Source organism: Pan paniscus, chromosome 11 (assembly GCF_029289425.2).
Source record: "Pan paniscus chromosome 11, NHGRI_mPanPan1-v2.0_pri, whole genome shotgun sequence".
NCBI classification, from domain to species: Eukaryota; Metazoa; Chordata; class Mammalia; order Primates; family Hominidae; genus Pan; species Pan paniscus.
Window position 1 is genome coordinate 4,843,728 of NC_073260.2, and position 71,449 is coordinate 4,915,176.

Sequence of the window (71,449 nt, forward strand, 5' to 3'; positions counted from 1 at the left end):
TGACCTCTATGACCAACACAGTGTGGTAGGAGTGACAGTGTGTGATATCCAAGACTGGATCTGAAAAACCCTTGCAGCTTCCCCCCCACACAAACACACCCACTTGAATCTCTCACTTTAAGGAAGCTGGGCACCATGCCTCCCTGCCACTCTGAGGACACCCAAGCAGCCCATGGAAAGGCCCAGGTGGAAAGGAATTAACAGCCCTGGCAAGCAACCTACACCAATTTTCCTGCCATGTGAGTGGATCCTTAGCACCAGTTGAGCTTTCGGATAATGGCAGCCCCAGCCATCAACTACCGTCGACCTTATGAGACCCCAAGCACAGCCCAACCGAGATTCTCAGTTCCTTATGCACAGAAACAGTGAGAAATGAGAAGTGATTGCTGTTGTTTTGAACCTTAATTTCGGAGGTAATTTGTTATGCAGCAATAAATAACTAAGACATCTTCTGAAATGTCTCTCAATCCCTCTTCTATACTTTCTGTGCTGTCTCTCTCCACTATTTTCTGAATAATTTTTGGCTATATCTTCTAGTTCACTAATTCCCCCTCAGTGGTATCTAATCTTCTTTTAAGCCCATCCAATAAGTTTTCAATTGAATGCTTCTATTTTCTATTTCTAAAGGCCTATTTGGATTATTTTTGAAAAAATTACTCATGACTGTTGATATTTTCTCATGTTTGATTTAATTCTTTATTTCTTTAAACACACTTATCAGTGTGTTTTATATCTGATACTATCAATATCTGAAATCCATAAGGCTTGAGCACTGCTGTTGTTTTCTCTGCTGACTTGTGCCTGAGCTGGTTTGCCTCCATCCATGGTCTCTAATTTTGGATTGTGAGTTAATTTTTGGCTGGTATTAATCTTGGGGAAAACAGAGGGAACTGTATAGCGTGCACCTGCACTTGTATGCATCTGCAATCATCTTAAACATTTTTAACTTCATCCCCAAGTTAAGAGTTTCATAAACTATATAGTTGGTACAAATTTGAACACTGAATTCATATGAGAGAAGATGTATGGTTATGAATTCTCAGAGACAGAGCAAAAAGGTTAAAAAAAATAACAAAAGGAGGTCACAGCCAGGTTCTGCAGCCCATTCCTGTAATCCTAGCTTATTGGGTGGCTAAGGTGGGAAGGTCACTTGAGCCCAGGAATTTCAGACCAGCCTGGGCAATACAATAAGACCCTGTCCCAAAAATAAAGTAGATCAGCACGATGACAAAAACTATAGAGACATAAACTGGACCACATCAAAATTTAAAACTCCATGCTGTAAATAATGATGTCACAAAAATGAAAAGATAACCCACAAAATAGGAGAAAATCATTGCAAATGACATTCCTGATTAGGGACTTGTATATTCAAAATATAGAAAGAACTCTTCAACCACAATAATAAAAAGACAAATAATGCAATTTTTAAAAGGGAAAAGGATCTGAATGTCTATTCAGGAGATTTGCAAATGGCCAGCAAGCACATGAAGAGATGCTCAACGTCATTCACTGTCAGGGAAATGCAAATCAAAACAACAATGAGATACCTCTTCACACCCACTGGGATGGCTGTTACAGAAAAGACAGATGATAACCAGTGTTGGTGAGCGGGTAAAGGAATCAGAACTTGTATAGACTGCTGGAGGGAATGTAAAATAACGCAGCCACTGTGAGAGAACAGTCTGGCAGTTCCTCACAGAATTAAACATAGAGTTAACACATAATCAAGAAATTCAACTTCTGAAATGAAAACGTCCATTCACACAAAAATTTGCACATGGGTGTTCATGGAAGCATTATTTGTAGCTGCCAAAAAGTGAAAATAACCCCCATGTTCACCAATTGATGAATGGATAAATAAAATGTATTACACCCATACAATGGAGTATTAGCCATCAAAAGGCCCAGAGTATTGATTCATGCTACAGCAAGAATGAACCTTGAGAGCATGACACTGAGTGAAAGCAGATGGACACAAAAGGCCACATACTGCCTGATTCCCATTATATGAAATGCCCAGAATTGGCAAATCCATGGAGACCAAAAGTAGATTCGTGACTGCTGAGGGAAGGAGTCAGGAGAGTGTGAATGGGGTTTGCTTTCGAAGGGATGAAGATGTTCTAAGATTACGTTGAGGTGCTGGTTGCACAGCCTTGTGAAGATGCTAAAAATCACAGACTGGGGACACCTTCAGTGGGTGGGTTGCCTGGGATGTGAATTGTATCTCAACAAAACTGTCCCAGAAAACAGACCACTCTTTCCGCAGGGGTGTCACCCTTCCAGAGATCCAACCTCCTCTTTCATCGGAGACCTGACTCTCCACGCACTACTGGCCCAGGCCTTGCCCCCATCTCTAATTCCAGGAGCTGGTTTCGGCAATGATCCCAAGGAGTCCCAAGGGCTCATGGGTCACGCTCTGCTTGGTTTTCAATGCCTGCTTCCTCACCCTCCCTCTCAGAAAGCTTATTTTATTCTGCAATCATTTATGCCTTTGAGGGGATGTTTGTTGCAATTTGTCCAGATCTTCTAGGTGTTTGGGCGATTTCCACTAGAGCCTCATCACAGGACAAAGGCTTTGACTTGGACAGAGGAGGGCTCAAATCCCAGCTCCACCACGCAGCAGTGTGAAGCCATCAGTGAGTTATTCAATCTCTTCCTTATGCACAGAATGGGGACGCTTCCTCCTAAGATGATTGATGAATGGATAAATAAAATGTATTCCACCCATTTGATGGAGTATTACTCAGCCATGAAGAGGAATGGAGCTCTGATTCATGCTTCAATAAGAATGACATGGAAAACATGATGCCAAGTGAGAAGGCACATGTATCCACGCATCAGTTGCTCCTTCCTCACAAGATAGATGCCTACGTGAAGCCTCCTGCACTTGCTGGTGGTTCCTCCTATCCCCAAGGGAAGTCCCCAAACCCTGCTCCCAACAAGCCTGGGTCTTCTGAGACCTTCTGCAATGCATCTCTGCATGTGGCCCTTTCCCCACGGGGCCTGCCCATGGGAGAGGCTCCGATTCTTTTTTTTTTTTTTTTTTTTTTGAGACGGAGTCTCGCTCTGTCGCCCAGGCTGGAGTGCAGTGGCGCAATCTCAGCTCACTGCAAGCTCCGCCTCCCAGGTTCATGCTATTCTCCTGCCTCAGCCTCCTGAGTAGCTGGGACTACAGGAACCCGCCACCACGCCTGGCTAATTTTTTGTATTTTTAGTAGAGACGGGGTTTCACTGTGTTAGCCAGGATGGTCTCAATCTCCTGACCTCATAATCCACCCGCCTCAGCCTCCCAAAGTGCTGGGATTACAGGCGGCTCCGATTCTCAAGCTGGGCTTCCCGGATGTTCTTCCCCTGAGCAGCTCAGCCCCTCCCTCCCAGAGAGCCCGGCAGCCTCCAGCCCTCATCACCCTTCCTGCACACACAGACCTTCCCTGGCTCCAGAAAGCTTCGGGAACCTCTGCTGCTGCCATCTGATGTCCCCTCTCCATCACCCTGGGCCTTCCACCCTTTCACTCAGTGACTCACCTCCTGGCATGGTTGGACGTTCCACTCCATTGTCCCAGTTCCACCGCCGGACCACCAGATCTCTCTTCTTAGCTTGTTTCTAGGGCCCCATCTGGGCCATGCATGGTCCCACAGCCCCGTTCTCCACGAGGTTGTGTGAAATCTCTTGGAGACTCACTGCCTGAAAACGGACTTCCACCTGTAGGAACTCACATTGCTGTCCCCATGAAGAGGGACAAGTGTACGGGGGCTCCCCACAGCGGGGGCTCCCTGAGGGTGGGACTGTTTTGGTTTCATCATCAGTGTCATGTCTCCAGCACAGGGCCTGGCACGTAGCAGGTCAATTTATCTTTTCAGAATGACGGCAAATGGACAGTTTTCTTTTCCCTTTGGCTGCAGGCAGAAGAGGGGGCCGCGAGCCACAGCTCCACCCCACCAGCTGGGAGGACTTGGGCCCGGCTCTGTCTTCTCCTTCTCCCCGCTTTAGTTGGAATTTTCCCCAGCCCAGAGTTGTTTTCTTGTTTTGTTTTGGTTTTGCTTTTTTTTTTTTTTTTTTAATTGCAGGAGAATACATAAAATGTACCACTTTAACCACTTTGCTCTGTGCAGTTCGGGGGCATTGAGTAGATTCCCAAGGTTGTGTAACCATCTCCATGCTCCAGTTCCCGATCATCTGGCTCAGGGTTTTCCTAGTGTCTTCTCACTTTAATTCTTCACTGTACAGTTTCCCGAGAACCACCTCAAATCCTCATGGAGTGAGACAAGATTTCCACCAATGAATCACTGAGTTTAAAGCATTAAAGTTGGGCTCCTTCAAACCTGTGGCACTCCTGTAAATTCACACTGATACAGGGTGGGTTGAGGGTTCCTGGGGCAGCCTCGACCCCTCGTGCTGTCTTTCTGAATTCTGGCCACCTAGGAACTCCTTCCACAGACACCACCAAACCCTGAAGGCTCCTGTTCTCCGGGGACCCTCCGTGGCGGCAGCATGCCCGAGAGCTGCTTCAGCCTACAGATCCTTGTTTCCTCGGGCAGCACACAACTCTGTCCCCTGGGCTCTGTGCCCTGATTCTGTGGTTACAAACGATGGGTGCTCAGAAGAGCCACTAGGAGCCTGCCTCCCTGGAAAGGTCTCGGGCCAGGGCTGATCCAAAGGAACCCTCGGGGAGCTCCAACGGCAGCTGTCTGAAGGGCAGCAGCTCCCAACTTCCCGCCGCGCTCAGGCAGTCGCCTTTCTCCGCTCTTGTCCTCCTCCTGGCGGTGCCTTTGCCAAACCCTGAGTGGAAACATCTGGGCCACTCCGGCTGGCCCTCAGAGCTGGGATTCGAACACGGTGATTTCATCCTCAGCCGCAGCGCAGGCTGCCGCCGGTCAGCACGCTAGACTTGGGCTGCTGTTCTCTGCACCATCCGGCAGTGCTTGGACTCGTGGTGGCTCCCAGGAACAGGAGGAAGAGGAGGTCAGTGAACGGGTGAAGTCTTGGTGGCAAAGAGGCACTGCACCCTGCCGCCCATTGGTGCTTTCTTTTAACCTGATTGTCAGTGCCCGGGAGGCTGGGCTCCATCAGGCCTGGGGGAGCACACAGCCGAGAGAAAACCCCACCAGACCAGGTCCCCGACCAGGCACAGCGTCTCCAGGCCAGGAAGCCACGTAGGCCAGAAGACCCTGGGCATTGCCTGTCTACTGTCCAGCGAAGAGCCTCCGTCAAGGAAGGGAAAGAGGTCACCGTATGAACCCCCAGCACCGGGCGGGGCCGGGCTGCATGAGGGCGTTGGGCCCCGTTGACCCCGTCGTATCTAGCAGAGCTGCGGCAGACCGGGCAGCTGGGGCTCTGATCTGACGGCAACCTCGGGCTCCTCAGCTGCAAGCTGGGAACACTGGGTCCCCTCTCTCTGGGATCATGTGAGGCGGGAATGTTTGGCATTTTGGGATTTTGCAGGTCCGGCAGCCCAGGGAAGTTTCACCAGGCAAGAGGGTTGTTGGCTGGAAGTGGGTGTGAGCTCACTGTGCACACTTGGGCCTCCTGAGCCGCATTCGTGGCCTCAAGGGGGATTGCTGTGGGCAGGGCTGGGCCCGTGTCACTGGTCCTGAGGCAGCAGGAGCCAGGGTGGGTTTGCTGAAAGAACCCACTGGCCTTAGCAACGCCCCTCGCAGGAGATGACGTGGCCTCAGCAGCAGGACTATGCAGGGAGCGCTCTTCTCTGAAAGGCTGACCGACCCTCAGCCAGCCTTTGGGGGTGCCACACAGGGGAAGAGGGACCCCGCAACAGGACAGGCTATCAGGCATTGGCTCTGGCCTCCAAAAGTCAGCATCATGAGGAAATAGAAGATGGGCATGTCCTGGCATAAAACAGATCCAAGGCTGAACCAGACACACCAGGCACAAGCATGCACTGCCTCAAAAATAAGCATAAGGGGCCGTTTTGAACAATTAGGAAATTCGCATGTGGACCGGATCCCAGGGGATGGGAGGGGATGATCAGATGAAAAATTAGGAAATTCACATGTGGACTGGATCCCAGGGGATGGGAGGGGATGGTCAGGTGAACAATTAGGAAATCTGCATGTGGACTAGATCCCAGGGGATGGGAGGGCATGGCAGGGGATGGTCAGGTGAACAATTAGGAAATTCACATGTGGACCGGATCCCAGGGGATGGGAGGGGATGGTCAGGTGAACAATTAGGAAATCTGCATGTGGACCAGATCCCAGGGGATGGGAGGGGATGATCAGGTGAACAATTAGGAAATTCACATGTGGACCGGATCCCAGGGGATGGGAGGGGATGGTCAGGTGAACAATTAGGAAATTCACATGTGGACCGGATCCCAGGGGATGGGAGGGGATGGTCAGGTGAACAATTAGGAAATTCACATGTGGACCGGATCCCAGGGGATGGGAGGGGATGGTCAGGTGAACAATTAGGAAATCTGCATGTGGACCAGATCCCAGGGGATGGGAGGGGATGATCAGGTGAACAATTAGGAAATTCACATGTGGACCGGATCCCAGGGGATGGGAGGGGATGGTCAGGTGAACAATTAGGAAATTCGCATGTGGACTGGATCCCAGGGGATGGGAGGGGATGGTTAAGTGAACAATTAGGAAATTCGCATGTGGACCGGATCCCAGGGGATGGGAGGGGATGGTCAGGTGAACAATTAGGAAATTCACATGCAGACCAGATCCCAGGTGATGGGAGTGGATGGGAGGGGATGGTCAGGTGAACAATTAGGAAATTTGCATGTGGACTGGATCCCAGGGGATGGGAGGGGATGGGAGGGGATGGTCAGGTGAACAATGAGGAAATTTGCATGTGGACCGGATCCCAGGGGATGGGAGGGGATGGGAGGGGATGGTCAGGTGAACAATTAGGAAATTCGCATGTGGACCGGATCCCAGGGGATGGGAGGGGATGGTCAGGTGAACAATTAGGAAATTCACATGTGGACCGGATCCCAGGGGATGGGAGGGGATGGTCAGGTGAACAATTAGGAAATTCGCATGTGGACTGGATCCCAGGGGATGGGAGGGGATGGTTAAGTGAACAATTAGGAAATTCGCATGTGGACCGGATCCCAGGGGATGGGAGGGGATGGTCAGGTGAACAATTAGGAAATTCGCATGTGGACGGGATCCCAGGTGATGGGAGGGGATGGGAGGGGATGGTCAGGTGAACAATTAGGAAATTCACATGTGGACCGGATCCCAGGGGATGGGAGGGGATGGGAGGGGATGGTCAGGTGAACAATTAGGAAATTCACATGTGGACCGGATCCCAGGGGATGGGAGGGGATGGGAGGGGATGGTCAGGTGAACAATTAGGAAATTCGCATGTGGACTGGATCCCAGGGGATGGGAGGGGATGGTTAAGTGAACAATTAGGAAATTCACATGTGGACCGGATCCCAGGGGATGGGAGGGGATGGTCAGGTGAACAATTAGGAAATTCACATGCAGACCAGATCCCAGGTGATGGGAGTGGATGGGAGGGGATGGTCAGGTGAACAATTAGGAAATTTGCATGTGGACTGGATCCCAGGGGATGGGAGGGGATGGGAGGGGATGGTCAGGTGAACAATGAGGAAATTTGCATGTGGACCGGATCCCAGGGGATGGGAGGGGATGGTCAGGTGAACAATTAGGAAATTCGCATGTGGACGGGATCCCAGGTGATGGGAGGGGATGGGAGGGGATGGTCAGGTGAACAATTAGGAAATTCACATGTGGACCGGATCCCAGGGGATGGGAGGGGATGGGAGGGGATGGTCAGGTGAACAATTAGGAAATTCACATGTGGACCGGATCCCAGGGGATGGGAGGGGATGGGAGGGGATGGTCAGGTGAACATTAGGAAATTTGCATGTGGACCGGATCCCAGGGGATGGGAGGGGATGGTCAAGTGAACAATTAGGAAATTCGCATGTGGACCGGATCCCAGGTGATGGGAGGGGATGGGAGGGGATGGTCAGGTGAACAATTAGGAAATTCACATGTGGACCGGATCCCAGGGGATGGGAGGGGATGGTCAGGTGAACAATTAGGAAATTCACATGTGGACTAGATCCCAGGTGATGGGAGGGGATGGAAGGGGATGGTCAGGTGAACAATTAGGAAATTCGCATGCGGAGTGGATCCCAGGGGATGGGAGGGGATGGGAGGGGATGATCAGGTGTCTCAGGTGCTGATGCTGTGGTTCTGAAGGAAACTGTCCCTATTCTCAGGAGAGGGATATCCGCCTGTTTGGAGGTCAAGTTTCAGGACGCCTGCAGCTTTCTTCCAAGTGGTTATTAGACCAGAAAGGAGGCAGGAGGAGGAGGAAGACACAAAAAGAGGAAAAGAAAGAAGGAGAGAGGAGGAGGGGGGAGGAGGAGGAGACACAGAGACGTCGGTCAGAAGGCCAGTCCGACTGGGTGGCTGGGAACGTGAAGTAGAAGGACAATTTACACACTCTCTGGACGGGGTTAGGGACCCTGAGATGAATGGTATGCCCACAGTGCTAGCGACAGTGGGAGCCATTACTCCCACCCGCTGGTCTGAAGAAGGAACGGGGAAGATTCTGGGCTCTGAGAGGGCAGTTCTAGGCAGAGTCCCTTGACAGGAGCTGCAGCCTCCAGCCGAGGTGCCACATCCCTGGCCACGCTGCAGAGAGGGAGCCGGGAGGAAACATGATGAGTGCATTGTTGAATCCAGGTGGTGGCCGTATGGGTAATCATGTTCTATTATTTCATTCTTTGCTTGAAATGTTGAATGCTTGAAAACTTTCATAATAAAAAAAAAATGGGGCTGGGCATGGTGGCATGCACCTGTAATCCCAGCTGCTCAGGAGGCTGAGAAGGAAGGATCGTTTGACCCCAGGAGATGGAGGTTGGAGTGAGCTGTGACTGCACCACTGCACTCCAGCCTGGATGTCAGGACAAGACCTTTTCTCATTAAAATAAAAAATGAGGAAGGGGTGAGGAAGCAGCCCAGAAAGAAAAGAGGTAAAAACAGACCCCAAAAAGAGCTTCTGGAGCAGCGGCCCCCAGGCAGTGACAGAGACAGCCACTCCCCTAGGAAGGATGGCGCAGGCTTCCAGCTCTGGGAGTGCTGTGTACCCCCACACGGGGCCTCCCAGGAGCCTGGGACCTTTGCAGGCAGGCCAAGGGCTGGCTCTCCCAGGGAGCAGAGCCGGCATGTGTCTGGAGCACCCAAAAATAGGTAAAATATGAATAAAAGGGGCTTCTGGGGAAAAAACGGGGACAAAACCAAGCTGTCTTGGACAAGTTGGAGTGTATTTCACAGTTCAGCACTGTCTCACTGGGATCCCATGGGCGTCAGGGGTGCTCCCTGCTTGGCCTCCTAAGCAGCCTCTGCCAGGCCCAGAGACTCAGCAGACGCTGAGCACAGACCCGCTCAGGCACGGTTCCCAGCAGGTCAGAGGCACCAGCCCTGTGGCCGTCACACAAACACAAGGACAAGAAAACCCAGGGCCCAGACAGAGGTGGAGACCTGGTCACTCTGGTGAGGCCCAGCCACGTCAGCCCCTACAGGAAGCCCTGGGACTCTGGTTCGTGTCTTGGTTGCTCAGCAACCAAGATGTCGTGCCCTCATCGGCACATTGAGGGGACACAGCCCCCGAGCCCGGGGAAGTGGGAGCGGAAAGAGAGAAGGGGCCCAGGGATGAACCAGCGAGAAGCCAGGGCACCCCCACCTGCGGAGAGCCTCCTTTCTAACAGGGACAAATGGCAGCTCTGCCTCGTGTCTCTTGTAGTAAATTCGGGGGGACAAGCGTCCACGCAGAGGCGCTTGGTGAGCCATCCTCAGCGCAGGGAAGCTCCTGCACCTCACGGGCTCTGGTTTCAGGGGCCGGCCCATCCTCCACTCTGATAAAGCAAACCTGGGGGTTGCCGTCTCTGGCCCCACCCCTCCAGCAGAGGCCCCCACTCTGAGCAGTACATTCTTGGAAGTCCTCTGGCCTCTGGGGTTATAGCAGGTGCTGTTTCTGCATTGGCTGGAAAAACCAAATGCTACCATCCCTGGACTCCTGGCACTGCCCCAACTCCCCTGGCCCCCAGAAGCTAAGAGCCCAGCCCTGAGGAACCACTACTAGCCCTTAGAGCTGGAGGTTTCTAGCCAAAAGGAGCAGAGAGCCTGGGCCTGGGACCAGGGGGCTAGGGTCCAGCCCCAGCCTGTCTTACCCGCACTGTGGGACCGGGGCAGGTTAGCTCACCTCTCCAGGCCTGGTTCTCCCATATTTAAAATGGTTTAAAAAAAAAAAAAAAAGGACCTGTCTCCACAGTATAATAATATTATCTATGAGTCCAGACTTTATTTTTTTACACACTGAACCCCCCATCCTCCTTGAGTAGGGTAGAGCAAGGAGACGCAAACAAACCACCAGGTCAGGGCTAGATGGGTGCTGTGTCCATGCGTGGTGGTTGGTGCAGTTTTGCCCGCGTGCCGAGCCATGCTTTGTTGCTGATGACAGTACTCTGAACAGATTGTGACATGACATGAACACGCATGCCCTGCAAAGGAGATGGATGACCATTTGTTATGTCTGCCCTGCCTGTCGAACTCGCCCAGATCTCTCAAGGAGATTTGTGCACCTGTGTGGAGAAAGTTCTTCAAGGATGTTCACCAAAAGGTAGAGAGCTGTTGCCATAGCGTATTTGGATGTGAGAGGATTTTTGTGTTTTTAGCTCTACCTTTCAGTATTATGAGAATTTTTCACAATTAGTGTCAACTTTGGACTTCTCCCCAAATTTTATCTTCATAAATAAAAAAAGTATCTGATGGCACCCAAGCACCTTTCCATCTCCAGGGTCTGTGTCCTGAGAAAGGAGGGTTTCCTATAAATGACAGACAGTGGACGATGTGGTATCCAGCACACAGCTCCTTGCAGGGAAAGGGGCACCATGTGGGTAGCATGGCTTTTTTTAATGACAAATGAGCAAAACTGACCACAGACTGAGACAGACCTCACCTAAATCAAGAAGAAAAGAAACATAAGGGGGACATTTTACTCCTTCTGGAGAAAAGAAGGCATATCTCCTTCTCTATTAATAGTTAAAACGTGAAAAAGACACTTTCAACAAAGCCAGGCCAGTGGGAGGGCAGAGGCGCACTCACCCGGGCTGGTGGCACACAGGGTGACTTGGCCTCTGAGCACATTTGTGAGTCTGTCGAGAGCCAAGCAGATGAATGGAGGGTTATAATGGATCCAATTCAGTGACACCCCTGAGGTCTAGGAAGACACCTTAACAGCCCAATAAAGACTCAACCTATCCTAAGGAAAAAAATAGTAAGTATTTTTAGTGGGTGGGAAAGCTCTATGTACAAAGATGTTATTTGCAGTATTAATTAGGACAGGAAAAAATCAAAATACCTAAATGTTCAGCAGTAGGGAATAATCAGTCTGAAATGTCTGCCCAATGCCATAGCCCACAGATATTTAATATATCATGACAGACTGTGTCTGCTGTCTGTCATGTATAGGAAAATCACCCAACTCCCCAAGGGGCTGGCCAATAAATCATATCAACTAAAGACCAGGATAGCAGACAAATGGTGTGGCCACCATGACCACCACAGTCATGACACCACAGTGTGACACATGCAGGGAAAAACACCTGGAAGGGGGCAGAACAAATGCACATGGCAGTTATTTTAGGGATAAAAATACACATACATAAAAGAGCACACGGAGCAGCCAGGTGGGTGTGGAAGAGTGACAGGGACACAGAGCCTGGCCACGGTGTCGCTTCCAACCTGACAGGTGAGGTGTGAGAGTCAGTCCAAGACACCGGTCCAGGGCCCAGCACCCTGCCAGAGCCGCCGGCCATTCACGGCACGCCTGCATGCAGCCCTCCTCCCAGAAAGCCCTGCAGACATTTTAATGTGGGCACAGGGAGAGGCCACGTGTGTGTTTGTTGCCGACCAGAGAATAGGAATGCAATGCATGGGATGGAGAGGGACGCGTCACTGTCCAGGGAAGGCCCTCAGCCAGCCCACTGGACCCTGCTGCCCAGCTCCATACCCCCAGGCTGGGCCCTGACTGTGGCAGTGCTCCCTAGTCCTGACACTCACTCGGGGACAGTGTGCACCATGCAACCTCAGGCTCCCACCCCGTCCACTCCCAGTTCCTCAAGTGTGGTAGCCCAGGCAGATCTGTCACCTCATCCTCCTGACGTCTCTTTGTAAGGAGAGGACACGGTGGCTCAGGAACCATTTATGCCCAAAGCTACACAGTATGACGGTGCAAGGGCCCAGGACCCCTTGACCAGCCAGGAAGAGCAAGCAGGCAAAGGCCGAGAGCATGGTTTTGGGCCAGCCAGACTTGAGTTCAAGTCTCCCCTCTGTGATGTTTCTGAGTCTCCACATCTTATCTCATAGGGTCACTGGGAGGATTAAATGCACTGATCTGCCTTCGTGGGCTCGCTATGGGATTACTGTGTCAGCTCATAGCCTGACTGTATACACCGGTGCCAGGGCAGCCACAGCCAGAGCCTGGCAATGTCATCCTGCTTGGTACAAATGCTCTCCTTCCCTAGGCCTCAGTTTCCTCACCAAGGGCTGTGACGGTTTGTCCTTTGTGGGTCTCAGGCCTCTGTGGAAGACACAGCCCAACCCCACCTGCAGCCCTTAGCTGTGTAGACACTCAGAGCCAGACAAGACCCTGGTCCTCAGCCTTGTCCACAGCTACAGGTGGGCCGCAGTGTATTAGTCCATTCTCACGCTGCTATAAAGAGCTGCCCAAGACTGGGTAATTTATAAAGAAAAGAGGTTTAACTGACTCACAGTCCTGCATGTCTGGGGAGGCCTCAGGGAACTTACAGTCATGGTAGAAAGGGAAGCAGCCAGTCTTACATGGCGGCAGGAGAGAGAGAAAAACTACCATTAATAAAACCATCAGATCTCGTGAGAATTCATTCACTATCATGAGAACAGCATGGGGGAAGCTGCCCCCAGCATCCAACCACTTCCCTCCCTAGACGTGTGGGGATTACAATTCCAGATGAGATTTGGGTAGGGACACAGAGCCAGCCCATATCAAGCAGGGAAAGCTGAGCCCTGGGAGAGGTGAGCCGCAGTGGCTGGGGAGAAATGGCTTCCCTGTCCAGGCCTGGGGACCTGGCCTCAGCGGACGGTGCCCAGGCCTGCCAATTCCATGGACTCTGCAGTGAGCAACAGCTCAGCAGCACAGCCGCCCGCAGGCCAGGCCCAGAGCTCCTTGGCGAAGCACCCTCCTAGAACAGGAGGGCCACAGCGCGAGGCCCTGGATCCAGCTGCGCCCGCCCCCACCAGGTGCAGTTCCTTAGTGAACCACCTCACCCCACATTCCTGCAGCCTGGCCGCCGCCTACTCTGCCTGTTGGGGTCAGGCCGGGATTCTGCGGATGAGGCCGTGGTTCTGGGATGAGAGGCAGCAGCCCCACCATGGCCGCAGCAGCCACGGCCCCCTTCTCATTAGCTTGGGGCTCCCAGCTGAGCTGTCACTGGTGGCCCGGCGCCAGCGCCCGCCAGGCCGAGCTGCAATGACATCATCTTGGCCTGGGAGGCCACTAAGTGGAAACAGACGGCGGCCTCCTTCCCGGGCCAGGAGCGCCTCGGGAGGCACCCCGTGAGCAGCCCACCACTGGGTGGGCCCAAGGGGACAGAGGTGTCAGGACAGCTGCCCCATCACAGTCCCACCCAACTGAGCCTTAACCGCTGTCTGCTTTGCCTCCCCCACTGGCTCGGCCCCACGAGGGTGGGCACGGTGCCCACCTTGCTCGTGTTGTTTCCAGCCCCCAGCGTGGCGCCTGTACATACTTGGTGCTGGGGAAATACCAAATGAAAGGCCGCCCCACTGTCCCCGAGGACTTGGTGGGACTCTGCACCCCCTCCCCCAGAGCCTTTAGGTGGTGTTTCCTGCCTTTCCAGGCTCTCCGAAGTCCCTACCACCCCCAAACATGAACCACTGCCTCTTGCCTGCTGGATGGGAGGGAGACAAGCCACCAGCAGCTGGTGAGACAAGGGACAAGAAATCTACCCGCATGAGGTCCTGAGGCTCCATCCGCCTCCCTGACCTCCATGATCCCTCTGTTCACGTGGGGAGGGACCTGAGCTGGGTGAAGGCGCGGTAGTACCAGTTGGCTGCGGGAGCAGCTGCCAGGCGGGGGTGTCCTCGGGGCACAGGACACCCCTCAGGGCAGGGTTGGCACCAGCCAATACAGAAAAGCAGAGCCCGAACGGGGCCGCCAGCTTTAGGGGAAGCCAGGCTGGGCTAGGGCCCCAAGGAGTCCCACCTTGCAGAAGGGGCCACCTGTCAGCCAACGGTGAGCTGGCCCCACACGGATGAGCCTCAAACGCATTGTGCTGACTGAAAGCAGCCAGGTGCTGCATGACTCCGCTTATACAAAGCGTCTGGAGTAGGAGAATCCACTGATACAGAAAATAGACTGATGGCTGCTGGGGCCAAGGAGAGGGAGAGGAGGCGGGAGGGGAAGCAGGTGGCTGAGGTGTACAGGGTGCTTCTCAGGTAACAGAAGCATCTGAAATTGATGGTGGAGACAGTTGCCCAGCTATGAATATTCTCAAAGCCACTGAATTGTACACTTTAAATGAGTGAATTGTATAGTGTCAATTACATCTCAATAAAGCTATAAAAAAAAAAAACAGTCACCTCACTGTCGTGTAGAGAAGGCCCAAGGACTGGGGCAGAGATACCCGAGGGGCTCTGCTCCGAGGACCCCCTTATTTGTAAACTGCATTAAGACCGCCTGGTGGGGGCCAAGGGTGTCTGTATGACCCGTCTGCCTTTAAATCGGGCCTTCCCTGCTGCTAGTGGAGATGTACAGAGACCAACAGCTTTGCTATTATCATCATCATTCTTATAGTTACTGTACTTCTTATGCCTAAAGTGGAGGACCAAGCACTTGACTTGGGTCTCATTTACCCCTTTAAGAGCCTTAGACTGATGGTGTAATCGTCTCATTTATAAATGAGGGAACTGGGGCACAGAGGACCTCAGCTAGCGCAGGGGTTAGGCAACCTGTCCAAGGACCCACAGCTGACAGACAGCCACGGGGGCCTGAGGCCTGTCACCAGACAAACCAGGCAAGGACCCGCTGGACAGTAAACAGCCACAGGTTCTGTCACCATTCTTGGAGGCTGTCAGAGTATAATTTTCAGAAAGAGCAGGGATCTTGTACAAATATAAAATAAATACATATCAAAAATTTATTAGCTCATTAACACAGAAACTCGTAAGATGGGAAAGTCCATTCCTGGAGCTGTTAGAGGACTTGGAAGGGCATTCTGCAACGCCTTCACCGAGTCAGAAGTAAAACTGGTTAATGTGCTACAAGGCAATGGCCATAACCCTTTTCTTTTCTACCAAATACAAATCTACCAGTTAATGTAACTTTACAGAGTCTGAATCCTTAATTAATAGGAAACAGCAAAGTCGGACACAGGCACACTACATTTCTCTACATAAGTAAATTCTCCTTGCGAGGGCCTGTCATACAATGCCCCAGGATGACTTGGAAAAGATACTTGAAAAAGGATGATTTTTCTTTTCTTTTTTTTTTTTTTTTTTTTTTTTTTTTGAGATGGAGTCTCACTCTGTTGCCCAGGCTGGACTGCAGTGGCACAATGTCAGCTCGCCACAAACTCTGCCTCCCAGGTGAAAGCAATTCTCCTGCCTCAGCCCCCGAGTGGCTGGGATTATAGGCGCATGCCAAAACACTTGGCTATTTTTTTAATATTTTTGGTAGAGGCGGGGTTTCACCATGTTGGGCAGGCTGGTCTCAAACTCCTGATCTCAAGTGACCCACCCGCCTCAGCCTCCCAAAGTGCTAGGATTACAGGTATAAGCCACTGCGCCAGGCTAGATGATTTTTCTTAACAGGGGAGAGAGTAAACCAAGTCAGATCTGGAAACACATCCCATCTGCTGCCTTCAGCTACCTTCTACCAAAAGTCTGTATGGAAACTGGAGGCCGCTAAGCCCCATCCCTGCCTCCCATGAGCAGCATGCAAAGAGACTTATGCCCTCATTTATCCAGCAAGCACGTCCTGAGCAGCTACTGGGTGCAGGCATGGTGTGGGTGCCAAGATGCCTGTGAGCCTCCACTGTCCAGGAAGCTGGACAAGCAGGTTCATCAGGGAAGAGATGCTAGTTTCCCGTGGTGAGCCACAGCAGTAATGAAAGAAGGAGAACGTGGAGGTCAGAAAGGAGCTGACGGGTAGGGCACGGGAGCTGAGAGGGCTCTGGGAGGGCCTCTCTACAAGACGAGATTGAGAAGGGCCTGAAGGATGAGACAGACCCAGTCTTGCAAAGTGCTGGGGGAAGAACCTTCCAGACTATGGGGAAAGGACGAAGATGGGAAGGAGCTTGGCATGGGTGAGCAATGGCACGAAGGCTAAGGCAGCTGGTGAGTGAGCGGTGGGGAGATGGGGCCGGAGGGCTGGAGAGAGGCCAAATCACATGAGACTCAGCCGTGGCGAGGGAATTCAGTTTCATCCTGACTGTAGTGGAGACACAGGAGGGCTTTCCACAGGAAAGGGAGGGGCTCCGATTTGTGTTTTCAAAGTCTCTGACTGTTGGGGAGCAAGGGTGGCCCCAGAGAGCAATGAGGAGGCTGCTTCTGAGACCAGGGTAGGACGGGGAGTGGCCATGGGGTGGGACAGATAGGGAGGGCAATGGGACAGGGAGGGCCCTTACCCCAGAGCTCGGCTGACTTGCTGATGATGGGGATGTGCAAAGCATGGAGAGAAGGAACCAAGTCCTTCCCTTAACTTACATTTCCGGTAAAGCACCAGGTTAGGTTAATCAGTGCAATCACTCACCGAGGAACAAAACTGCTGAAAACAATATTTTTAAAAGCAAAGAGGTGACCAGATGGTAAGGAATCAGCAGATGCCATCTAAAGGGAGGTGGGGCCACGAAGAGGTGAGCAGGGCCCGGCAACGCCCTTCGTCGTGAGCCTATGGCAGAACCAAATGGGCTCAGAGGCCTTATGCAAGGCACAGAGCCAAGCCCAGGGCCCACTCGAGGAGGCCAGTGGGAGGCCTTGTTCACAGAGCTGGGGCACAAGTTGCACACCCCTCAGATGCAGGTCAGACAGAAACAAACCCACCCATGCCCCACCTCAGGAGACCACCAGAAACACTGCCCTGGTGCTGAGCTCAGGGTGGGGCTGGGGTGGGCACATCGCTGAAAATGGCAACCACAAGCCAGCCTTGCGGCACAAGCCCCCATCTCCCGGCGAATTAAAGATGCTCCATCAATGAGTTTGGAGCAAGGTAACCCTGGATCTGCGGTGGCCCAGAAGAACCAAACGCAAATCCCTTCCAGAAAAATTCACCTTCATCCTAGGCCTCAAAGAACCTCTACATATTACATACTAAAGAACACAGGCAGGTCTCAGTACAAGGACAAAGGGGAACAAAATCCAATGAGTAAGAGACAAGAGAGAAAACAGAGAGCAGAAACAGACACGCAGACTTCAAATACTAAAGAAATCAGGCATGTATCATAAAACAACTATGCTTTTATTGAGCTTAAAGAAAAGCCAGACTGAAAATAGTAAGCAGGAAGCTAGAAACAGGCATTGACTTGGTGAAAAAGGAGTAGAAAGCTAAGGTAAAAATATAATTAAGATTATGGCTTTAATATTTATTCTCATAGTATGTTCACTTCAACTGAAGAAGAACTGATAAACTAAAGATAGGTTAGGGCTGGGTACAGTGGCTCACACCTGTAATCCCAGCACTTTGGGAGGCCAAGGCGGTGGATCATCTGAGGTCAGGAGTTTGAGACCACACTGGCCAACATGATGAAACCCCGTCTCTACTAAAAATACAAAAATTAGCCCAGTATGGTGGCGTGCACCTGTAGTCCCAGCTATTCAGGAGGCTGACACAGGAGAATCGCTTGAACCCAGAGGGCAGAGATTGCAGTGAGCCAAGATCGCACCACTGCACTCCAGCCTGGGCGACAAAAGCGAAGCTCTGTCTCAAAAAAATAAAAATAAAAAATAAATAAAGACAGGTTAGGTTAGAAGAAATTCTAGAGAATGCTGTACAGTGAGGCAAGAGGATGGGGAATCTGAGAAGTATGGAGGCATGAAGAAGAAAGTCAGAAGGTCTCATGTCATCTCACCAGGCTGCAGAAGGTAAGAAACGGCAATGGGAGCAGCATGATATTTTAAGAGATAATGCCTGGGGATTTCACAGAACTGATGGGACACAGCCACAGATGTAAAAAAGCGGCTGAGGCGGGCGGATCACGAGATCAGGAGATCGAGACCATCCTGGCTAACACGGTGAAACCCCGTCTCTATCAAAAATACAAAAAAATTAGCCAGGTGTGGTGGCAGGCGCCTGTAGTCCCAGCTACTTGGGAGGCTGAGGCAGGAGATTGGTGTGAACATGGGAGGCGGAGCTTGCAGTGAGCCAAGATCACGCCACTGCACTCCAGCCTGGGTGACAGAGCAAGACTCCGTCTCAAAAAAAAAAAAAAAAAAAGCCCAGTGGACCCCAGGTGGGATAAATAAAAAGCCATCCACACCTGGACTCATCTTAGTGAAACTGCAGAAACAAAGAGAAACATCTTCAAAGCAGCCAGAGACGGAGACAATTACCTGCCAGACAGGCAGGCTGACATCTGACTTGTCAAACACAGGAATGAAAACCAGAAGCCCATGACATGGCGTCTTCGATGAGCTGAAAGAAAACCCCACTGAAACGCCAAGAAAGAGGGCAGAATAAAGACACTTTCAGAAAACCAAAACCCGAGAGAGTTCAACAACAGAGTGTCTCTACTAAAAGCCTAAAAGGTAAATTCCGGGCCCATGAAACATGATTCTAGGTGGAAGAACTGAGAGGAGGGGGATAAGGTGGGCATGCATCCTGGCAGAAGTGGGTCAGTTGAAAGGAGTTCTGGCTGCAAAAACAAATAAAGCCTGTGGGTTACAACAGGACAAGACAGAACAGAAATACCTAGAAATCAGCGAGGAGTAAATGTGGAGCCTCAGGGTTCCATGTGGGATTCCTGTGCTGTTGGGGTATTGATTAACTCTGCGTCTTGGTAAGTATAATGCAGTGCATAGGGTCCCCCAGAGTTCATGTCCACCCAGAACCTCAGAACAAGACCTAAATTAGAAATTGGGTCTTTGCCGATGCGCATGGTTAAGGATCAAGGTAAGATCATACTGAGTTAGTGTAGGCCCTAAATCCAATGACTTGAGACTTTACAGGAAGAGAAGAGGACACAGAGCGACACAGAGAAGAGGCCACATGAAGACGGAAGCAGAGGTTGGAGTGATGCAACCACAAGCCAGGGAATGCTTGAAGCCACCAGAAGCTGGAGGAGGCTTTCCTAGACCCTCCAGAGGGAGTGCGGCCTTGCTAACACCTTGGTTTTAGAGTTCCGGCCTCCAGAACTGGGACAGAATAAACTTTCTCTATGTTAGGCACCACGGTTAGTTGATTTATTATAGCAGCCCTGGAAAACTCATAGAAGCTAAAGATGTATATTGCAACTACTAGATAAACCACAAAAAGACCAGCAATGGTACAGAACTCCTAAACTAATAGAATAGAAAATAGAAATTAAAAAAAGACTTAAAGCCAAAAGAAGACAATATAGAAGAGAAAAATATGCAACAGCTAAAAATAAAAAAAGTAGTCTATTTGAACCTAAATATAAAGCAATCATATTAAATTTAAATAGACTAAACCCTGCAGTAGAAAGACAAAGGCTGACAGACTATGGGGAGAAATCAAACTTCATGGTGTTTACAGAAAATGCTCAAAACATAAAGATCTGCAGAGGTTGGAAGTAAACAGATAAAGAAGATGCAACAGCAAACCAGAGGAAGCCAGACAGAGTATCTGCAGACAAAATGCATCACTAGGAATTGTTGCCTTGCTACAATGAAGAGTTCAATTCACTGGGAAAAGAAAACAAAACCAGTCTGCATAGACTTAAAACACAGCCTGAAAATTAAAGGTAAAAATCAAAAGCCTCCAAGAAGAAACTGGCAAACCCACAGTCCCAGTGGGAGACTTTGAGAGGAGTTGGATAGGCAGAGAAGAGGTGAGCAAAGCAATTAGCGACTCGGTTCCATTCACATGGAACTGCACTCACAAACCCTTCTGAAGCAGACATTTCCTCACCTGAGGAAACGTGACTATATCTTGAGGCCTACATGGACCTCAAACAACCTCAAAGAATTAAAATAGCCAGCGAATATTTTCTTACCACAGTGCAAGATAATTAGACAATCCTCATATGTTTAAAAACTAATGAACACTTTTTTTTTTTTTTTTTTGAGATGGAGTCTCACTCTGTTGCCCAGGCTGGAGTGCAGTGGTGTGATCTCAGCTCACTGCTAGCTCTGCCTCCCGGGTTCACGTCATTCTCCTGCCTCAGCCTCCCGAGTAGCTGGGACTACAGGCGCCTGCCACCACGCCCAGCTAACTTTTTTTTTGTATTTTTAGTAGAGACGGGGTTTCACCGTGTTAGCCAGGATGGTCTCGATCTCCTGACCTCGTGATCCACCCGCCTCGGCCTCCCAAAGTGCTGGGATTACAGGCATGAGCCACCGCACCCAGCCTGAACACTTCTAAATAACCTATTTTCAAAGCAAAATTTAACAAAAATTAGAAAATGCTTTTATTGAATGCTAAAAATTCATGAATGTTATGAATACAAAATGCCACATGAAGCAATACATTAAAGACGTTTATAGTCGTAAGTGATTAGACTAGAGGAAAAGAAAGGTTGACAATTACTCAGCTAAATCCAGATCTCAAGAAGAAAACACAGCAAAATAATTCCAAGAAAGTAGAAGAAAAAATAAAATAATGAATAAGTAAGTTAATTAAATAAAAAGAACTTAATGAAATAGAAAACTATAAAATAGAATAAAAAATCAGAGTCAGTTTCTTAAAGATAATAAATAATAAAATTTACTAATTTTGGCAAGACTAATCAAAAGAAAAAATTAGAAAAGTTACAAATTACTTACTAATATTGAGAATGAAAAAGAAAATCACTACACATATTATGATATGGCAATATTATAATAAGAGGATATTATGAAACTTTCCTAATAAATATTAGAATTTGACACAACGAACATGTCCCTAGAAAAATATCACAAACTCAAGAATAGAACCCCTACATGGTCCTATCACCACTCAAGAAACTGAATCACTAGTTCAAAATCTTTCCACAAATAAAACCTCAAGCCAAGAAAAATTCATCAGTAAATTCTCATCACTCTGCTGGGCGTGGTGGCTCACGCCTGTAATCCTAGCACTTTGGGAGGCCGAGGCAGGTGAATCACGAGGTCAGGAGTTTGAGATCAGCCTGTCCAACATGGTGAAACCTCGTCTCTACTAAAAATACAAAAAATTAGCCAGACGTGGTGGCGCATGCCTGTAATCCCAGGTACTCAGGAGGCAGAGGCAGGAGAATTGCTTGAACGCGGGAGGAAAAGGTTGCAGTGAGCCGAGACTGCACCACAGCACTCCAGCCTGGGCAACAAAGTGAGACTCTGTTTAAAAAAAACAATTCTCATCACTCACAGATAATAGAAAAGAAGGAATTCTACCCCCAAGCCTGACAAGGACAGCATAGGAAATGACCATCATGGGCCAGCCTCACTCATGAACATAAATGCAAACACAATCTTAGCAAACTAAACCCAACTGCATATGCAGAATCACACACCATGGACAAGTTGAATTTATCTAAGGAATGCAAGGTTAAATGATTGAACATTCAGAAAAATTAATACAACATACTACATTAACAGATTAAAGATTTAAAAGTCATAGGCTCATCTCAGTGAAGACGGAAGAAGATAATTGAATTCAGGATACATTCAGGATTTAAAACTGTTTTTCAGTGAAGGAAATAGACGGAAACTTCTTTAACCTGATAAATAAATAGTATGTACAAAACAGAGAAATAGAAATAAAAGACAACTTCTTTAACCTGACAAAGACTGTGTGCAAAACACCTACTGTAAAATCATATTTAATAGTAAAACTTTAAAGCTATCCTTTGAAACAGGGCATAACACAATATGTCCGGTCTCACCACCTCTATTCCATATTGTACTAGAAGTCCTGGCCAGGACAGGAAGACAAGGGGATAAAAGCTACCAGCATTGAAAAGGAAAAACCAAACAGTTACCATTTGTTGATGATATGATTATGTACATAGAAGAGCCGTATGAATGTGGAGATAAGCCAACAGACAGGAAGTTTGGCAAAGTTGCCAAATACAAAAATTCATGCACAAATTAGAGTTAAATTTCTACATGATAGCAACAAATATTTATAAATGAAGAAAGATACCACTCATAATATAAAAAATATGAAGTTCCTACGAATATATCTACTGAAAGACATTTATGAAGAAAATAATGTATATTTGGAGAATATGATGAGACTTTGAGCCATATTACAGAATATATAAATAAGTGATTTAAGACGTTAATAGATTAGAAGACTCAGTATTGTAAATAAGTCAACTGTCCCCAAAGTGGGCTATAGATTCAAATTCACTGGACTCAGAATCCCAAGAGAATTGTAATCTGTGGAAGTGGCAAAGTGATTTTGAAGTTCATGTTTAATTGCAAAGGGCCAGTTATAGCCAAGACATTCTTGAAGGAAAGCAAGGTAAAAGAACTGTCCCTTCTTATTGTCAGGATTTCTAATCAGGCTGTAATGATCATGACAGTGTGGAATTGGAACAAGAGCAGATAAATCTCCAGGAAAACAAAATCAAAAGCTCAGAAAGACACCCAGACACAGGGACACTTAGATGGATTCACAGCTGTATTCTACCAGAGGTACAAAGAGGAGCTGGTACCATTCCTTCTGAAACTGTTCCAATCAATAGAAACAGAGGGAATCCTCCCTAACTCATTTTATGAGGCCAGCATCATCCTGATACCAAAGCCTGGCAGAGATACAACAAAAAAAGAGAATTTTAGACCAATATCCCTGATGAACATCGATGCAAAAATCCTCAATAAAATACTGGCAAACCAAATCCAGCAGCACATCAAAAAGCTTATCCGCCACGATCAAGTCGGCTTCATCCCTGGGATGCAAGCCTGGTTCAACGTACACAAATCAATAAACATAATCCATCACATAAACAGAACCAAAGACAAAAACCACATGATCTCTGCATCTCAATAGATGCAGAAAAGGCCTTCGACAAAATTCAACAGCCCTTCATGCTAAAAACTGTCAATAAACTAGGTATTGATGGGACATATCTCAAAATAATAAGAGCTATTTGTGACAAACCCACAGCCAATGTCATACTGAATGGGCAAAAACTGGAAGCATTCCCTTTGAAAACTGGCACAAGACAGGGATGCCCTCTCTCACCACTCCTATTCAACAGAGTGTTGGAAGTTCTGGCCAGGGCAATCAGGCAGGAGAAAGAAATAAAGAGTATTCAATTAGGAAAAGAGGAAGTCAAATTGTCCCTGTTTGCAGATGACATGATTGTATATTTAGAAAACCCCATTGTCTCAGCCCAAAATCTCCTTAAGCTGATAAGCAACTTCAGCAGTCTCAGGATACAAAATCAATGTGCAAAAATCACAAGCATTCCTATACATCAATAACAGACAAACAGAGAGCCAAATCATGAGTGAACTCCCTTTTACAATTGCTACAAAGAGAATAAAATACCTAGGAATCCAACTTACAAGGGATGTGAAGGACCTCTTCAAGGAGAACTACAAACCACTGCTCAATGAAATAAAAGAGGACACAAACAAATGGAAGAAGATTCTACCCTCATGGATAGGAAGAATCAATATTGTGAAAATGGCCATACTGCCCAAGGTAATTTATAGATTCAGTGCCATCCCCATCAAGCTACCAATGACTTTCTTCACAGAATTGGAAAAAACTACTTTAAAGTTCATATGGAACCAAAAAAGAGCCCGCATCGCCAAGTCAATCCTAAGCCAAAAGAACAAAGCTGGAGGCATCACCCTACCTGACTTCAAACTATACTACAAGGCTAGAGTAACACAGCATGGTACTGGTACCAAAACAGAGATATAGACCCATGGAACAGAACACAGGCCTCAGAAATAACACCACACATCTACCACCATCTGATCTTTGACAAACCTGACGAAAACAAGAAATGGGGGAAGGATTCCCTATATAATAAATGGTGCCGGGAAAACTGGCTAGCCATATGTAGAAAGCTGAAACTGGATCCCTTCCTTACCTCTTATACAAAAATTAATTCAAGATGGATTAAAGACTTAAATGTTAGATCTAAAACCATAAAAACCCTAGAAGACAACCTAGGCAATACCATTCAGGACATAGGCATGGGCAAAGACTTCATGACTAAAACACCAAAAGCAATGGCAGCAAAAACCAAAATAGACAAATGGGATCTAATTAAACTAAAGAGCTTCTGCACAGCAAAAGAAACTACCATCAGAGTGAATAGGCAACCTACAGAATGGGAGAAAATTTTTGCAATCTACCCATCTGACAAAGGGCTAATATCCAGAATCTACAAAGAACTTAAATTTACAAGAAAAAATCAAACAACCCCATCAAAAAGTAGGTGAAGGATATGAACAGACACTTCTCAAAAGAAGACATTTATGCAGCCAACAGACAAATGAAAAAATGCTCACCATCACTGGCATCAGAGAAATGCAAATCAAAACCACAATGAGATGCCATCTCACGCCAGTTAGAATGGTGATCATTAAAAAGTCAGGAAACAACAGGTGCTGGAGAGGATGTGGAGAAATAGGAACACGTTTACACTGTTGGTGGGAGTGTAAACTAGTTCAACCATTGTGGAAGTCAGTGTGGTGATCCCTCAAGGATCTAGAACTAGAAATACCATTTGACCCAGCCATCCCATTACTGGGTATATACCCAAAGGATTATAAATCATGCTGCTATAAAGACACATGCACACATATGTTTATTGCGGCACTATTCACAATAGCAAAGACTTGGAACCAACCCAAATGTCCATCAATGATAGACTGGATTAAGAAAATGTGGCACATATACACCATAGAATACTATGCAGCCATACAAAAGGATGAGTTCATGTCCTTTGTAGGGACATGGATGAAGCTGGAAACCATCATTCTGAGCAAACTATCGCAAGGACAGAAAACCAAACACCGCATGTTCTCACTCATAGGTGGGAATTCAACAATGAGAACACTTGGACATGGGGTGGGGAACATCACACACCGGGGCCTGTCGTGGGGTGGGGGGAGGCGGGAGGGATAGCATTAGGATAAATACCTCATGTAAATGACGAGTTAATGGGTGCAGCACACCAACATGACACATGTATGTATATGTAACAAACCTGCACGTTGTACACATGTACCCTAGAACTTAAAGTATTTTTTAAAAAGTGTGTTTCACAGAGATGCCATTTGAGATCAGTGGGGAAGAGATAAATTAATTCAATAAACAATTTGAGAACAACTGAATACCCACCCACATGGGGGGGGGATGTGAAATTGATACTTGACCTTAGATTGCACACAAAAACCAATTCCAGTGAAACAAAGACCAAAACATGGCAAACGCAATTCTACAGCTTTAAGAAACTGACTTGGGAAACGATTCCTCAGAGCACAGAAGGATTTCCCAAACGAGGGACCAAGGTCACTAACCATAAACAAAAAGAAGATAAATGTCGCTGTTCAGCAAAAGACATGCTAAAGAAAGAGAAAAGACAAGCCAGGGTGTGGGAAAAAGTTGGAAACCCGGAACTAAGTCAAGGGTGCAAATCCAGGAAATATAAAGAACTCCTATAAATCAGTATCTTTAAAAGGCAAACATTGCAATACAGAAATAGGCCAAAACAATTGACTTTCAGATAATGAACCTGCAGTAGCCAGTAAACACGCCAAGGAACTCTAGCACATCAATATGGAGAAAATTTAAGTTAAACCACAATATACAATTACCCACCAGATTGTCAAAAAAATGGAGATACCAATTATTGGTGAGGTTTCAGAGCAATGGGAATGCTCATTAGCTTGTCCATTTGTAAAAACCCACTCTGGAAAGCAATTTGGAATTGCCTCCCACCTTTGAATGTGTGGAAATCTCACAACTCACCAAATCCTCGAGACGCTCATGGACTCCAGCAGGAAAGCTGCACAAGCACGTCTGCGCCATTTTATTCACAGGATCCCTGAATGGAAGCAATGCAGGTGAATTGAGGAATAGTCAGAGAATGAAACATTACATGACAACGCACAAGAACAAATGACAGTCCCTACAACAACACAGCTGACCCGCACCCCCCCCCATCCACACGGCCCCGCACCCACTCATCCACACAGCCAGGCCACACAGGGGACCCGCACCCACCCATCCACACGGCCCAGATACACAGGGGACCCGCACCCCCCCATCCACACAGCCGGGCCACACAGGGGACCCACACCCACCCATCCACATGGCCCGGCCACACAGGGGACCCACACCCACCCATCCACATGGCCCGGCCACACAGGGGACCCGCACCCACCCATCCCGGCCACACAGGGGACCCGCACCCACCCATCCACACTGCCCGGCCACACAGGGGACCCGCACCCACCCCATCCACACAGCCCGGCCACACAGGGGACCCACACCCACCCCATCCACACTGCCCGGCCACACAGGGGACCCACACCCACCCATCCACACTGCCCAGCCACACAGGGGACCCACAACCACCCATCCACACTGCCCGGCCACACAGGGGACCCGCACCCACCCATCCACACTGCCCGGCCACACAGGGGACCCACACCCACCCATCCCGGCTACACAGGGGTCCCGCACCCACCCATCCACACGGCCAGGCCACACAGGGGACACACACCCACCCTATCCACACTGCCAGCACCAGAGTGCCTGCTGGCGGCCAGTGAGTGGCCGATGCTGCTGGATTTTCCCAGCAGGGAGTTAGTGGTATTCCTGCTGTACTGATGTGCGGACAGCAGAGGCAGGATTTGAACCCAAGACTATCTGACTCTAGAGCTTGTGCTCATTAACGTCTGCCCCCGATAGGAGGAGCAGGAGAGACCCAGCCCAAGGTTCGGCAGGGAATACAGACAGGGGGCCCGGCTGCCCTTCCTAGCACAGCAGATCAGCCAGGGTGAGGCCTGGGCTGAGGCTCCCGGCAATTGTGGGTGGGCATGGGGGAAGCCCAGGGCACTGGCTGGTGAGGTCTGGAGGATGGCAACTTCACAGAGTCTAGTGTGAAAGGTACCTCTCCCCACTTGCAGTGATGGGAAACCAAGGCAGGGAAGGCAGTTGAAGGAAGCTGGTTCCTTGGCATGAGCTGGTAGGTCGGACCAGTGCCTGTCTGAAGGCATAGGGGAAAGGGGCCGACAGACATATCTGGGTGTGAAAAGGACCAGGATGTGAGGCTGGGCGTTGGCTGCTCAGTGTAGAGGAATGGGGCGCCAGTAGACCTGAAGGTTGAGGGGCTCTAAACACCCTGGTCTGGCCCAGTTGCCACAGAGCCCACCAAATCTGGAATGCAGGCTGGGTGCTGGAGCAGAGCATTCTGGAAACTGCCTCCAGCTGAGCAGGAAGGAGAACCACTAATTGTGGAGAGGGTGGAGCTCATTGCCTTGTGCCACCATTGCCACCCCAGGCCACTGTGGCTGTCAGCAGGAACAGCACCAGGCCACACTCCAAAAACTCCAGGCGCTGGTCCTAGGAGCTTCAGGACCCTGGGCTTGTGTCTTAATTTCTGTGAGCCCCAATTTCCCCACGCCAGGCCATTGTATCAAGAGTTCTCCAGCGAATGTTCTCCAGCCATGCAGCCCCTACTAGGGTGACAACTGTCTTGCTTTGCCCAAAACTCTACCACCCCTAGAGCTGAAAGGCTTGAGTCCTGGGAAGCCCCTCAGTCCCAGGCAAGTGAGCGTGGTGGGCCACCCTAAGACAGGCAGCGTGGGTTGGACATGGGGGCGGCCAGGGTCTCACCCCTCAGTGCCCAGCCTGCTGCCCACGACAGCTTTTCCGCTGCGAGTGCAGCCCCCTCCCGGGCTTCTGCGCCGTGATTTCATCATAACGCAGGGATAAGCCCAGACTCTCCAGACAGCTGGGCCTGGTCTGCTCAGCTCCCAGCTCCTGATGAGTCAGCCCTGGCCAGGCCTCCCACAGACAAGGCTAGCCAGGGCTGCGGATGCCACGTCCCCACCTCAAGCCTGCCCCTGGACCCCAGGATGGCCTCCCTGGCTCAGGCCCAGCTGCAGGCAACAGCAGCAGGATCCAGGGAGAGCTCCTGGCCTGAGCGACAGAGAGGCACCAAGCCTGCTCCCCAGCCACGTGGCCCCGCTGCTCACGGTCCTCCTGGACCGTCCTGGAAGGGGGCTCGTCCATGGACACCCCCACATGAGACAGAGAACGAAGGCAGAGGGCAGGAGGGCGAGGACACGGCCTGGTGGCCTCTCGCTGTACCCACCTCTCACCCCAAGGCCCCTTCACCAAGCCCTGTGGGCCACAGCTGGCACTCAGACTCCACCAGGGGCCGGGCCCGGCTGTCACTCCCACCCTCCAGTGAGCGAACAGGACTCAGAGTGGGCTACATGGCCAGCTGGAGCCACCAGGCCGCCTGTCCCCCACGACCTAAGCTCACCCCTCCACCGGCCCCACTGCATCTGGGTGCAGAGAGAGGGCCCGAGTCTGCTCCCTGCAGGAGGAAAGAGGGTGCAGGGCCGCCGTTGAGGCAGTGGAGAGGCAGCAGGGAGGCAGGGGGAGGCAGAAAGGGAGAAGCTGGGGTTGGGGGGCTGCCAGCTGTAGGTACAGGGAGAAGCTCTGTGCCCAGAGGCCCATGGCGGTTCCCAGCCACATGGCTTGTCCCCCAACCCCCAGGGTCTTCAAGGACCCCACTCACAAGGGCAGCCCTGCAAAGAGAAGCTAGAGAGAGGGTGTGACGGGAACGGATGCGACGGGAGTATCGGGACCCCCGGCTCGAGGGTGGAGGGTGGGGCAGTCCTGGGGGCAGGTTGGGGAAGAAGTCACAGACACCCCCACCTCCACCCCACGCACAGAGCGGTCCTCCTAAGGAGACTGCTAGCAGCGGGAGAGAAGCATGGGCAGCCCCCAGCCCCGCCCTTCCTCTCACCTGCCCTCCTCTCCTACGCCCAGAGAAACCCGAGGCCAGAGCGCAGGAGCAGAGCCCGGGACCTGGGGCCGACATACTCTCCTCTCCTCCCAGCGACTCTCGAGTCTGCAGGACCAAAACCTCCCAGCAGCCCCCTCGCCTCGGCAGGAAGAAGAGGGCTGAAGGCTGAAGCTGCAGAGGGGGAGTTGTGATTTAGATTGGACTAGACTCCTAGATACCCCCACAAGCCTGCCCTGACACCTCCGAAGTGCCCCCAGGACCCACGGGCCCACCCAAGTTGCCCCACAGGGGTAGGGAGGGAGACTCAGCAGGGGTGAGGGGCGGGTGGGAGAAGAGCCCTTCGCTAGGGACACACTCCCCCCGCTCCGAGCCCTGCACGCAGCCCTGATACACTTAGCCCGACTGTGATTGAAAACCACGCTAAGAGTTCTGGAGCCCATGCCCTGCCTGGCCGCCTGGCCTGGGTGGGCCAGGGGGTTCCCCAGAAGGCGTATTTGAGCTGAGTCGGGACAGAGGAGGATGGGCAGACCAGGGGGGGCCAGGGGAGCAGGAAGGTCCCAGGCCAAGTGGGCAGCCAGAGCCCCGAGGCTGAGCATTCGCGCGCACAGGTTTCCCGAGGCTGAGCTTTCGCGCGCACAGGTTTCCCGAGGCTGAGCATTCGCGCGCACAGGTTTCCCGAGGCTGAGCATTCGCGCGCACAGGTTTCCCGAGGCTGAGCATTCGCGCGCACAGGTTTCCCGAGGCTGAGCATTCGCGCGCACAGGTTTCCCGAGGCTGAGCTTTCGCGCCCACAGGTTTCCCGAGGCTGAGCATTCGCGCGCACAGGTTTCCCGAGGCTGAGCATTCGCGCGCACAGGTTTCCTGAGGCTGAGCTTTCGCGCCCACAGGTTTCCCGAGGCTGAGCTTTCGCGCGCACAGGTTTCCCGAGGTTCCGCGCACAGGTTTCCCGAGGCTGAGCATTCGCGCGCACAGGTTTCCCGAGGCTGAGCATTCGCGCGCACAGGTTTCCCGAGGCTGAGCATTCGCGCGCACAGGTTTCCCGAGGCTGAGCATTCGCGCGCACAGGTTTCCCGAGGCTGAGCTTTCGCGCCCACAGGTTTCCCGAGGCTGAGCATTCGCGCGCACAGGTTTCCCGAGGCTGAGCATTCGCGCGCACAGGTTTCCTGAGGCTGAGCTTTCGCGCCCACAGGTTTCCCGAGGCTGAGCTTTCGCGCGCACAGGTTTCCCGAGGTTCCGCGCACAGGTTTCCCGAGGCTGAGCTTTCGCGCCCACAGGTTTCCCGAGGCTGAGCTTTCGCGCGCACAGGTTTCCCGAGGTTCCGCGCACAGGTTTCCCGAGGCTGAGCTTTCGCGCCCACAGGTTTCCCGAGGCTGAGCTTTCGCGCGCACATGTTTCCCGAGGCTGAGCTTTCGCGCGCACAGGTTTCCCGAGGCTGAGCATTCGCGCGCACAGGTTTCCCGAGGCTGAGCATTCGCGCGCACAGGTTTCCCGAGGCTGAGCTTTCGCGCGCACAGGTTTCCCGAGGTTCCGCGCACAGGTTTCCCGAGGCTGAGCTTTCGCGCCCACAGGTTTCCCGAGGCTGAGCTTTCGCGCGCACAGGTTTCCCGAGGTTCCGCGCACAGGTTTCCCGAGGCTGAGCTTTCGCGCCCACAGGTTTGTCCCTGCATGCGTTGATTCATTCAACCGCTCACGGTGAGCGGGCTCTGGGGGGGCAGGTCCTGGCTGCCTTCCCGTGGAGCTGACAGTCTAGGGATGGGCACGAGGAGAGAGGAGCAAAGGGTCAAGGGGAGGGGCAAAGGCCCAAAGACAAATAACAGGGGAGGAGGAGCCGTCCCTCTCCTCGCCCCCAGCTGGGGTGACCGCGTGGTTCATCCCTAAAACCAGGACACCTAGGATTTCTCCTGGCAGCGCACCAGCAATCATTAAATTTATGAAGGCTGGGAATGCATATTTTAGTGACTCGCTGGGTGTATGAAAATGGTGGCTCCATAAAAGACAGTCTGCCCTTGAACCACGAGGGGGTCGGGGCACCCACCCTTCTTACAATTGAAAATCCATAGAAAGCTTTTTTTGTTTTTTTTCCGATGGATTCTCGCTCTGTCACCCAGGCTGGAGTGCAGTGATGCGATCATCAGCTCACTGCAACCTCCACCTCCTGGGTTCAAGCGATTCTCCTGCCTCAGCCTCTTGAGTAGCTGGGATTACGGGCGCCTACCACCACGCCCAGGTAATTTTTGTATTTTTAGTAGAGACGGAGTTTCCCAAAACATTAACTGCTAATAGCCTACTGTTGACAAGAAGTCTTACTGATAACAGTCAATTAACACATATTTTGTACATGTATCTATACTGTATTCTTACAATAAAGTAAGCTAGAGAAAAGAATGTGATTATGAAAATCATGCTGGGGACGGTGGCTCAGGCCTGTAATCCCAACACTTTGAGAGGCTGAGGCGGGCGGATCACCTGAGATCGGGAGTTCGAAACCAGCCTGACCAACACGGAGAAACCCCGTCTCTACTAAAAATACAAAAAATTAGCCAGGCGTGGTGGCACATGCCGGTAATCCCAGCTACTCGGGAGGCTGAGCCAGGAGAATCACTTGAACCCGGGAGGCGGAGGTTGCGGTGAGCTGAGTTCACACCATTGCAGTCCAGGCTGGGAGACGAGAGTGAAACTCTGTCTCAATAAAAAAAAACAAAAAATAACAAAAAAGAAAATCATAAGGAAGAGAAAATTTATTTACTATTCATTAAATGGAAGTGGATCCTCATAAAGGTTTTCATCTTCATTGTCTTCATGTTGAGTGGGTTGAGGAGGAGGAGGAGGAGGAAGAAGGGGGTTGGTCTTGTTGAGTCAGGAGCGGCAGAGGCGGAAGAAAATCCACAGGTAAATGGACCCATGCAGTTCAAACCCGTGTGGTTCAAGGGTCAACTGTAGTTCTAAACTACTTTCAAAAATACAATGCGGCCAGGCACGGTGACTTACACCTGTAATCCCAGCACTTTGGGAAGCCGAGACGGATGGATCACCTGAGGTCAGGAGTTTGAGACCAGCCTGGCCAACATGTGAAACCCCATCTCTACTAAAAATACAAAAATTACCCAGGCATGGTGGCGGGCACCTGTAATCCCAGCTACTCGGGAGGCTGAGGCAGGAGAATCACTTGAAACTGGGAAGCAGAGCTTGCAGTGAGCCGAGATCGCGCCATTGCACTCCAGCCTGGGAAACAAGAGCAAAATTCCAACTCAAAAATAAATACATACGGCCGGGCGTGGTGGCTCACACCTGTAATCCCAGCACTTTGGGAGGCCGAGGCAGGTGGATCACGAGGTCAGGAGATCGAGACCAGCCTCGCTAACACGGTGAAACCCCCACTCTACTAAAAATACAAAAAAAAAATTAGCCAGGCGTGGTGGGGGGTGCCTGTAGTCCCAGCTACTCGAGAGGCTGAGGCAGGAGAATGGCGTGAACCCGGGAGGCGAAGCTTGCAGTGAGCTGAGATCGCGCCACTGCACTCCAGCCTGGGCGACAGAGCAAGACTCCGTCTCCAAAAAAATAAATAAAGACATACACACATACATACATAATAAATAATGCTTCCTACAAGTATGAAAATATATCTGTGTATACTAACACAACATAAAATAACATCTTTATACAAATTATTTTTGGTACATAACCATGCATTCCCATCAGTATCTCAGCCACTGGTCTCCAATACTTGTCACTGGTGTTTTTTTCAATATGGCATTATATTTTTTTCATGAAATTCCTGACAAATCATTCAATTTATGTTAATTAATTTGAATTCTTTGATGCCCCCCAGAGCCAGTTCTCTGGAAATAAAATAGCATTTTTATTTGAGAAAAATACATTCTCACCAGATGCTGAGCTCAAACCTGACGGACCCAGCCATTTCTGCTGAGTAGGGAATATTGACAACCCTAGGTTGGTCTGTTTGGGGGCTTTTGGTTTGTTTCATTTTGGTTTTGTTTTTGTTTTGCTTAAATGTGTAAATATTTCATGCCAAATATTCTCACAGGTGCTGTATTTAGTGTGCCCTTCTTCAACAAATATATTTGTGAAACAAAATTCAAATAGGCCGTCTCTACATAGGATTCTTTTGAATGACCTTCTCAATTTTGTTCTGCTTAGTTTCAGAATGTAAATGTATCCACTTAACATAAAAGCACCAACAAAGCATTCTTCCCACAAGTAAAGATTTTCCAGAGCACAGTTATTCAATTTTGAAACTGAACATTGCACACCCGCTGGGCCTGTAGTTAAATTTGTTCTGCTTCCTCCTTGCTTTCATAGGGATAAGCCTCAGTGTACTCGCCTTTGCAGAAAAAGATGCAAAAGCTCAAGTGTTTTGACACTGTCTGTCAAATCGCTTGACTTAAAACCTCCAAATGGTTTTAAATAAAATGCAACCAAATTTAGAGACTCATTTTCTTTTCTTTTCTTTTCTTTTTTTTTTTCTTTTGAGACAGTCTCGCTCTGTCACCCAGGCTGGAGTGCAGTGGCATGATCTCAGCTCACTGCAACGCCACTACGCCCGGATCGTTTTTGTACTTTTAGTAGACACGGGATTTCACCATGTTGGCCAGGCTGGTCTGGAACCCCTGTCCGCAAGCAATCCACCCACCTTGGCCTCTCACGCGTAGTGCTGGGATTATAGTCGTGAACCACTGCGCCTGGCCTGGAGACTCATTTTCAAAAATGTTCAATACCGTCATGTTGAATTACAAGGTAATTCTTCAATGGCTCAATCAAAAAGAAAGCTCATGCTTCCACGCGGAAAGGTTTTTCCTATACACATCACTCTGACACAAACCAAACTACAGTTCAGCTACTCTGTGTGTATATAAAAATATGTGCACACTTTGACAGCTACACCCTGTGTTTGTACTGGTTGAATATCAAGCTTGTTTAAATGCAATGAGGAGTTTTGTACACTGCAACCAGTTCCCAATAATGGGCTTCTTCATTGAGTCAGAACACTGCGTCTTTATCATGGTGCCATGGTCCTCTAAAATCCGTCTCCCTGTCACCATCATCAAAACAAATAAAATGCCAATGTTGACATTTTCTTGCTGAATTTGCAGCAGTATTGACTGTACGTCAGATGTTCCATATGCGATAAAACAAACTTCCAGAGGCTTCACCTAGATTCCTGCAACTGGATAGGAAAAAAAAAAAATCAAAGCATTATTGGACCTAATTTAACTGACTTCCTGCTTGACACATCTGATGAGTCAAGCTAAACAGGCATCAATGAATGGTTTGCAAAGTTCTGAGAATCCATGCACAAGAAAATTTGGAATAAAAAGCAAGCAAAATTCATTTAGAGGAGCAGACATTTCATCTGAATAAAGTGGCAGGCTCCACAAAGTCCTGTATTAGGGGTTCCTCAGCCATCCTTATCCTCAGCCAGTCCTCTTAAAGTGACAGCTTGAAGGACTGACTCGCTCCTCCGGTTCTCCTGTGTCACTGCAGCCCCCATATTGGATGGTTAATGCCAACACTAAGTTTATATATGAGTTCATCATCAACTTCCTCGAGAAAGAGAAATAAAAATTTAATGTTGTTATTAAGCATGACTTTTTTTTTTCTGCTTGTTGCTGCTGAATGGGTTTATTGCAAAATTTGAAAAGCATTACCAAACAGTAAAAAAATAGTTGTGGGTTTACACTATTCAATAAATGGCAAAACCACAGGGGAGTTCAGGCGATTGTACGCTCACACTCAGGCAGGCCCTCTGCCTTTATTTTCCACACACATTTCATGTTCTCTCAACATGGCATTTCCACCGCCCCAAACACACTCCAGCCGCCCAGTGATTTCGTGCACGTGCCAGGCCATAGCAGCAACCGTACGTCAACCCCAGAATGGCCCTGAAAGGCGGAGCTGCCAGCAGGACGCCTGACATCCACGTTGCATGGAGGGAGACATGGATGGAGATCTGGATATGCTGTGAGTCCTGGGCAGTGGTCAGTGGCCTGGAAGGATGGTCGGGGCCTGGAAGGGCAAGACTGGAAAGTTGGAGACAAGGTGTCCTGGGGGAGAGGTGTGCAGATGGACTGGGAAGCGTGTGAAACTTTGTCTGGGGCCTCCTGGTTCATGGGTATGAGTGTAGCCGGGAGGAGAGATGCTGGGCCCGTGAGTCAGCAGTGAGTCAGCCTGCCTTCCCCGCCACCCAGAGCTGAAACAGCGAGCGCACAGCCCCAGCAGCGTGGACGGCTCACATCCGAGAGGTTCTCTCGCCCAGGCCACCCGTGTCTGCCAATGCCGCGTGCCAGCAGAGCAGAGAGCCACTCGAGCTGTCCAGGGGGAGGCTTCAGTTCTCAAGGAGACCAACCAACCTCTTCATGACCGGTGACACGTCAGAACCCAGCTGACCCTCCCACCCTGGAGGCCACTTCCTCGCTGGGTGGACCCACATCCCAGCATGGCTCACCTGCCCTCTCCACGTGGCCTCACCACCTGCACCTTCCAAGGACTCATACAGCATCTCATTTGCCAACATGGCATCTTGCATGAGGTTGCCTCTGATGAGGGACCAGCTACTGTGAGGGAGGTGGCATAGGGATCATGACCCAGGAGCACCGTGGCACTCAGAACCTGCCAGCCTGACAGAGTGGGAAAGCCTCCTTAAAGTCCTTAGTAAAGGCTCCGGGTGGGGATGGCCTCTGCGTCGAGATACAGAATGCAGTGGCCCAAAGGTGGGAGCCACCCAAAGGTCCAGCAACGGTGATGGAGAAACAAAACCGGCCCATCCGCACAGTGGAGTGTGATTCAACCACAGAAAGGAGCGAAGCTCGGATGCATGCTGCAACGGGGACCCGAAAGACATGGGATCAGGGAAGACGTCAGATCCCAAAGACTCATACTGTACGATCCTATTTGTATGAACTAGAATAGGAAAAAGCAAATCATACAGACAGAAAGGAGACTCGCGGTTGCCAGGGGCTGGGGAGAGACTGTTTAATGGGTAAAGAACGCTCCTCTGGAGTGCAAAAAAAGTTTTAAAATGAGAGAGAGGGGGCGGCTGCACCTGGTAAATATACTGATTGCATATTTTAAAGTGGGGGATTGTAGGTTATGTGTATTTCACCTCAATAAAAATAAAATAGAGCCGGGCATGGTGGCTTACACCTATAATCCCAGCACTTTGGGAGACCAAGGTGGGCAGATCACTTGAGGTCAGAAGTTGGAGGCCACCCTGGCCAACGTGAAACCCCTTCTCTACAAAAAACACAAAAATTAGCCAGGTGTGGTGTCTGGTGCTGTAATCCCAGCTACTAGGGAGGCTGAGGCAGGAGAATCGCTTGAACCTGGGAGGTGGAGGTTGCCGTATGCTGAAATCACGCCATTGCACTCCAGCCTGGGCAACAGAGCGAGACTCTGTCTCAAAAATAAATAAATAAGAAAAGAAAAAAGGTACATTGCATATATTTTGAAACATCACCCTTAAACAAATAAGATAAATTAAATTAATAAATAAGAAAAGAAAACAGGTACAATGTATATATTTTGAAACATCACCCTTCAGGATATGATGTATGCTTGAACCCACGGATTACACAGTGCTGTGTCCCCAGTAACCAGAAGACATGGGCCAGGAACGAAAGTGTGGAGGCAGGAGGGATGCTTCTCTGTAGGGTGAGAGGTCCTGGTGCCCGGTGTGGGGCGCTTCCTCCAGGGACCGTAGTGAGGACCCCGCTGACCTAACGCTGCAACTGCTGGCTGGTCACACAGGAAGCGAAGAAAGCAAACCCTCCCTTGCCTACCAGGAGGAGCTGTGGTCACTGCTATGTCAGGGGGCAGGGACCTGGATTCCAGGCCCCGCTTGGTGCCAGCAGGGTAACAGTAATGGACAAGCCCAGCAGCCAGGCCTGGCCAGGGCAAAGCCAGCCCTCAAAGAGGGAGGCCTCCATCACTCCACGGCAACAACCTTGGGCTGGAAGTGCCGGTCCAGGAAGAGACACCGGCACAGGATGGAGGGGGAGGTGGTGATCTCAGGTGTGACGCTAGAAGGCCTGAGGGCCACAGGGACTGCAGCGGGACCCACAAGCTCTCCTGATTTAAGAGTTTCGGGAGGAATGCTATTAGCCACCACCCTGAAGAATCAAGGACAAATGAGAATGGACTTGGCAGGGGCTTCAGGGGATTTGGACGAAGCCAGGGGTGGACTCCAGCAGCCAGCATCAGTGCCCGGCCCAAACCCCCACCCACCCCCCATCCACCCCGAGACAACTTGCAGCCACTCCCCGGAGAGCATCCCCACTTCCCTTTTCCTTCCTGGAAGGGTTTCCCTGGCCACGGGGGGCTGCTGAAGCTGTGAATGAGGGGAACTGAAATGCTGGAGTGCCAGAGCCCCTGAAGGACCCCTAGAACAGTTGGGGATGGGAACGGTAGCTGAGTACTCCAGCACCATCCACCACCCCAGAGCCATCCACCACCCCAGCGCCATCCACCATCCCAGCACCATCCACCACCCCAGCACCATCCACCACCCCAGCGCCATCCACCACCCCAGCGCCATCCACCATCCCAGCACCATCCACCACCCCAGCACCATCCACCACCCCAGCGCCAACCACCATCCCAGCACCATCCACCACCCCAGCGCCATCCACCATCCCAGCACCAACCACCAACCCAGTGCCATCCACCACCCCAGAGCCATCCACCATCCCAGCGCCAACCACCAACCCAGTGCCATCCACCACCCCAGCGCCATCCACCATCCCAGCGCCAACCACCACCCCAGCGCCATCCACCGCCCCAGCACCATACACCATCCCAGCACCAACCACCAACCCAGCGCCATCCACCACCCCAGCGCCATCCACCATCCCAGCGCCAACCACCACCCCAGCGCCATCCACCACCCCAGCGCCATCCACCGCCCCAGCGCCATCCACCGCCCCAGCGCCATCCACCGCCCCAGCACCAACCACCAACCCAGCGCCATACACCACCCCAGCGCCATCCACCGCCCCAGTGCCATCCACCGCCCCAGCGCCATCCACCATCCCAGCGCCATCCACCGCCCCAGCGCCATCCACCGCCCCAGCGCCATACACCGCCCCAGCGCCATACACCGCCCCAGCGCCATACATCATCCCAGCACCAACCACCACCCCAGCGCCATCCACCGCCCCAGCGCCATACACCATCCCAGCACCAACCACCACCCCAGCGCCATCCACCGCCCCAGCGCCATCCACCATCCCAGCGCCATCCACCACCCCAGCGCCAACCACCACCCCAGCGCCATTCACCACCCCAGCGCCATTCGCCATACCAGCGCCATCCACCACCCCAGCGCCATCCATCACCCCAGTGCCAACCACCATCCCAGCGCCATCCACCACCCCAGCGCCATTCACCATCCCAGCACCATCCACCACCCCAGCACCATTCACCATCCCAACGCCATCCACCATCCCAGCAGGACCACTCGGCACATCATGGGCCTCTGTTCTCGGAGGGTCCCCAGCAGGCTGAGTTGTTTTGCAGGCCCCCTGCTTCCCATCCTGCTTCCCCCGGTGCCTCGCAGCAAATCCTAGACTCCCCTCCAGAACAGCCACTTGTGCCCAGACCCTTGTCTCGGGGTCTGCTTTGCAGGGAAGCCACCTGAGACTAAGGACCCTGCAGGCTGTCCTGACAAGGGCGGTCCTGACAAGGGCAGTGTTAGTCGCGTCTGAAAAAGAGAAGAAAACTGCAGGTGGCTCCGGCTGATGGTTTTCCAGAATGAACCACAGATGCGACTGTGGCAGACACTGCAGGTGCAGGGGCCAAGCCCCACCCAGCCTGTCTGAAGGCAGCTACTAACTAGACTTTGTTAAGCAGTGAAAATCCAGGGCAAGGCTCAACAAACGGGGTGCCTGGAAAGAGGCTTCAAAGGGGACTTCACCAGGCAAAGGCAAGAGCAGCCCTCCCGGGGCACTGCCAGGATGCCGCTCCCTCGGTCCGTCTTCCCCCCGTCACCCTGATCCCAGCACCCAGCGCCTTCTCTCATCCACAGGATGGCGGGAGCCTCTGACCTGGTGGTGTGTGCTCTGTCCTCACCCTGCGGTCAGGGGAGCTTAGCCGAGTGGCAGCTGGTGACGTCCCTGCCCCACCTTCATCCCACCCCACACTCTCCACTCACACTTAGAATCCTGCCATTTGCTCCCAGGGTTTCAACGCGGCTGGGCCGCCAGGACTGCTGGGCCAGGGTTTCAGATATTGAAATACTGCCTTACAGGTCAGGGTCAGTACACAGTCACTTCCCCACCCCCATCCCCCAAACACCGGGGTCTCAAAGGGACTAAAGGGTTAACTCCACAACTGGCCCCGGGACATTACTGCAGCCTGGCTCCCAGCTCTCCTTCTAGGGGATAGGGGGGTGGTCATTGTCGAAATCCCCTTGGTGCTTCCACCGTGCGGCCCTGCCCCCGGCCCCACCTCCTCCCTGCTGTCCTGGGTCACCAACTCCCTGGTCTGTGCAGACCGCAGGCACTGGCCCCACTCCCTCCTGCCACAGAGCACAGCCTGTCTCCTCTGTCTCGGAGGCGAGGCTACGGCCCCAGCTCTCTACCTCACTAACTCCTACTCATCCCTCAAAATCTTGACTCAGATGCCGCTTCCTCCAGGAAGCCCTCTCTGACCTCCGAGGCAACTCTGGCCCCCACAGAACTGAGTGCCCGCCCTCTTGGCACTGCCCATGTTACACTCTTGGTTCTCGGGTCACTTGGCTAACACCTCCAGGCTGTTAGCTTGTTGGGGCCGGAGCAGGTTGGGTTGGATTTGTTCTGTTTTGGTTTTTTCCCCGCTGTATCCTCAGCACTGTGCAGGGCACCCAGCCCAGAGCAAGAACCTGGCTAAGGGAATGAATGGACTAGTGAATGGAATGCGGTCCTCGCTGGCCCGGCGTTCCCTGCGAGCTCCCCACCCAGGAGGTGTGGGCTCCGCTCTGACTCCGGACTCTCGGGAGTACTTCAGCTGCACGGAGCAATCTGCTCAAAAGCCCAAATGGACTCCTTATCTTCAAGGATTGCACAAAACCCTGGAGCTCGCTTTAATCCCAGCTGTCCATGTAGAGAACACGCAAACCAGCAGTGCTCAGGGCCCCCGGGTGAACTCACTTATCCTTAATCAGCAGCAGATGCTGGGAAGGGCGTGAGCAGGCTTTTCTGAACCATATGGACTGTTTCTTAATGCTCATGTTGAAAATTCTTCAGAGGCAGATCAGGCTTTAGCTGGAGGCCTCCTCTTCTCTGATCCGGCCTGGTGCTTAGGGTAGGGTCCATTCCTCCTCTGACCTCCCAGCCTCACGGGTCAAGACCTCCAGGGGTAGCCCAGGCAAGGGCCAGGCGAGGGGCACCTCCATCAGCCTCCAAGAAAATGCAAGTCTGACATCCCGAGCCCGTGGCCCATTTTCTTGTCAGGACTTGGGCAGAATTTCACCCAAGTTAGCAATGGCTTGTCCTCTGACAATCAGGTGACAAATACTTACCCAGCACCTCCTGCACCATGGCCGGAGGGCCTGAGAGGCAGGTGGAGGCAGGAAGAAGTGGTCGGGATACTGGAGGGGTTACAGTGGCCCTGGGGTCAGACGTGGGTTCAAACCACAGCAAATCATTTTACCACTGACTCCACGGTCCCCTCATCTATAAAATAGAAAACAAACAAACTCTCCTTTCAGAGAGTCAGCAGACGCACTGCGCCCGGCACCTAGTAGGCCATCCATACGCGGAAATGACTTTGTGATGTACCCCCGTCCAAAAGGCTCTGGGCTCAATAAAAGACAGCCCTGGTCATGGCCACTCCCCCCGGCTGTCCCAGGAGCCGATTTCTGACCACAGACGGATCCCGCTTCTAGCTCAGATTATCCTGCTTCTAGCTCAGATCCCCTTCTTCATCCACAGAGAGAACCCAGACCCAGGATTGCGAGCACGCCAACCAGAAAAGAAAGACAGGAGAGTCAGGCACCGAATTCACGGAGCAGGTCACGCCCCAGGAACAGGGCAAAGAGGCTGTCGCTGTTTCTGCAGTTTCCTCTGATAAGAGGAAGCGACGTGGCCCATGTGCTCTGCTGGAAGGTTCCTCCAGTGAGCTCTCGGGCGAGAGGAAGTGGCAGAGCCCCCGATACCCAGAGGCACACAGCACGAGACAGGATGGTGTGGCACACGCAGAGACACAATAACAGAATACTCCAGCCCCGCCTCTCTCTTTCTGTTATTCTTGGGTATCTTTTTTATATTTTTTTTTTAGAGACAGAGCCCCTCTGTCACCCAGGCTGGAGTGCAGTGGTGCCATCTTGGCTCACTGTAACCTCCACCTCCCGGGTTTAAGTGATTCTCATGCCTCTGCCTCCCAAGTAGCTGGGATTATAGGCACCTGCCACCACACCCGGCTAATTTTTGTATTTTTAGTAGAAACGGGGTTTCACCATGTTGGCCAGGCTGGTCTTGAACTCCTGACCTCAAGTGATCCACCCATCTTGGCCTCCCAAAGTGCTGGGACGACAGGCGTGAGCCGCCGCACCCGGCCTATTCTTGGGTATCCTTATTGAGCAGTTACTCTGGCCAGATCCCCGGCTAAATGCTCTCCACCACCCCGTATCTCACAGATTCCTCCCAACGAACCAACCTAATCACCAGGATTGTGCACATGGAAGGCTCTGAAGTGCCAATAACTTGCCCAGGATCCCAGGCAGAGCAGTGAAGATTTGGACACAGGCCTGAGGCCTATCAGGACACTCATGCAGAAGGGAGGCCTCCATGCCAGAACAGAGGCCCGTCCTCCACACACACAAGTGGAGCCCAGAATCCTCTGCTGATTCTCAGGAGGTTGATTCTCAGGTCCCCACTGCCTGCCTCTTCTAAAGATGGGATGTAATCGTGTCAGAGTTGACTTCACAGTGTCTGCATCATTGTATACCTGCTACGGTGCAGGCTCAGCCATCTGCAACTTCCATTGTCCCCCTGGAACCCCGAGAGAAAGAGCCCCTCCCTCCTGGGGGTATTGGGCATCCGTATATGAACCATGCAGACCTCTCCTCCCTGTCATAGACAAGGCACTGAAGCCCCTAGAAGAAATGGCCACCAGTAGTAAGGGGCTGACTCAAGCATCTACCACATGCTGGCGCTTTGCATCATTGACCCTCTTCAACCTTCCCAAACTGTGTGACATGGTGACATCACCCCAACCACCCTGACTCACAAGGACACAGGCTCCTGGAAGGGACCTGACCCCGGGCAGTGGAGTTTGGATTTGAACCCAAGTTGGTGGCTCCAGAGGCTGGGCTCTTCTCATCATAAGGCCCTGTGACCCTCCCAGGGGATGTTCCCCACTCAGCTCCTTTCCTTTGGGGACAGCCACACTGGGGAGGGTGGTTCCTTGCAGCAGGGGCTGGGTCCTTTCTTTCCACCTGCACGATCAGCTCATCCAAAGCAGGGCTCTGTACTGGTGTCTTTCTCTCCTTCCTGCATCCACCTCAGGGTGAGAAATGAAGTAGGTGTTCCAGTACGACCTGGAATCATCCCGGAGCGAGTGTGGCCCCGTGCACGGAGGGAGATGTGCTCCTTCTAGGAGGAATGGTAAATAGGCTTCATCTCGGAAGCCCCCTACAACCCAGGGGTAGTGCCCCTCCCAGCCAGGTGAGAGGTTGTGTATACAAGTCGGCAATGGCCAGATCGCATATAAAAACAGGACTCTGACCCACAATCCACAGCAACCCACCCAGGACACAATGCATTACCCACCGCAATCAGCCCAGGAAGCCGCCTGCCACCCACAAGTCTGCCTTGCAGAGAACGTCAGACCACTGTCTCTTGCAAACAGTCCAAGAAGCCAAACAGTAACCCCTGTAACAATCTGCCCAAAGTGGCCTGGACTTGATGAATAACTGGTATGTTTCCTAACGTTTTCCTTCCTTCCAACTTAGGACCAACCAGAGAAAACTAAATCCGTATCCCTAGCCCATTGCACAGGACACTGCTTCTAATCAACCACTTCCAGCTTCCCAACACCAACAGCCTCCAACCAGGGCTCACCTGAAGTCTTCCCTTCTGTCCTCTATGGTATCAGGTTTTTCTACTTCTCTGCCTGCCTTTGAGCCTCTGCTAAAACACAAGTGACAGTGGCCGACTCCCGTGCTAGAGTCAGCCTCTGCGTGTTCTCACTTGGGTGGCCTTCATTTATTTTCACCAAGGGCACTGCGTAAAGAAGGGGTCTGAGACTCCTTCTGGGCTTGGTGGCCAATTAGCAACATCTGCCACGGCATAGGCGGTGGGCAGGGGGGTGACCTGGATGCTCAGGATCAGCCCCTCCAAGGGTACTTTCTCCTGCTTCCATCAGAAAGATGCCTCTGTCCAAGCACCCTCCTTCTGCTTCCCTGATCCCGGGCGACTGGGTGAAATGCAGGAGGGGCAGCTGGTAGGGGAGCGAGGGAGCTTGCTCCCCCACTGAGCTAACGAAAAGCACGGCTTGGCACTGGCAGTTTCCCTCTGCCCCTCATCTCACACTGGAATGAAAAATGCAACGTGGAGCTTCCGCAGGCAGATAGCAGACGTCCCCAAACTCTGATGGTTTGACCACGAAATCAGCACAACACTGATGAGATCACAGACGGTTAAAATCCCCCCAGGCAGGGCAACAGGGCAGGATCCCAAGGACAGAGCTCGGCAGAGGTGGCCGCCGGCCCATCAGGCTCTGACTCTCTCCGAGGCACAGTCACTGTGGGAAGCAGCTGCCTGCAGGGACGTTTCCCAGCGCCCTCGTCACTGGGCGGAACCGAGGCACCAGTTCTCAGCAGGGGAAGCTCAGAAGTGACAGAAGCACTTCCGTGTGGGTACATGCGGACACCAGCGCCTCCATGCACTCTCTGTAAAGGGCTCAGAGAAGCCACCAGACAAAGGAAGCCAGGTTTTTACGCAACTGTTCAGCGGAGAACTGCCCGAGCAGGGGCGGCTGCCCTGGGCCCCGCCTGAGTGAGGCTGCATCCTCTGTGTCCGCCGCCACGCTGTGCAAGGCCAGGGAGCCAGGAGACCGCCACCCACTGCAGTCGTATTCACATACCTGAAGGCATGAGGCATCCAGCATGAAGGGGCATCCTCTGTCCTGGAGGAGATAAGGCACATGCCTATAATCCCAGCACTCTGGGAGGCCGAGGTGGGTGGATCACTTGAGGTCAGGAGTTTGAGACCAGCCTGGCCAACATGGTGAAGCCCTGTCTTTACTAAAAATACAAAAATTAGCCAGGTGTGGTGGTGCGTGCCTGTAATCCCAGCTACTCGGGAGGCTGAGGCAGGAGAATTGCTTGAACCTGGGAAGCAGAGGTTGTCGTGAGCCGAGATCACACCACTGGACTCCAGCCTAGGCAACAGAGCAAGACTCCATGAAAGAAAGAGAGAGAGAGAGAGAGAGAAAGGAAGGGAGGAAGGGAGGAAGGGAGGAAGGGAGGAAGGAAGGAAGGAAGGAAGGAAGGAAGGAAGGAAGGAAGGAAGGAAGGAAGGAAGGAAGGAAATGAGCAGGCGCCCATGCAGAGGGCACGTGGGAATGAACGTCCCTGCCTACTCTTGGTAGAGGTAGGGGCTGGGTTGCTTTTGCAGAGGTCATTTGTCAGTCGGCATCAAAATATAAGAAAAGGCATTCGTTCAGAATCTGTAGTCCTGACCTGCGAAGCCAGCCTCAGAAGTAACAAGCCAAGTTCAGAAGGTTCAGGGAGCGTTATCTGTATTAACAAATCAATGGGCATCCCCTAAAAGTCCCTCACCAGCAGACTGGAGGAAAGAAGGTTTGCTGTGCTCGTGGCATGGGGCACCCATATGGTGCCCTAGAACATGGGGGACTGCCAAGTTCAGCCCTGCCCACCGTCCCTCCTCACTGAGGAAGGGGTCCGCACAGGAGAGATGAGCCCCTGACGGTCAGTGTGACCGGCTTCTTCCCATCAGGGCTGTGGTTCCATGCCGCCTGATGGGAATTCCAGCAGAGCCAACTGGGGCCTATGATTTGGGCTCAAACCCAGATCTGGAGGTTCTCCCTCTCCAGCTAACTGGTGGTACAGAAACTCAGGCATGACCATGCTCTAGGGCACATAGCAGGGAGAAGGGGGGCAAGAGGGCTGGGCCCATAGGGATGTGGGCTCAGCTCACAGCTCTGCCTGCATGGAGCAGGGGAGGGTGAGTGACCCAGCTGGGAGGGTGCTGAGGTCTCTCCATCTGAAGAGCAACAACATCCTCATGACAGCGGTGGCCACTGAAACTGCTGATGGACAAACACATGGATGGTGAGGAGCGTGGGCCACGCAGAGTTCATTCACCATGGATTTCCAGGCTGGGGCATTTCAGCGGAGCTCTGTCTCTATCTCTGATCGTCGGATCTGGGGAGATTTTCCCTCCCAAGTGAACCTGGCTCAACTGTTTGAATTGTCCACAATGAGCACGGATGCTCTTTGTAGAGAAACAAATGATTTGTAATGAGTTGGCAGAGAGGTTATCATGGAAGGAACCTCCCGTAAGGTGGCAGAGGCAGCGTGGTATAGACACTAGGAGAAAAAAGGCCCCCACACTGGGCAGAGCCTGGTCCTGGCCAGGAAGAGGCACCCTGCGAGGTAGGACAGAGCCACCACGCGGTTCTTCCCAGCGTCCCCATGAACACTCGCCGGCAAGCACCTCCCTCCACTTTGTCCCAAGCCCGCCAGGCACGTGGCAGCCTAAGACTCCCCCACCCACCATTTCCTGGAGAAGGCCATCTGGCACTGCCCGTTTTGTGTGTGTGAAAAAGTCCCGGTCTGGGTCCCTGGGTTCCACCACGAGCGGCTTCGAGGCTTGGACACACCCTTCCCTGCCTGGGCCACTCTCCCCCTCCATCCAACAAGGAGAGGCCGCAGAGCCCTCTCCATGGTCCCACCCAGCCCCAGGAATCCTGTGATTTCATGAGCCCACGGTTATTATCCCTGGGTAAACTCTCTAGCCCACAGCATCACAGGCTGAGGAGCCAATTCCAGAACCGAGTGCTGTGTAGGCGTGAGGCGCACGCCCGCAGTGCCAGCCCGGCTCTGCCTTCCATGGAAAATCCACATCTGAAGGCCTGGCCCGGGCACCTAGGACTCACCAGCCTCTGGGCGCTGAGTCTGGGTAGAATTTAAGAAAGTCTCAGGCTAGGCGACTTCCTGGAGCAATGGCACCGCTCCCTGGCTTGCGGGGCAAAGGCACTGGGCCAGCCTAGGTGCGATCCCCGTTGCCAGGAGACTTGGACATACCTCATAACCCCTGCCAGGCCCCGCCAGCCTCTGCCAGACCCCACCAGGCTGAGCTTGGGAAATCCAGTGAGGTAGGAGAGCAGGAGGACCCCTGCCCAGGAGCAGCCGGGCCTAGACACAGGCCGGCTCTGCCTCTTCCTGTCTTCACAGCCTGGAGCGTGATGCTTTACCCCCGTTAGCCTTGGTTTCTCATCTGTCCAGTAAAGGGGTTTCAGCAAAGGTCTCAGCAAAGGCAGCTGTGGCTGACGCTGCCTGTTCCCCGGCACTCCCTGACCTGCAGCCTCTAATTTAGAGTTTCTCTGGTCTCCGTCTGTGGCGAGGGACAGGAGTGGGGAGAAATGCCCCAGCTTCCTCTCCCTCAGACGGAACACTCAGGGGGGTTCACCACTGTCATCCAGAGGTCCCCTGGGGACTGCACCCAAATTTCTCACAGTGGTGGCCAGCTTGATCACGTACCTCACTTCCGTATCAGAGCTTCTTGGGATCACCCCCACAAATAAACTACGCACACTCAAGTATCCTCTCACAGGCTGCTTCCAAGGGACCCTGACCTAAGGCAGCCATGCCAGACACAGAAAGCCTTCTCCTAAAGCACCAGGTAGTCAGTGTTTTAAGCCATATGAGCCACGAGGCAAATTGAAACTATGATGCAGGCATGTAGGTGCCCAGTGGAAAGGTACACCTTGAAAGATGCAAGACCTTAGGGCGGCACGAAGCAGGCAGCAGGCCACATGTGGCCTGGGTCACAGTTTGCTGACTCCTACTGTCACATATGGACCCCAAATCTCAGTGGTTTAAGGAAATAAAGGCCAGGCACAGTGCTTCACGCCTATAATTCCAGCACTTTGGGAGGCTGAGGTGGGTGGATCATTTGATCCCAGGAGTTCGAGACCAGCCTGGGCAATGTGGCAAAATCCTATCTCTACCAAAAACAGAAAAATTAGCCAGGCATGATGGCGTATGCCTGTAGTCCTGACTACTCAGCAGACTGAGGCAGGAGGATTACCTGAGCCTGGGGAGGTCCAAGCTGCAGTGAGCTGTGATCCCACCACTGCAATCAAGCCTGGGTGACAGAGTCAGATGCTGTCTCAAGAAAGAATAGAAAAGAAAAGAAGAAAAGAAAAGAGGAAAGAGAGAGAAGGAAGGAAAAAAGAAAGAAAAGAAAGAGAGAAAGAAATAAGAAGAAAGAGAAAGAAAGAGGGAGAGAGAGAAAGAAAGAAGAGAAGGAAAGAAAAGAAAGAAAGAAAAGGAAGGAAAGAAAAGAAAGAGAGAGAGAAAAGGAAAATTTGCTTCTTGCTTAGATAAAGTCCAATTGGCAAGGGGCAGGTAGCACAGGATTCTAGGCCAGGTTCAGGGGCCTGAGCTGATAGATGCTCTGCCATCTGGCACACAGGGTTTCCCAAAGTCACTCTGGGCATCAGTGTCCACCCAACATCCAGTTAGTGAAGGAAGGACGGAGGGCATGGGGGTGGCACAGGAGGCTTTTATGGGACCCAGCATCTGGTCCCAGCAATACCCAATGGGCAGCCAGCCACATCCTCCCCAGGGGCAAGGATGTTGGTAGTCAGGACACAGACTGGCAGTTGGCACTACCTCCCCACTTGGCTGTGTGCTAACAACTCCCTTGCTTGTCTTCACAGCTTCCTTTTTTTTTTTTTTTTTCTGAAACAGAGTCTCGCTCTGTCGCCCAAGCTGGAGTGCACTGGTGCGATCTCAGCTTACTGCAACCTCCACCTCCTGGGTTCAAGTGATTCTCCTGCCTCGGCCTCCTGAGTAGCTGGGATTACAGGCATGCACCACCAAGCCCAGCTAATTTTTGGATTTTTAGTAGAGACAGGGTTTCACCATGTTGGCCAGGCTGGTCTCGAACTCCTGACCTGAGGTGATCCACCCACCTCGGCCTCCCAAAGTGCTGGGATTACAGGTGCGAGCTACTGAGCCCAGCCAGCTTCCTCCCCTCTATGTTCATCTCTAAGAACATGGAGTCTAGGGTTGCCTGCTTTGGAACTTTGTATTATTGCATTCTGTTGTTTAGCATTTTCTGCACATTACACCGGCCACTTATCTGTGTGTTTACATATCTAAAGATCCTTTACCGTTGATACTGTATCTCCCCATGTGACTGACCTGGCCCGAATGGGGTCCCAGCATCCCCACAAACACTCACCAGCAAGTACCTCCCTTCACCTCGTCCCAAGCCCGCCAGGCACGTGGCAGCCTGAGACTCACCCACCCACCGTGCCCTGGAGAAGGCCACCTGGCACAGCCCGTTTTGTGTGTATGAAAAAGTCCCGGTCTGGGTCCCACCCCAGCAAATCCAGCCAGGTGGTCTTCAGCAAGAGAGACATCACAATCTCCAATTGCCCCAATTTACTTACTCATTTTCCTACCGGGGGCGGCTGGGCGTTTCTCGGCTCTGGCTGTCTCAGCATCAGTGCTGTGAAGGTGTTTGTCCACACACCTCCTGGGGCACAGTGTGTTTCCCCAGGAGAAGGGCCACCATGCCGTGGCAGGTCCAGTCTTGACAAACAAGGTACATGGTACCGAAGGCTATGCTGCCGTTCCCGTCCCTCAGCAGGGCAGGCAGCACAGATGCAACCTGCAGGGACATGGCTTCCACCTTGCAGAGTCCACCCTCACACTTCGTGCTCGCTACTGCCAGTGAGGTGCACAGAGTGGGGGTCGTTGTTCCCACCTGACAGATGAGGAAGCAGCGGCTCTGCAGCTGGAAGGGGGACATTGCGGCTGTACCTCGGCGGCAAGGCCTGGCTTGGAAAGGACATGGACTTCCCTGGCCTCTACTCCAATGCACCCAAGGGCAACCCTCAGGGCCCTGGGGACCTCCTTAGTCTTCACCACACGCCACATAGGAGGGTGAGACCTGTGTTCTCTTTGAGCCCAGCATCAGGCCCAGCCGGGCCAGGTCAATCGCATGGGGAGGCAGCCTCGGGGGAGGCAGGAAGTTCCAAGGACTCCACTGCCCTCCTTGGCATGTAAACTTTAATGTTCAGGATGCAAGTTCCACCCTACCTCACAAAGATAACGAAATTCCCTGCGGAAGCCGACAGCGGGCACCTTTCCTGTAGGCCCTGGTGCCTCGCAGGTGACCGGCTCGCGGGTCCACGTGACTGTACCCACGTCCCGTTCTTCTATGGAGCACCTCTTCCCATTTTACTTCCCATGCGCATCTGGCAGAAATGGTTAGTCGGGCGTCCATAGGGCAGATTCCAAACCCACCACCAAGTGTAACCTTTGCCAGTTCTCCCCCTGAGCCTCAGTTTCCCTCTCATGAGAGGGTGAGGAGAGGTGATCTGTGAGGGTCTGTTCACCTCTGGAATCACGCAGCACATAACTGGGTCCTCAGAACACGTGCACAGGCCTCAGAGAGCATGTGGGGCTCGTTGCCTTAAGGAGATCAGTGTGATGTTAAGAAGACATTTTCCAACGCTGTGACTTCGCTTTAGCCCCATCTGCATGACCAAAGGGCAAAAACACAGCCTCTGGAATGAGGGAGGGTTGTAGACGTGTTCTTTCTCACTTCAAGGGGTAAAAACTGCAATAAACAAGAGACATTTAGGACATTTAGGGACACTTCCTCCCAGAGTGGCCAACCCAGGAAGGAGGTGGACCAGTCAGGGCCAGCAGGACACAGAAAGCTAAATCCCAGAGGTCGAATGAACCGAGTGCAAGGGCGGGGCTGCCCCAGGTGGACGCCTTTGCCATCACAGCCCCAGAGGCACTAGCGGTGCAAGCATGGTGACCATACCTGGTGGGACTCAGGACCCTGGATGGCAGCCATCGCCAGAACTCAGCCAGGCGAGGAGTGGGGGACAGCTTCCTGCCATCTTCCCTTTGATCTTCTGCCATGGCTGTCCATTGGGCAAACCCAACGGGAAGCCCCTGGGCCAGAGAGCCCTAGGAATGCGATCCTTGGAGATCAGCTTCCCAGGCCATAGAGCAGGACGCAGAAGAGAAGAGAGCCGAGTGGATCTGGGGGACCAAAAGGAGAGTAAGCAATTCAGAAGGTGACAGCCTCATCATGGTAGACAGCGTCTAAGATGGCCCCAGTTACCCTGCCCCCCAGAATGCAGGCTCTTGGGTAGTCCCCTCCCGTTGAATATGGGTGAGACCCATGAGTTGTTTTTAACCCATGGAGTGTGGTAAAGGTGGAAGGCGTCCCTCCGGCACTGACCACCCGTGAGATTGTGATGTCTCTCTTGCTGAGGACTGCCTGGCTGGATTTGCTGCCACACGCAGCCAAGCTGGGGAGGCCCACGGCACTGGACTGAGGACAGCCTCCAGCTAATACCCAGCTAGGAGCTGAGATGACCTCCGGCCAACAGCCTGCAAGAGATGGAGGCCCTCAGCCCCACAACCACAAGGAAGCAGATTCTGCCAATGACCATGAGCACTGGGGAGGGATCCCTCCCAGACAGGTCTGCAGATGAGACCGAAGATGCAGCCGACACCCCTGATGGCTGCCTCTGAGACCCTGAAGATGAAGACCCTGCTAAGCTGTGCCTGACCCCAGAAAACTGAGGTAATAAACGTGTGTTGTTTTAGGCCAATCACTTTGCAGTACTGTTGTCATACAGCACTAAGTAACTAACAGGTAATTTAGTACGTGGAAGTGGGGGGCTGCTATAAGGAATACCTAGAAGTGTTGGGGCAGCTTTGGAACTGGACAGGGGCAGAGGGTGATTTGGGAGACTGTGGTAGAGAAAGCCTAATTTGCTTTGAGCAAACTGTTGGTGGAAATCTGAGCTTTCAGATGACTGCCAGAGGCTGGGCGTAGTGGCTCACAGCTGTAATCCCGGTATTTTGGGAGGCCGAGGCAGGCGAATCACCTGAGGTGGGGAGTTCAAGACTAGCCTGGCCAACATGGCGAAACCGCTACTAAATATACAAAAATTAGCCAGGCGTGGTGGTGCACACCTGTAATCCCAGCTAACGGGGAGGCTGAGGCAGGAGAATCACTTGAACCCAGGAGGCAGAGGTTGCAGTGAGCTGAGATCACGCCACTGCACTCCAGCCGGGGCAACAGAATGAGACTTCATCTCAAAAATAATAATAATAATAATTTTGAAAAAGATCACTGCCAGAGAGGACTCGGAAGCAAGCAAGGACAATGTCACTGAAAACCAGAGGAAGGGAGATGCTTGCAAAGTCGTAAGAGCAAGTTGAGCAAAATCGTCACCTGCAGGTATGCGGCAAGGAGGATGGGTTGAGACTGGGCTGGGTTACCAAGCTAAAGAGGCTTCCCTGAAAAGTATGGGAGGTACTGTTTGGTTTCTTTTTGCTGCTTACAGTACAAACCAAGAAGAAAGAGATATATTGAGGACAGAACTGTTAAAAAAAAAAAAAAAAAGGAACAAGGACTTGATGATTTTGAAAATTCTCAGCCCCTCTCAATGGTAAATGGTGCTGAAATTAAGAAACGCAGAAGCACAGGTGGGGCCACAGGGAGTCTGCTGCGCTCCTGGCTCCTTCTGCCAGTGCTCCTGGCTCTGCCGCCACACACAGCGGCTCCTCCACTCTCCTGGGCTTCCCCCTCTCCTGCTTTCTCATGGTCATGCCCCAGACTGTTCCGGGCCACACTTTTTTCTCTGCTTACATGTTAATGACCAAGGGATGACCTTCAAATTCATGCTATCTAATACTGTCAGCTTCAGGTAGCAATATACACCTAAACAAAATCTCATGGTCGCAATCACTAGTTTATTTTTCTTACCCAGCAGTCCTGAGATAAGTGGCTGCTGGTGATGATTCTCACCTTGGTGTCACTGCAGCTGCGTCTCTGTGACTCTGGTGGTCTTTTGTCCCTGCTTGTTACCCACACTTACGAGTTGGCTGCTGAGTTCCCAGCCAGGACATCCACATTCAAGATGGGGAAGAGCAGGGGAGACAGAGAAATGTCTTCTGAGCAGCCGGGAAAGTATGGCCTGGTGGAAAAGCTGAGATTGTGACTGCAGAAACTTCTGCTAAAATTCAGAAAAACCAGACGCTAAAAGTACCAGGTCACATAAACAAACAGTCCTGTGAGGAGATAAAGACTGGCCTCATGGATGTTCTCAATGGAACCAGAGAACCTCTAGGGAGCTTGAAGGCATGCTAGGAGACGCTCTCGCTCATGGGCTGTGATGAAGACAGTGCCATGAGGGAGAGGCCTAGGGGCAGCCTTCAGCCTCCAGCCAGCAAGAAACTGGAGCCCTCGGTGTGACAGCCCACAAGGACCTCAGACCTCCTGACAGCCACGGGAGCTTGAAAGCAGACTCTTCCCCAGCTGAGCCTCCAGATGAGACCCCGGCTCTGGCCAACACCTTGGCTGCAGCCTTGCAGAGGCCCCAGTCAGGTCATGCCCAGGCTCTTGCCCCACAGAAACTATAGGGTAATAACTGTGTGTTGCTCTCAGCTGCTCAGTTTGGGCCACAGTTATGCAGCACTAGGTACTAGACCCACTGCAGGGTGGCCACACACTTGGTAGCAATAGTGGAGAGATGATTTATATACTGAAGCATTTTAGATAAAATAATTTCTGCAATTTAAAGGACCGCACTGTGAAGTACAAAACACTAGTCACATATTGGAGAGCACCGTGGCTCCCAAGACCCATTAGCAAGAGAGAGGGGCCCAAACCCCAAAACACACTCAGGCCCCCGGATTTCTGAGCCATTTGTGATTTGGGAACCTACCTTGGCTCAAGTGGGATACGTTGCCCCTTTCTTTTTCCAAGTTTCCAGACCACCAAAAGATTCTTAAGCTCAGCTCTCCAATGGCTACGAGTCAATGGGGCCGTTACATTTGCTTAGCCAGGGTCACGAATCAGGAAGCTTTAGCATCGTTCCTGGCTCTCTGAAACCATTTGGTAGAGAACTAGTTAGAGAAGCATTAAGGCATTTGGACCTGTCTTCTTCTGCTCAGGTGCCCATAACAAATACCACAGACTGGAGGGCTTAAGCAACAGACATCTATTCCTAGGAAGTACAGGATCAGGGTGCTGGCCAATTGGTTTCCAATGAGGGCCTTCTCCCTGCCTCATGTCCACACATAGTGGGGAGAGAGAGAAAGAAGAGGGAGTCCTCTCATCTCTTCCTATAAGGACATTGATCCTATGGGATCAGGGCCCCATCCTTATGCCCTCTTTTAATCACCTCCAGAAAGCCCTCATCTCCAAGCACAGTGACACCAGGAGCTGGGACTTCAACATATGAAGGCAGGGGGAGTACACAGTTCAGTCCGTAACAGACCCCCTGGCCATCTGCAGAGGAGGTTAGAGGTCTCTCCTTCGGCCACGGACAAACATATGGGTCCTGGGCTTTCTCTTATTTCCCTCAACTATAGAGAGAGTGGCCAAAACACTGCCCAGAATGTTTTCCATCACACACAAGCATACACACAAGAGCAATGGATATTTGAGAACAAAGAAGACCACCAGGAACCAGATTCGGAGTGACTGGGTCCAAGGAAGGAGGACAGGTCTCCCCAGGGATGGACCACGTGAGCGTCGTGTCCTAGAGAGGCCACCAGACTCAGCCAGGACAGACCTCATTGGACAGACGGGGTGAGGATGGTGCCTCCAGCCCAGACACCACGTGGCCGCTCGTCCTTCTCAGTCCAGCCACTGCACTGCTCGGTCATGCCGTTGCCAAGGTGAGTCAGAGCCTAGCGAGGAGGCCCACCTAGCCCGGTAGACAGATCTCCCCCATGGGAGCCCCGTGCAGGTCAGCGCGGGTGTCTCCCACCCAGCAGTTCCTCCCAAAATCACATTTTATTGCTGCTTTATACAATGACTAAAAGGTCACTACTCCTGCCAACCCATGAGCAAACTAAAAGAAGAAGCTTTTCCTTCCTTCACGCGTCTGAAAGGGCATCCAAGGTCTCGTCAGCTGTGCCCAGCTCCCTCCGGGTCTCAGCATGCCAAGCAGCCCGGCACATGGGCACACCCGAAGAAGGACCTTCCACCCCACCTCACACCGCCAGGGACAGCAGGACCTCGCAGAGGGGTGGTTCTGCTTATCCATCTGCCCCTCAGCAGCTCATCTGGCAAGCCCTGGCCCCTGGAGGCTTAGAGAATCCCAGCTTGAGTTCCTGTGGGTGCAGGAGCCTGCGGAAGGCGCCGGCTGCAAGCGCCAGGTGTTTCCTTGGTGGCAGAGCTGGCAGGAGCTTGGTGAGAATGACCAGGCTGTGCATGCATCCAGCCCCCCTCTGGGAAAATCATCAGCCTGGCACACAGTTGGTGCTCAAAATAGAAACGGCTAAGCCATTCCCAGACATGGCTACAGTGGCAAACAAAATAGACGTCGCAACCTGCTGCATTGAGCAGCTGCCCACGGGAGGACAGACCAGAAACAGTGCTCCAGCCCCACTGAGTTCCATCCCCTTCCACCACATGGCTGCTGGCCGGTCCCTGGAAAAGCCCCTTTCACACTGTCTGACCTCAGTTTCAATACCTATAAAATGAGAGTGTGGGGCCCGCCTTCCCAAGAGTGATCGGTCCGGCCTCTCCATAGGACCTGCTGTGGTTGGCACAGGGACCACTGCCCTGGTTTCCCTTCAGGAGGGACCTGCCACCCGGCCCCGGGGAGTGGTTAGCACACAGCCTCCAGCTGGCAGCTCCTCCGCACCCTAGGTCATGCTCCTTCCCACGCTCTGTAGGTGAGCCATGGCCGTGTGCCGCAGGACACCAACAGGCAGGACGCAGTGAGGTGCAGGACACTTTTCTGGGGGTCCCCAGAGGGCTGGACTAGGCCTTATGAGGCCCGCACCACTATGCAGCCGCCTTTTCCACCCAATCTGGCTTCTTCCTTCCCTTCTGTCTTAGTCCATTTGAGCCACGATAAAAGAAAACTACCCCCAGACCGGGCAATTTATAAAGAACAGAAATGTATTTATCACCATCTGGAGGCTGGGAGGGCTGAGCTCAAGGCTCCATGAAGTCCCCTGGCCAGCAGTCTCTAGAACACTCTTGGTGCCTGGTGAGGACTGCGCTCTGCCTCTGGGATGGCGCCGTGGCACTGCGTCCCCACCCGGCAGAGGCCAAGAGGGGCCCAGGGGCAAGTTTCCTCCAGCCCTCTCGCGAGGCCCGAATTGTTCATGAGTGTGGCAACCTCACGGCTCAGTAACTCCCCAAAAGGCCCCACCTCTGAATGCCACCACAAAGGGGGGGAGGTTTCAACAGGAATTTGGGTGGGGACACACTCAGACCCCAGCGCCTTCACCGTGTGGACATCATAATCCCTCACACACACACAGCTTCCTGAGCTCACCTCAGCATCTGCTTCCAGAGCTCGGAGCCTGAGACCGTGGGCCCAAGAGGCCCGGGAGGTCCGCCGGGCCTTTGGGAGCCACTCACAGCCCCATCACTGCTGGGGTGTGGGGCGCAAACGGCCCCCGCGGAAGCTGGGAGTCCAGCTGTGACAGCTTTGGCTGGGGAAGAACTGGAAAGCGTACCCCGGGAGGGACAAGGGCAAATCTGGGTGGGTAAGGGGGCGGGCCGGCAGTGGGCCGCACATCCATGCACCACGGGAAAGCCAGGAGCCCAAGGGCCTGGAGCAGGAGGCAGGACCCAGGTGTGGGGGCCAGGAGCCCAGGGGCCTGGAGCAGGAGGTGGGGTTGGGGGTGGGGGGTGGCAGGAAGGGCCAGGAGCCAAAGGGACTGGAGCAGGAAGAGAGACCCAGGTGTGGGTGCCAAGAGCCCCAAGGGCCTGGAGCAGAAGGCGGGACCCAGATGCTGGGGGGCCAGGGAGCCTGCAGGGCTGGGGGATCCAGGAGGACCAAGCCCAAGACTCAGTGGCCAGAGCGGCCGGACGTCAAAGACAATCGATCGTCCCACAAGATGGATCTGGTCAGGAAACCTTGGAGCCACACACACGGGCTGGAGACGTGTGAAAAGCTTGGCTCCCCAGTCCCCCGGGAGGCCGTGGAGCCTGTAGACGTGGCCGCCCATCGCTGTAAGAGGCGGACCACCAGGGCCCCCAGTCCCACTGCAGAGGCTTCTCCCAGACAAAGAACATGGGCCCTGCGGTCCCCGCCTATAACTAGGGTTAAGTCACAACACAGCCTCAGCAGGGAAAAGGTGACTGCGCCTCAGAGCAGTGGGGAACCCAGGTGGCAGACAGACCAGGAGCAGCGGGGGGCACATGTGGGATTCGGCTCCCAGGTGCTGGAGCAAGGGGCCGGCTCATAAACTCAGACAGGGACCAGTTCCACCTGGCACACTTGCCCAGAAGCAGAATTTGTCCCCTGGCTAGGAAAACACACAGGAACCCGTGGGAGAGACACAGTGAGGAGACCTCCCCCAAGGTCCCGGGTCCCTCTTCAGGGGAGGGGTGCAGTCCTCTGGGGAAGCAGCCTGGCAAAGACTGCAGACCAGGTTACGGGACCCCAGACCTCCTCATCACGGACTCAGGCGTGCCGGCACCCAGCCTTTCTAAGAGGCAGCAAGCCTTCTCAGATCCCACGTGGGCAGGGCCAGAGGACATGAGCAAATTGCAGGTGCCCAGCCCCCAGCCCCCTCCACGGTGGACAACACCCACCCTCGGCTCCCTCCCTGGGCCATACAGGGGGTCCCACACCTGAGCTGGGTGCCAAGTGGGTTGGCTCAGTTTGTGGGTACAGGTGAAGCTGGAATAGCACGCTCACTCCAGCCTCACCGAGGCAGGCCTTGGACCACAGTGGGCAAGACCCTCCCATCCCCTCCACACCCGGAGCCCCTGTGGAGGCTGATCTCACCCCCTCAAATGGCTCCTTCCTTTTAGTAAGAAAAAAAAGCTCCCTGACAGCCACATCCTTGGGACCTGCCTTGAATTTTCCTCAAATACTGAGCACACACACAAAAATATATACTTCCATTTCCTTTGAAAGAGTATCAAAAACTGCATCCGAAAGCATTTTTTTAATACATGCTGCAACTGTTGCAAAACCTAAAAGCTAATTTTGTCTACCTGGCTTCTGTATTTCCTAAATAAAACTTCACAAAGACCTAGAATTTTTTCCCATTCCAAAGTGTGCTCGGGCACATTTATAAGGGCAGCCCGAGTGGTCCGTGCCAGGGTGTGGAGAGGAGAGGAAGGGAGGGAGATGGAGAACTCTGGGAGGCAGGAACAGTCTGTGACTCTAATCCCAGTCCACGAGCTTCGCCTGCCTCAGGTTCCTGGCTCCAGCCCGGGCTCCATCAGGAGTGGGGCACGTTGGTCATTCCAGACGTGGACTGGGGAAATTAGCTCAGCCCTGCCATCCCCCATCCTCCTGAACTCCCAGGCTCCCTGTGAGTTGAGTCAGTTGGTGGGGGAGGCGAATGGTGGCGTCCAGGCCACAGCTCAATCTAGACTGCTGATGGCAGGGCTGGAGAGCACAGGCTGTCTCCAGGTTGACACCCGAGAAGCTGGGGCATGGAGGCGGCGGGATGTGGCTGGAAGACATCCCTGTCCTTCCCTCCTCCTCCCAGGGGCTCGGGGCTCTAGCCCACAGAGCAGGAGCTCACAGGTTCATGCTGGCACCAGCTCCAGTGGAGGGGCCAAGGCCACTGGAGTCCCCACGAAGTCCCCTGGCCAGCAGTCTCTAGAACACCCCAGAGAAGGCAACTCGGGAGCTCTGGGTGGGCGAAGTGGCTACAGCAGCCCTTCCCAGCGGTGCTAGGCTCCGTGTGGCCTCTCATCCACCTATTGATAGGCAGGGAAACAGGCTCAGGCCAACTTGGCCACACTGGAACCCAGACCCTCAGCCATCCAACACTAAAGCCTGTATCTTAACCCACACAGCTTGTGGATACCCGTCTCAGGGCCACCTTGCTCTTCACGAAGATGGGCAAACTGAGGCCTAGAGTGATGAACTGAGGCTTAGAGTGAGGAACTGAGGCCTAGAGTGAGGAACTGGGGCCTAGAATGAGGAACTGGGGCCTAGAGTGAGGAACTGGGGCCTAGAGTGAGGAACTGAGGCCTAGAGTGAGGAACTGGGGCCTAGAGTGAGGAACTGGGGCCTAGAGTGAGGAACTGAGGCCTAGAGTGAGGAACTGGGGCCTAGAGTGAGGAACTGGGGCCTAGAGTGAGGAACTGAGGCCTAGAGTGAGGAACTGGGACCTAGAGTGAGGAACTGGGGCCTAGAGTGAGGAACTGGGGCCTAGAGTGAGGAACTGAGGCCTAGAGTGAGGAACTGGGGCCTAGAGTGAGGAACTGGCGCCTAGAGTGAAGAACTGAGGCTTAGAGTGAGGAACTGGGGCCTAGAGTGATGAACTGAGGCTTAGAGTGAGGAACTGAGGCCTAGAGTGAGGAACTGAGGCCTAGAGTGAGGAACTGAGGCCTAGAGTGAGGAACTGGGGCCTAGAGTGAGGAACTGGCGCCTAGAGTGAAGAACTGAGGCTTAGAGTGAGGAACTGGGGCCTAGAGTGAGGAACTGGGGACTAGAGTGAGGAACTGGGGCCTCGAGTGAGGAACTGGGGCCTAGAGTGAGGAACTGAGGCCTAGAGTGAGGAACTGGCGCCTAGAGTGAAGAACTGAGGCTTAGAGTGAGGAACTGGGGCCTAGAGTGAGGAACTGGGGCCTAGAGTGAGGAACTGGCGCCTAGAGTGAAGAACTGAGGCTTAGAGTGAGGAACTGAGGCCTAGAGTGAGGAACTGAGGCCTAGAGTGAGGAACTGGGGCCTAGAGTGAGGAACTGGCGCCTAGAGTGAAGAACTGAGGCTTAGAGTGAGGAACTGGGGCCTAGAGTGAGGAACTGGGACCTAGAGTGAGGAACTGAGGCCTAGAGTGAGGAACTGAGGCCTCGAGTGAGGAACTGGCGCCTAGAGTGAGGAACTGGGGCCTAGAGTGAGAAACTGGGGCCTAGAGTGAGGAACTGGGGCCTAGAGTGAGGAACTGGGGCCTAGAGTGAGAAACTGGGGCCTAGAGTGAGGAACTGGGGCCTCGAGTGAGGAACTGGGGCCTCGAGTGAGGAACTGGGGCCTCGAGTGAGGATGCGACGAGCAAGCCCTGGTGCCAGTCGCGGGTCCGGGGCCTCCAGCTCTGAGGGCAGAATGCACTTATGCTCAGTGTCAGAGAAGCTCTGGGGGCTCTAGGGATTTCCAGGGAACCCTCTTGGAATGTGTCGGGGCTGGAATGGTGGCTGTCCTGGCTGCAGCCCCAAACCCAGGCTCTCTGCAAACCCACACAGGCTCTGGGCTTTGGGACGAGCAGAGTGGGGAGCGGCTTGTGCAGGCTGAAGTTGGAGCCAAGCAGAGAGGCCAGTGGGAGGGGGACCCCACCAGGGCCCCAGCACAGCCCCCACCCCATCCTGGCTGGGGGCTCACTGAGGAGCGACTGCCAGGCCAGAGCTGCCTTCTTTCCTAAAGCCTGGGGCCCCGCCTCCCGGGACACAGCCCAGAAAAGGAGGAGGAAAAGTTCATTTCCTGAACACGCCTGGAGAAAGAAGTGTGCAGCCTGTCCACGTGGCAGAGTTTGCAGATGCCACCGGCCTCCCGCAGGCTCAGGGTGGAGAGACATCCTGCGTGGAGTGCAGCGCCCCTCCTCGTCCGGGTCCCTCCTCCTTCCCCGGGGATCTGCTCCTTCCCCGAGCCCCTCCTGCTTCCCCGGGAATCTGCTCCTCGTTCTCTCAAGATAGCAGGGCAGCGGGGTCCTGAGGTGCCGATCAGGGTCAGGGGATGCCCACCAGGCCTCTCCATGCAGCAGGAACCCACCCAGCCCCCTGAGGCTCAGGCAAGGCTTTCTGGCGGCAGCCAAACCCACACCTTGTCAGCTTCCTCCACCTGCTCAGTGAGCCCAGGCCCCAGGGAAACAGCTGAGAACAAAATACATAACGTCTCTGCAAAGGGACATCCCCCAGCACCCGGAGGAAGGATGCAGCGAGCAGAAGCCAGATCGGTGTAGAGCCATGGGTGGGCACCGTCCCCTCGAGCCCTCTGAGAAGGCCCCGGCCAGAGGCTGGTGCAAGGGCAAAGCCAACTGCCACGAGGCCCAGGCAGTTGCACCTGGACAGAGGGGCTCCTGGGGTGTGGGAGGGAGTGAGGCAGGGGCTAGGGATGGAGCAGGGGCTGGCTTGGGGCCTCCTCTTATCCCATTGGTGGCAAGACACACTCCACGGCTCTGCCTCGGGGACACCTGACTGCTGCGGGGAGAGCGGGCATGCCATCCACTCAGCAAACACACACTGAGCCCCAGCTGTGCGCCTCACCCTGGGGCTGGGGGCTCATCTTCAGCAGGCCCAGGTCTCAGCGGGGGCAAGTACATCAGCCAACAGCCCCCTCCAGGGAGGTTCCATCGGGGCCAGGGCCTGGAGGGTCACCAAGCTCATTCTCGAAGAGTCTCAGAGTGAGAGTGGCAGACAAGCCCTCTGCCTCCGGGTTCCGCTGTCAGGACACAGGAAGATGCTCATGGGCCAGCATGGCCTTAGATGCCAGCTCCGCACAGCACGGGCATTTTTCTGCCCCATTTTGGCCTTCATTCAGCAAGTGCCCTCCTCGCCCCCAAACGTGAGGCACTCTCTGGGGAAGCCCACCACGATGGAGCACCCAGGAGGCTGCTCTCGGAAGATTCCGGGGCAACCCCCAGAGCCCCCACATCCCGTGGGATCCGCAAGCCTGCACGGTTTGGGCTGCTCCAGCCAGGGGAAGCTGTGGGAATCAAGCCTTTTGGAGTCATGGGACTCCACAGGGGTCAGCAGAGGAGCTAGACTTCACCCTAGGGACAGTGAGGGAGGCCTGGTGGCCACGCTCAGGACACACTATCTTACAGGAAGAGGCAAGTCCTCACCCGGCCCTTTCTGCTCTCTGCCCTCCCAGCCCACTCTGCTGTAGTCACCCTGGCCCCCCTGGTGATTGTCCAAAATAAATACAAAAGTCCTAACAGCTGCGTTGACCGGGGCTGGCTCACACACCCGTGCACCGTGTGTGTGACTCACATCAACCCAAAGCGGGGAGATAGCCACCCCTACAAGCCCCCCAAGTCACCAGCTCCCGGGGCCCCTCAGGCGCCAGCCCAGGTCAGCTGACAGCAGGGCGAGCCTCCAGCCTCCACACCACACTCCGGCACACAGACTGGGCCACCCGGAGCCTAATGTTTTCAGGATGAACGCAAGTCAGCCAGAGGACCTCAGAGCTTCTCTGCAAAAGCCAGAGAGGTTCCAGCATGGAACGACCTCACCAGAACAGGCACGGAGACGTCGGAGACTCCGGATGGAGGGCAGTCCAGGCAGGCTTCCTGGAACAGGTGTGGGACAGGCCTGTGGGCTGGGAAGAGGAGGTGGAAGTGAGAAAGGAAGGGAGGCAGAGCCATCCACATCAGCAGGAGCACCTCCCAGCCTGCCTTGCCTCCAAACCTCCAGGCCAGGACTTCTTCCAGCACACGTGAGGCTGCCCATCCAGCGGCTTCTCCCATCAGGGCAGTGGCAGGGGTAGCCCGAGGGCCAGGCCAGGTGAGGGAGCCCACTGCCCTGTGCTAGGGCGGTTCCAAGAAGCCAAAGTGAGTGATCACGGTCTCTGCAGCCAGCGCCACTGAGGCTCGTCTGTGCAGGATTCCCAGAGAACATCATTCAATTCCAGACTTAACTGGCATTAAATTGGACATTCTAGTAGAATAGGTTGAGTTCCAAATCGTCATTATGCAAAACATCCACTGCAGCTGATGGGACCGTATGAGCCAACAGAAGTCCATTTGAATAAGAAGACAGCAACTTAGGGCCAGGCATCTTCCAGGAGGGGGACTGGGCCTCCCAGGGGACACGGAAAATGGGACGCTGTGCACCTTGGCCAGGGCTGTGGCGCTGTGAGGGTCAGCTTCCTCTGTAGGCCCCCTCTGAACCTCTGGTTGGAAGCTGGAGCCCTAGCTCTGTGTCCCTCCTGCCTGGGGAGGGGTGTACTTATCCACTCGCCAGCCCCCTGGAGATGGGGGTGAAGTTGAGAGTCTAAGCCGGAGTCCCACCGTGCTGTGACCCGGGGTGTGAGACTCAACACTGGGGCCTCACCTGGGAGAGGGTGGACCTGCCACCTCCTCCACGCCCAAGGGAGAAGGAGCCAGGAGCCCAGGGCCATGCATACACAGGAGGCACTCAGGGAACGTGGAAGTGGCATCTGTAGTGAGCCTGGCCCTGGCCATGATCAGGGACTCTTCAGACCCTCAAAGGGGGAAGGCCAGGCCTCAGACCACCCAGGCTTTCCTTGGGAAAAACTGAGAGTGGAGGGGCCCTGGGAGTGGGGTGGGCCAGGGCCCCCAGGGCTCCAAATTGCCAGCGGGGAACTGGGGCTCCCAGAGGCGCAGAGCGACCTGCCCTGGGCGAGTAGCTCCAAAGGGGCAGGGCCAGGCCACCCCTGCCCCACCAAGGCAGGCACTGAGACTCAGATGGCTCCTCCAAGCCCAAGGCCTGCAACACCACCAAGGAAGGCGTCTCCACCCCAGCCAGCCTCCCGCCTCTGACTGACCTCTGGGGCTGCAGGGGCCAGGTCCCCGCCCAGAAAGCCTCTCCTGCCCACTACTGTCAGCAACTCCAGGGCTGGGGCAGCCACCCACAGGGCTCATGCCCAGCCTGGTTCCCACCCCTCAGGGACAGCCAGGCAGGAGGCTAGAGGATTCTGCCAAAGCTCCCTGCAGCCAGCCGGAGAGCCAAGCACAGCCAAGACCTCTGCACTGCCCCACCACTAATGAAGAGCGGGTCTGAGCAGTCATCGGGGTGAGCAAGGCTACAGACCAACAGGCTGTGTCCCCACTGTCCCAAAGAGACCACACTCAGGAGGGGCTGAGCTCAAGAAGACCTGAATCACAGAAGGACAAGTTCGGGAGGACCCAGGCTCAGGAAGGTCCCAGGCTCAGAAAGACCCAGGCTCAGGAGGACCAAGGCTCAGGAGCACCCCAGCTCAGGAGGACCTTGACTCAGAAGGACCCAGGCTCAGGAGGACCCTGACTCAGGAGGGTCCCAGGCTCAGGAGGACCCCAGGCTCAGGAGGACCCTGACTCAGGAGGACCCAAGCTTAGGAGGACCCAGGCTCAGGAGGACCATGACTCAGAAGGACCGAGGCTCAGGAAGACCCAGGCTCAGGAGGACCCAGGTTCAGGAGGACCCCCAACTCAGGAGGGCCCCAACTCAGGAGGGCCCCAGGCTCAGGAAGAGCCAAGCTCAGGACTATTCAGGCTCAGGAGGGTCCCAGGCTGAAGAGGATCCCAGGCTCAGGAGGACCCCGACTCAGGAGGACCCAGGCTCAGGAGGACCCCAGGCTCAGGAGGACTCAGGCTCAGGAGGATCCCAGGATCAGGAGGACCCAGGCTCAGTAGGACCCAGGTTCAGGAGGGCCACAGGCTCAGGAGGACACAGGCTCAGGAGGACCCTGACTTAGGAGGGCCTCAGGCTCAGGAGGACACAGGCTCAGGAGGACCCCGACTTACGAGGGCCTCAGGCTCAGGAGGACCCCAGGCTCAGGAGGACCCCAGACTCAGGAGGGCCCCGGGCACAGGAGGACCCCAGGCTCAGGAGTTACCAGGCTCAGGACGACCCAGGTTTAGGAGTTCCCAGGCTCAGGAGGACCCAGGCTCAGGAGGACCCCGACTCAGGAGGACCCTGACTCAGGAGGACTCAGCTTCAGGAGGACCCAGGCTCAGGAGGACCCAGGCTCAGGAGGATCCTGACTTAGGAGGGCCCAGGCTCAGGAGGACCCCAGGCTCAGGAGGACCCAGGCTCAGGAGGACCCCAGGTTCAGGAGGACCCAGGCTCAGGAGGACCCTGACTCAGGAGGACCCCAGGCTCAGGAGTTACCAGGCTCAGGACGACCCAGGTTTAGGAGTTCCCAGGCTCAGGAGGACCCCAACTCAGGAGGACCCTGACTCAGGAGGACTCAGCTTCAGGAGGACCCAGGCTCAGGAGGACCCAGGCTCAGGAGGATCCTGACTTAGGAGGGCCCAGGCTCAGGAGGACCCAGGCTCAGGAGGACCCCAGGCTCAGGAGGACCCAGGCTCAGGAGGACCCCAGGTTCAGGAGGACCCAGGCTCAGGAGGACCCTGACTCAGGAGGGCCCCAGGCTCAGGAGGACCCAGACTCAGGAGGACCCCAGACTTAGGAGGACCCAGGATCAGAAGGACCCTGACTCAGGAAGACCCCAGGCTCAGAAGTTCCCAGGCTCAGGAGGACCCAGGCTCAGGAGGACCCCAGTTCAGGAGGACCCTGACATGGAAGGACCCAGGCTCAGGAGGACTCTGACTTAGGAGGGTCCCAGGCTCAGGAGAACCCCAGGCTCAAGAGGACCCCAACTCAGGAGGACCCTGACTCAGGAGGACCCCAGGTTCAGGAGTTCCCAGGCTCAGGAGGTCCCAGGCTCAGGAGGACCCTGACTCAGGAGGGCCCAGGCTCAGGAGTTTCCAGGCTCTGGAGGACTCCAGTTCAGGAGGACCCTGACACAGAAGGACTGAGGCTCAGGAGGACCCTTACTCAGGAGGGTCCCAGGCTCAGGAGGACCTGGGCTCAGGAGGGACCCAGGCTCAGAAAGACCCCAACTCAGGAGGACCCTGATTCAGGAGGGCCCAGCTTCAGGAGGACCCAGGCTCAGGAGTTGCCAGGCTCAGGAGGACCCCAGTTCAGGAGGACCCTGACACAGAAGGACCCAGGCTCAGGAGGACTCTGACTTAGGAGGGTCCCAGGCTCAGGAGGACCCCAACTCAGGAGGACCCTGACTCAGGAGGACCCCAGGCTCAGGAGGACCCAGGCTCAGGAGGATCCCAGGCTCAGGAGGACTCAGGCTCAGGAGGACCCCAGGCTCAGGAGGGCCCCAGGCTCAGGAGGACCCCAGGCTCAGGAGGACTCAGGCTCAGGAGGACCCCAGGCTCAGGAGGACCCTGACTCAGGAAGACCCCAGGCTCAGAAGTTCCCAGGCTCAGGAGGACCCTGACTCAAGAGGGCCCCAGGCTCAGGAGGAGCCAGGCTCAGGAGGACCCCGACTCAGGAAGACCCCAGGCTCAGGAGGACCCAGGCTCAGGACTACCCAGGTTCAGGGGAATCCCAGGCTTAGAAGGACCCATGCTCAGGAGGACACAGGCTCAGGAGGACCCCCAACTCAGGAGGGCCCCAGGCTCAGAAGGATCCCAGGCTCAGGAGGTTCCCAGGCTCAGGACTACCCAGGCTCAGAAGGACCCCAACTCAGGAGAACCCAGGCTAAGGAGGACCCAGGCTCAGGAGGACCCCAGCTCAGATGGACCCCGACTCAGGAGTATCCCAGGCTCAGGAGAACCCAGGCTCAGGAGGACCCCAGGCTCAGGAGGATCCAGGCTCAGGAGGACCCTGACTTAGGAGGGCCCCAGGCTCAGGAGGACCCAGGCTCAGGAGGACCCAGGCTCAGGAGGACCCAGGCTCAGGAGGGTCTTGTAGTTGTTTTAATGCTTTGTTGTTGCCCTCTTAAAATTCTTAGTTATTTCCATCTGGAATGTGGGACCTCTATTTGCTCTTTGCAGAGGCTCTACGCATTCTGTAGCCGATCCAGCTCCCAGCCCCCACGCTGGGTGGGTCAGAATCCTCATTTCCTACCCCAGCACTGTGGCTGCCCATCTGTGAAATGGGTTTAGTGCCCACTTCCCAGGGTGGTCTGGGGTGGCGAGAGAAACAGAGACAGAGTTTTGACTTCCTGGGGTGGGTGGTGAGGGGTTGGGGACAGGGAGAGAAGAGACAGGGAGGGCAGGCAGGGCAGGGACAGGCCCCTGCCTCAGTCTAAAGTCTCTCACTCTTTTTCCTGTGGCCGCCCTCTTCACTCCCTCCTGGCCAGTCCTCAACCCTCCCCAACAAGCCAGGAAGACTCGGCATGAATCCCGTGGAAAAGAAGTGGCTGCACATTTTCCGAGATGTTTTAAACATTGTTTTGGCAAAACGGCGGCTCCTCCACGGCCCAAGTCACCCTGACATAAAACAAGCCTGACCAAAGCCAGGTCCCCAGCCCGCCGGCCTCCTCCGGCCAGCCAAGGTCTGGCTGCCATGCACTCATCACCTTCCCAGCCCTGCCCCTCCCAGATGCCGGGCACACCGGGCAGGGGAGACCAGCCTGCCTCTTCAAACGGCCTCTTTTTAAAGCCAAGGAATGCCTCTTGATGAGTTTGTTTCTGTGGTTGCTAACCAGCAGCATCGCATGGTCTGGGAGGCCAGCAGGACACTGGTTTCATGCTCTGCACAAACTGTGGGCCAAGAAGGGGCTCCAGTCAACTAGCGTAGCCCCCCGTGGTGCAGGGGGAGAAACTGAGGCCCAGAGACAGGGGAGGAGGTTGCCAGGGTCCCAGATCAAGTGGCCATACTATGGGTGCATTCTGGGTCTTGCCTCTGAGAGGCAGGTCCCCATGCTAGCCTGGCAAGGCTGCACAGGCATCGGATTCCTGAGGGAGCATGCGTGTTGGGGGGAACGCAGGCAGCCTGTCTCCCCCACCTTATTTCTTGCCCCTTTGCATCAACCCTGTGCAGCGAGGGATAACATTGCCTCTACTTTACAGACATAAAACCAAGGCTTGGAGAGGTGAGGTGACCTGCTCATCACAGGCTGCCCCAGGTGGAACTGGGATTCCATGGGGTTGGTGTCTGGAGCTGGATCAGGCCCAGCCTCGTGGGCAGTCCCGCCCTGCAAATGGACAGGCCTTTGAGGTGGGTGCAGAGGTCCCAGCCTCCGCCTGCAGGGCCCTAGGGTCCTGGGGTGGATGTAGCAGCCTGGCCTCATATCCTGCTGGGGCACTCGGGGGAAGTCGCGCCATCCCTCTAAACCCTCAGCTCCCCAACCTGTGAAGGAGGGCACGGGGCCATAAACATTAAGGACCTCATTGCTCCTAAACTACCTGGCCCAGGACCTGATTTAGGAAGAGCAACAAAAGGCAGCAGCCCCTTCTGGAAAGGAGGTAATACCTGCAAAGGGCTCGGACGTGGGAATAGGAGTCGATCATGCTGGCCAGGCTGAGACAGGACCCAGGCTGCCTGACGTGCATGGAGACAGGTCAGCCCAGCCCCACCCTGACATAAGCAGACCTCCCTCCTCCCCGAGTCTCAGGTCCCCTCAAGGGGCCAGGGGCTCCAAGAGCAGTTCCCATGGGGTGAAAGAGCTCTGCCAACTCTGATGATGCCACTGTGTCCTGCAAATTAAACTGACAAGAGGCAGATTAGGAAGAGGAAAAAAATGTTTTCATGTAGAAATGTACATGGGAGACCACAGGAAAATGGGATTCAGAGGAGTGGTTAGAATCTGGGGCTTACATATCCTCTTAGGGGTACACAAAAATCAGGGGAGAAGGAGAAGGGCACACACAGGAAAACGAATGGCTTTTTGGAAAGGTAAATGGGCCCTGAGGTGGACAGATTGGGGGTAGCGTGGCTCTGGGACCACGCCCGTATCCGTGTGCTATGGAGGTTTCTCGTCACTGATTATGATGAGTCCATCTTCCCTGGCCGCTCCAGGGAGGGATGTACAGCAGTTGAGTTATTTCTAGTTCTTTTGGGGGGCTCTGCTTTTATTCAGATAAGGGGTTTCTGAAACTCAAATGCCTTCTGCACAAAATAATTTTATGTCCCAGCGGCGTGTTCTGAAGTCCCTCCCCCTCCCCCAGACCTTCCATCTGGCAGGTAAGCATCTCTGCTTTGTACCTAAAGAAACAAGGGCTCAGAAAGATTCAGACCTGCTCAGAGTCCCTGAGGGGGGACCATCAGCCACCCAAAGCCACCTTGCCCTGAGGCTGCACGCCCCAGAGTTTGGGAGCACAGCTGCTTGGTGCTGATAGGACAGCGCCCCAGGGGCCTCCAGGATGGCAGAGCCTCCTGGGAGCTGCTCAGGGACAGGGTCCTCTGCTGATGCACCCTGGAGCGTCTGGTTGTCCCAGTGTAACTCCAGGCTGCTGGTACCGCAGTCTTCTCACTTTCCTCCCTCCCTTCTCACGGGTCCCCTCTGGGCTCTCGGCTCATGTCCCTGCATGCAGGTGGGTGTAGCAGGGTGGAGGGGTCCCTGGAATGGGACTGGGGGAAGTAGAAAATCAAAGGCCACCCAGGAGCTCTGCTTTGCTTCCCGCCTCCCCAAGCTGGACACTTCTGCAGGGCCCAGGTCATCGGCACACTTCAGGGGCCCAGCACCAGGTGACCCCATCTCCCAAGTGCAGACCTGGAGTGGACAAGGGATCCGAGGCCAGTAGGCCCATTGGAACTGAAGCAAGGGACATGGGCAGTGGCACATGTGGTGCAGAGTGGGCACTAATGGGGGGGCGGCTGGGTGAGCGGGGCAGAGGCGCGTGTGGCGCAGAGTGGGCACTAATGAGGGGGCGGCTGGGTGAGCGGGGCAGAGGCGCGTGTGGCACAGAGTGGGCACTAATGAGGGGGCGGCTGGGTGAGCGGGGCAGAGGCGCGTGTGGCGCAGAGTGGGCACTAATGAGGGGGCGGCTGGGTGAGCGGGGCAGAGGCGCGTGTGGCGCAGAGTGGGCACTAATGAGGGGGCGGCTGGGTGAACGGGGCAGAGGCGCGTGTGGCGCACAGTGGGCACTAATGGGGGGGCGGCTGGGTGAACGGGGCAGAGGCGCGTGTGGCGCAGAGTGGGCACTAATGAGGGGGAGGCTGGGTGAGCGGGGCAGAGGCGCGTGTGGTGCAGAGTGGGCACTAATGGGAGGGGGCGGCTGGGTGAGCGGGGCAGAGGCACGTGTGGTGCAGAGTGGGCACTAATGGGAGGGGGCGGCTGGGTGAGCGGCGCAGAGGTGTGGGGAAGAGCTGAGGCATGACACCGGGGCCTCCAGGAGAGGCAGAGGCTGCCGGCTCTACCCCCAAGAGGCCGGCGGGACTCCCTTCCTATCCAGGAAGCCCCATGATGTCCCATCAGAGCTCATGACACCGATGTCATCCACAAGAGCTGGCCCCGGTGAGTGTCAGGTCCTCACAAGTGAGAGACATGGCCAGGACCCCCACAATGCCTCAGCTCCTACCCCATGTGCTCACCGGCCCTGGCGTCCCCTTGCCCAGGAGGGGCACAGAGCATCATAAACCATCCTCCGTCTCCCCCACTGTGTCCTCCACAAAGGACTCAAACTTCCAGCACAGAACAGGAGCTCTGCCTACAGCGGGGTCTCCAGGAGCCGAGGCTGCAAACCCAGAACTAACTGGCCACCTAGGTCCCAGACTGGCTTCCCCAAGGCCCAGGAAGGAGCCCACCTATTGGTGTTGACTCTGGAATTGGGGCCACAACTGAGGAAAAGGGCCTTGTGTATTTTCTGTGGCCATGGGGCTGTCAGCTTGTGTGTTCACGGGGGTTCCTCCTCCCTGGCCCCAACACCACCATCACAATCTCCAAAAATGCATCTAAGCTGTCACCATGGCGTCCACCCTGATGCCCACTGGACATCTACACTGGGCCAAGCCCTGGGAACAGGGAGGGGAGGCCGGGGCCCTCAGGGACGTCACAGCCCAGTGAGGAAAGTGGACACCTGCATCGCAGCTCCAAGGGGGCAGGGGGGATGGGGGGCGTGCAGAGGGGCCCGCGACCCAGCCAGGGTCTCAGCCCTGCTCTGAGGGATGAGGAAGAGAGGACCAGGTGGAAGGGAGTCAGGAAAGGTTTGAATCAGAAACTCTGGGGACAAAACACACAAAGGGGAGGTGGCCCTGCTGAGGCGGGCATCCAGGGACAGAGGAGAGGCCCGGCTTGCCCAGGGCTGGAAGGCGGGCTTTAGGCCCCAACTCTGTGCTTCACCTGGAGGGTTTCCAGCTGAGGAGTGACTGGGTCAGACTGGCAACCCGCTGTGGGGGGAAGGGCAGATCTCAGAGGGAACCTGGGAAGAAGTGGGCAGACCAGGGACACTGCAGCAGCTGCAGGCTTCCAGGGCATTGATGGCCTCATAGGAAGGTGGCCGGGGGACAGGCAGGAGGCAGAGGCAGCCCCCCGACCCCACTTCTTCATAGCCAGCAGAGACCTCCGAGCACCGGCGCCCTCTAAAGCCGAGGTCAGGGGCCAAATGGACCTAAAGTGGGAATCCTCCTTTCTCCTTTTCAAACTTTTTATTCTTTTCTACTTAAAAGGAGCTTTGAGTGACAGGGAATGAAAACCATTACCGTGGAGACGTTGGGGACAGACTCTACACCTGCAACCTACACAGATGTAGAATCTTCCAGAGGTGGGGCAGGGCCGGGCAATCCACCCACGGACTGATGCCAGGTGGCCCAGCTGACCAGAGGCCCCCATCCCACCACACCAGCAGCCCGTTTCACCCACAGTGCAAACCTCCTGCCTGTCTGGGCTTTTATGGTTGAGTAGTTGTAAAGGATTATGTTTTCCCTTCTTGCAGCACGATTGTCACCTTTGCTCTTCAAGCTGTCCTCTGTCTTGAGGCAGAAAAAAAAGGCAACAAGGGGCTCTATAACTGACATGTCCATAAGAGGAGGAGGCAGAGTTCAGCCGCGACAAAGAGACAGAAAACGCATCGGAAACCAACCAGCCCACAAGGACTCCCGTGTGCCCCCCAACCACGAAGCCTGGGGCACGAGGTGCTGGCAGGAGTCCCAGGTGGGGCTGAAGCCCTCGCCCTACCCTCCTACCTCCGAGCGGACGCCACCCCATGCTCTCCCACCCGCACATCTCTGCACTGGCTTCACTCCACAGCCAAGCAGATTGCGTGGCCTGAGCCTCATGAAAATGGGTCCACCTCCCGGATTCTCCTGTCACAGCCACTGACCACGGCCTGCAGTTGGGAGGTGTGTGCCCTCCCCCACCTCTGTCCTCCCTCTCGGTCCTCTCCAGCTCCTCCCACAGCCAGCATGGCCGGCACACCTCTCCCATGGTGGGGGTCAGGGCACTGACAGGCCACACAGCCGGCTGTTGGTGTGGTTATGACAGCCCCCATTGCCACAGCTTCAGCCCCGCCCAGCTGCTGTGCTTCAACCTCCAGGAGAAAGTTCCATCAATACTCTCATTTTACAGATGAGGAAACCAAGGGCGGGGAGCTTTGTGATGAGTGCGAGGCCACACAGTGGGAATTAGAACGCATGTCCTTCTCACTGTACACTCCGCCCAAGCTACAAAATGGCCCACGCAGGCCCTTCAGAGTTCAATGAGCTCTGTAACCCTGAGTC

At 53.9% G+C, this 71,449-nt stretch overlaps 1 long non-coding RNA gene across 1 annotated transcript; it reads right to left on the reverse strand.

Annotated features, from left to right (window-relative positions):
* Positions 1-30,849: 30,849 nt before the first annotated feature.
* Positions 30,850-53,556, reverse strand: LOC117974390 (uncharacterized). Its single transcript, XR_004664404.3, has 5 exons — positions 53,121-53,556; positions 52,202-52,370; positions 50,195-50,418; positions 48,807-49,981; positions 30,850-34,350 (listed from the first exon to the last, which is right to left on the reverse strand). It is a non-coding gene; the product is annotated as an uncharacterized LOC117974390 (long non-coding RNA).
* Between the last annotated feature and the right edge of the window lie 17,893 nt (positions 53,557-71,449).